This window comes from Tinamus guttatus, unplaced genomic scaffold (genome assembly GCF_059628265.1).
Source record: "Tinamus guttatus ecotype Peru unplaced genomic scaffold, ASM5962826v1 Tinamus_guttatus_pri_ptg000384l, whole genome shotgun sequence".
NCBI lineage: Eukaryota > Metazoa > Chordata > Aves > Tinamiformes > Tinamidae > Tinamus > Tinamus guttatus.
Genome location: NW_028288918.1, coordinates 1,545,651 through 1,616,010, shown reverse-complemented (window position 1 = coordinate 1,616,010; position 70,360 = coordinate 1,545,651). Strand labels below are relative to the sequence as shown.

General features: G+C 45.6%; 2 protein-coding genes across 4 annotated transcripts; both read left to right on the top strand.

The window, feature by feature from the left end:
• Positions 1-9,486: 9,486 nt before the first annotated feature.
• Positions 9,487-27,124, top strand: LOC104579780 (cystathionine beta-synthase-like protein). Of its 3 annotated transcripts, none has more exons than XM_088530641.1 (16): positions 9,487-9,612; positions 11,116-11,300; positions 11,870-11,976; positions 12,254-12,388; positions 15,195-15,274; positions 16,564-16,698; positions 17,244-17,313; positions 19,079-19,170; positions 19,866-19,991; positions 20,538-20,622; positions 20,826-20,931; positions 21,728-21,802; positions 22,492-22,626; positions 23,292-23,400; positions 25,826-25,910; positions 26,763-27,124. In XM_088530641.1, exons 1-16 carry the CDS (start codon positions 9,571-9,573, stop codon positions 26,870-26,872), a joined length of 1,677 nt encoding a protein of 558 aa, XP_088386767.1. In that variant the 5' UTR covers positions 9,487-9,570; the 3' UTR covers positions 26,873-27,124. The 3 variants fall into 3 exon arrangements, with proteins under 3 accessions (XP_088386767.1, XP_088386766.1, XP_088386768.1); XM_088530640.1 differs by having other exon boundaries at positions 11,089-11,300; XM_088530642.1 differs by lacking the exons at positions 25,826-25,910; positions 26,763-27,124 and adding an exon at positions 23,733-23,858 and having other exon boundaries at positions 11,089-11,300.
• A 15,474-nt stretch (positions 27,125-42,598) lies between these two features.
• On the top strand, positions 42,599-69,649 carry LOC104579779 (cystathionine beta-synthase). The gene is made up of 16 exons (XM_088530643.1): positions 42,599-42,610; positions 44,453-44,607; positions 49,556-49,662; positions 52,698-52,832; positions 54,537-54,616; positions 55,895-56,026; positions 57,272-57,341; positions 58,625-58,716; positions 59,894-60,019; positions 61,007-61,091; positions 63,106-63,211; positions 63,751-63,822; positions 64,866-65,000; positions 66,050-66,158; positions 66,919-67,003; positions 69,474-69,649. The coding sequence occupies exons 1-16, from the start codon at positions 42,599-42,601 to the stop codon at positions 69,647-69,649; spliced, it is 1,677 nt and encodes a 558-aa protein (XP_088386769.1).
• Positions 69,650-70,360: the final 711 nt, after the last annotated feature.

The following is a 70,360-nucleotide window of genomic DNA, read 5'->3' as shown; positions in this document are numbered from 1 at the left end:
ATCCTTCCAGGTTTCCAAGGCCCAAGTGGACACATCCCTAGGCAACCCGGTGTGAATTCACTGCTGCCCCTGCTTGGGGCAGGAGGCTGGGCTGGAGACTTCCCCTTCCATTGTCTGTGATTCTCATGCTAAAGCTTCATCGTTGCATCTTTAACCTCTTGAACTTTCTCCTACTCTGAAGGAACATTGAAAATAGTTTATGCCCTTCCTCATTACCCTTCAGCCATGTGAAGACAGTTCTATCTCTCCTCAGTTTTCTCTTCTCCAAATAGCTCAATTTCTTCCAGTGTTTCTGCTTGGATCATGCTTCTTCTCCACACCTTTGTTATGTTCCTTGGGTCATGATCCACATGGGCTGTATCTTTTTGGAAATGCAGCACTGCAGATTGGAAATGGTATCTCAGCTCAGGTCTCACTGGAACTGAGTGCCATGTGTCCTACAGGCTATATTCCTGTTTGCATAACCCAGTATGATGTTTGCCTTTTTCACAACAGCAGGGCATTGTTGACTTCCATTGAACTTGCATTACGCTATAATCATATGTTCCCCTCTACAGAATTGCCGTCTAGATAGCCATCTAGATTGAGTAGCTGATTGTTCCTCCTTGGCCATAAAATTTGGCATTTGACCTTATTGGCCAACATCCTATTTTACTTTTCCTTGTCATCTCTCCAGTCTGTCAAATATCATTTTGAGTTATGATTTTGTCCTCTAAATTGCTTGCTGTTTCTCCCAGTCATTTAAAATAAGTCTGCAGTGGCTCCTCTTGGGCTGCTTTTTCTTCTCCTTGTGTAAATATGACCTGGTGCCAGAGCCTTGTGCACACCCTTCCAAAGCAGCCCCTGGGTACCACGAAAGCATCCAACGGCTTCAATAGTTGCTCCTCCATTTGCTCTTGCTCTGTTAGTGATCCTACCATAACCCCGCTTACCTTTATCTGCTAGGACCACTGCTAGCAGATGTTCAAAGGGGGGTTCCTCCTCTCCTCTCCTCTCCTCTCCTCTTCTCTCCTCTCCTCTCCTCTCCTCTCCTCTCCTCTCCTCTCCTCTCCTCTCCTCTCCTCTCCTCTCCTCTCCTCTCTTCTCCTCTCTTCTCCTTTCTCCTTCCCAGTCTTCAGCAAGTGCATTCATCGCTGGAACAAGAAACAACATTCTCTGCTTGCTATTCCTGAACAAGTTTACTTCTGTGTACATATTCTGGTCACATCCATCACAAGTCTGTTACAATCAAACCATGATTTTATTATATACCAACGCTTTCCACAAGTTCTTCTGTTCCTCAGAAGAAAACAATCCTAAGTGTTGTCAGAAGTGCATGAATCCAAGGAAGAAGTCTTAAGTGGTTCCACTTATGATACTGATCATGAGCTGATGATTTATGGGAGTTATTCACAAGGCTGGGCTGAAGATCAGGGCTGGTGTCCCACTACCTGGGACCAGCTGTAATGGTGCAATTAGTGGGCAGCGTTGTGGAAAAAAAAGGCTTTGTGCATTCCCAACTCCATGGTTGATGTTAATACCGCTAATGACAACGGGACACTGTGGGTGTCTCTTTGCCATGGATATGCTTGAAGTCTTTTTTTTTTTTTTTTTCTTCCTAAGTAAAACCCTGTCTTTCTTGTTAAGTGTTGCCAGTTTTCCTCCCCCTTGCCTTCCCCTGGCACTGCAGAAGGAAGCTTGCCCTGCACGGCTGTGGTGAGGGAGACCGAATTTTGAGTACAGATCAGTGGTGCAAAACTGAAGACACCTCTCATTAGGCTCGCACACTGTGCTCAGATCATTTCCAGCACGCCTCTTGCTGTCACATGGTCTTACAAGTCTGGCCTGCTTCACAGTCTAGAGGACCTGGCAAACCAAAAACAAATATTTGTGTTTTTTTTTTTTTTGGTTTGCCTTGCTTTGTGGGTCGGCATCACACATCTCCATGTTTCTGCAGATCTCTGATATCCAAGTGCCAGGCGTGCTCCGCGTGGGCATTTTGATGCTCTGCGTTCCGGCTGTGGCTGCCTGCACCTCGGCGGCACCAGCTGCAAACCACAGGCCGATTCCACAGGCTTTGCCGATTCCACAGGCTTTGCCGATTCGCAGTTTCCCCACCACTCCACTGGGGCTCATGGCTACCTGTGCAAACCTCACTGTATGCTGCTCCAGTTTACACGCATATTTCAGACATGACTAGTCAGGCAAATTGTCATTTCAGGCAGAGAATTACCCTGTTTAACAGCGTCGTTTTGGAAGATATCTTTCCTTAGGAGAATAGCAGTGTAGAACAGTATGTTCTCTCAGAGTGAGTAGTTTTGTCTACTTTGATCCAGAAAGGGGCAGGGGAAAGGCAACGTATTCTGTCTTTACATATGGATTTTCCTGTGTAACTCGAGTGTGGATTTTAGCACAGGTAACGAATCAGCCTAACAGCTGCCTCAACATTGCTGCATTTTTAAGGCAAGTATAAAACGCACCTGGCTCTTTCCCTAACTTGTGTTTAATCCTTTGGTGTTCTTCCCGTGCTTTTTTTCCTAATAGCATCGTGTACTGTAAATCTGGGTTCAGCTTCTCAACAGCAGCTCTCTCTAGAGCTGTTCAGCTTCAGACCAGTCGCATCCTGTTGCAATGTCTGCCTTGTCATTTTTAGCCCTCCATTTCCTTACTTTTATTTTTATACAGCATGCAATACTCTGCAAAGAGCTATACCAGGTATGATCTATACCTGCGGGTGGAGGCAGGTCATCAGCTCCACTCCTCTGGCTGCCTAAAGCACGCGCAGCACGTGAGGGTGAACCACGTTTGAAACACAGCGACCTTGCGCTGCCCGTGCCCTCTTCCCTGGCACCCTTTGGGGACAGAGCACTTTGCCATAAGCTGCTTTTTCAACATGCCCCACTCTCGTGAGCCTTCCCAGCGTTTCGGGCTTCGGCGAAAGATTTTTTTGCTTTGTCTTGCCTTTTTAACTTTTACCCTGAACAGTGGCAAGTGTGCAGTAGCCCCCCTCCCCACCGCGGCCGTAGTCCCGTTATTATTGTTACTGTTGTTATCACTCCCCACGCGCCGCTGTTGCTCCCGCATCTGCCCATGGCCCCGCAGTAAGCGAGCAGCCGCCCCGCGCGGCGCCGCGTGCGCATGCGCGGCTCCCGGCGCTCACTCCCACCCCCTCACGCGGCTCGAGGCAGAGCCCCCCTCCCCCCCGCCACGCGGACCCCCAGCGCCCACGCGGGACCGGCCCCACGCGCCCCCTCCCGCCCCCTCCACAGCGCGCCTCCCCATTGGCCGGCGCCTCCCTCCAACGCCCCCGGCGCGGCCAATGGCGGCGCGCGTTGCCCTGCCCCCTCCCGGCGGCACGCGCAGGGGGCGGGGCCGGCGCCTCCGGGCGCTTCTTATTGCCCGCGCGGCCTCGCGCTGCCGTTGCCGCCGTTTCCCCCTCTCGCGTGTTTATCGCTTGGGGTTTCATCACGATAGATTTATTTTATTTTGTTTTTTCATTTCCCACCGCAGCGCGAGTGAGGACGGTGTCCTCGGTGAGCGCCCGGCTCGCGGGGGTGGGGCAGGCGGCGCCGCGCATCCCTCCCTCCCTCCCTCCGTCGCCGCCGTTGCATCAGCCCCGGCGGCAGCGGCGCCTCGTGCGGGTCCGTTAAGGGCTGCGGGCGGGGGGGCGGGGCTCGTGCTCCTCGTGGCTCTGCTGTGGGGCCTTTCCGGAGCGGGCAGGGATGCGGCGGGGCCGGTAGGGGCGTGCGGCCGTGTTACGCGCGTGGGGGTTAATTCGCTTATTCGCTAACAAGAGAAGTGGCCGCTTCGAGTAGCGCGTAATTCCCGGTAAGTGGGAGCCGCCTGGCGTGTCGGAGCGGGCGCGCGGGGTGGCTGCCCCGCGTGGGGCCCGTCTGGGCAGCGCTCGGAGGCGGGAGCCTGTCCCCAGGGCAGCAGGGGGAGGAGGGGTCGCCCTCCCTGCACAGAGGCTCCCAGAAGGAGCCCTCCGGGTCCCTCCGCGCCGCTCTTCCTGCTGCTCCTAGTCTCCATTGTTCTCCAGGTACCACAAGGATCCTCCGTGTCTCTTCATTTATTTTTTAACACTCTTTAGCAAGTCTGGCAAGTGTGTTGGACCAAGAAGCTGTTTTTTATCATCTCTTTATTGTACACAGTGCTTGATATAGGAAAGATCTGCATGTGAGGCTCTGAGAGCTGCTTCCAGTAGGAGATGGTAATGATGATGGCATGCTCTTGGCCAGCCATTGCTTGGGATGCTGGTGATTCCTCTCCTGTCCTTATTTGAATATCTGATTTTTTTTTTTCTTCTTTTTCAATGTATCTCTTTAATCCTGAAGCCTTTGACCATGAACGTTGCAGAGCGCTCTGGCCTCAATCCAGCAAAGCTACTCAGCTCATATTTACCTTCTAACTGAGTGTGTTTGCTGAATTGAGGAACAAGAGCTCCACGTTCTGCAAAACTCCTGATGTGGGACAGGGACAGACGGATAGGAAAAATATCGGAGTATGGAGATGGGTGAAATCGAATGGGTTTCTGTGTGAGGCCCCGGGTACAATGTGGTACCAGGAGAAGGTGCTTCCTCTGAAACAGACCTGTTCAGAACCTGATGTTTCTCAGCAGGACCAGATGTGTGAAGATACTTATTGCTGAAGTAAAGTTTAGATGCTAATCCATTTAGGGCATTGGACAGGCCTTTATTTTTGATGGTATCTGGCAGCTCTCTGGATATGCCATTGCAAATGCCCAAGCATGGGTTAACCAGCCCGCTTTCCTGAAGCCAGAGCAGAACTTGTACCGCTCCGGCAGCAAGGTCGCGCGGTGCTTGTGTCATGGTTCAGCCCAGGTACATCATTAATCTGGTGCTGGCAGCATCACAGGCTCCCGGGAGGCTCTGGATGAATTGGCCTCTTGACTCCTGGCAGGTATTTGCTGTCCGTTTGTGAGACACAAAGCACTTGAGTTGTAGGTTGTACCATGCTCGTGGCTCAGGCTTGTGGCTGCTGGCTAAAAGCAGGTGGCAGCTGATCTTTCCCACAAAAAAAAAAAAAAAAAAACATACCTTATCAACCAGAAGGTAGCCCTCCTGTCCAGACTGTGGTGGCTGTTGCTTCTCTGCCAGCCTTTATCAGAGATCCTTTGCTAGTAAAAGATTAATGCTTTGGGGAGGTGCCGTAATACTGAGAAAGGGAAGCTATGACCTTCCCTGTTTTATGTAGTGGGACTTAAGATGTGAGCGATGCTCCAATTCTGCTTCCCCTTCTGTGCTCAATGAGTTTGGCATATTGAGGGCACTTTTCCTGACTCTAGCATTGGCCCAGGTTTATGCTGACTAGGGAGAGGGAAGCAGGGACAAGGTGTGTGGGAAAGTGTGTGTTCGGTGGTTGTTGCTTTAAGTTCTGGCTGCAGCAGGTAAAAATGCAGATTGGATGTTCTTCTCTAATGCTCCTCTTACCTGTGCTCATTCAGAAAACTTCTCGGGCAGGTCCAGACAGGGTTGAGGGGTGAACTCAAGATGGAGGAAACACCGAAGAGGACACTATGTATAGTGCATCTTTTTCTTTCTGCATGCCCTGGGCAGACTGAATGCTTCTGGTCACTGGTTGTTATGAAGCATAACACAGTGCCACAGGGGCAGGAGCTGCTTTGCTGTTGAAGTTTTAATGTCTTTGCAATGTTTCAGAGGTAGGAGCATTAATGAAGTATGGACTTCACATCAGGAGGGCAATGAATATGCTCATCCAGCCCTAAAAGGAAGAGTGATGACTGAGGTAGTGTTTGTGTCCTCATCCTCTCCCTAGAGGAGAGGACTAAGACAAGTCTCATGATTCTTGAAGTACCTGTTCCTAGGGTTTTATATTGCCATGCTGTTATTTTGTACCCTAGTTATTTCATGTTAGTTGGTAGCTGCTGACATGAGAGATGTCTGGCTGCTACTGATGAAGGAGCAAAGTGCAAAGCCAGATGACTTGTTGTCTTCTGAACCCTTCATAGCTATGGTGGTCTCTAACAGTTTCCAAGGACTGTATTTGTGTATGGGTAAGGTTACGCCTATCAAAGAGACCCTAAGACTCTATGGTACTACAGGATGAGAGAACAACTACTTCCCAGTGGGTTACTTTTCTTTCTAGAAAAGTAATTGCTTAAGCTCAGTGTCTCCATTCTCTGGCTACAGCACGTAGAGTCTGTATCTTACCTCATACTGAGTGGTCAGCCCCCAGGACATCACCCCGGTTCATCTCTCACACCTGCCTTTAGACAGCTTGATTTGTGCTTCAGACAGGAGTACAATTAATTAGGTTCTCACATGCATGGTGCTGTTTGCATGTTGTCTGCATTACTGCTGACATGCTGAGAAGAGCTGCAGAAACTTCAGCCCCTTCTATATTCCCAAGGGGATTTCAGCCAGGTTGTTTGAAGATTAATTTAACTCCCTGGCCTTCAGCCCTGCTTTGTGAAGCCCTTCGGTGGGAGTGGAGAAGCAGCTTAGGCCTCGAGCTGCCTGTGCAGGTGGCTGCAGAAATGCAAACACTTGTCTGGGACTTCCTCAGAGTCTTATCTCTGTATGTGTCCCAGTTCTCCTCCCGACTTGGATTTAAGCAAGTTTCTGTGAATTAGCTTTGACTCTACTTCTGCCTCATGTGCTCTGCAGGTCTCATGACGGAGGTTAATCAGGCTTTTCTAGTTAGACTCTCCCATAACCCCTAGCTAGTTATGGGTGTGAAGTGCGTTTAGAACAGCAGTCACAATTTACTGAAGGAACTGTCCTGTCTCCCCAGTCTGCATTGCTGCAAGAGAGGCTGAGGGGAGCCAGGCTGGTGGAGGAGAAAACTTTCTGCCGTCCTCTGTTTCAGTGGCTTCTGCTCTCTCCCACTGTTTAATCCATGAAAGGTCTCCTCACTAGAAGGAGGCACCAACATCTTATGTCCTGGTTTGGATCTATCGACAGGGTCATAGTCTTGGTCTGTCTGGAACATCTAAATTCACCCCAACTCTGCTCTATGTTTTGCTGAAGTAACAAGGTAGGGCTGGAAGTGGCAGCTGGATTTTAGGTGGTGTCAGGAAGCTGTAGTTCACTGATGCAGTAGCTACTTCAAAAGTAGCAGTGACAGGTGGAGAATTCGGGGTCCTCCTGGTAGTTTTGGCCATGTGTCAAGTCACTCTGGCGTTCTCACGTATTTGGGCCTGTGGTACTCAACGCAGAAGCTTTTGCTGCTGTCCTTGCATTTCAACTGAGGGTTGCACTGAGTTTTTATCTCCCTCCTCTTAGAGGGCAAAGAAGTTTGTCTGAGTATTCTTTAAAACAGCTTCTAAGGTATTACATGGATCGTAGTTGGGACAGTTCTGTGTTGTCATTAGTTAGTGACTTTATAAATGCATGTATGCTAATATACTCTTGATGTAGATATTTAAAATCATGCCTAATAAAACCATGTCTAATTTTGGGACTTGTTGAACAGGAACATGTTTCTTCAGATGAATTATGTTGCTCAAGATCAGTATTTTGGTTGACAATGCTGCTGATTAGCTTTTCTTTCTGGGCTCATATTTTGTTCAAAATGGGGCTAGGATTTTGAATTTTTTAATCAATGTACTGACATCTCTCTAAATGAGAAATGTATGCAACAACTTAGTTAAAGGCAGTAAATACAGCTTTTTTCCTGTTTCTCCTCCCCTCTTTTTTTTTCCTGCCCCTCCCTCTTCTTTCCCCTATCTACAGGTGATTGTTTTTGCTGGTTGTGGACTAGGATATTTGTCATATAGCAGAGGTAATGATATGATGCTGTCTTACCAAGTCACTTAGGGAAATGCTAAATTCAAATGCATTTTTCTTCCTCAGAAAAGCAATTCTTGAGGGATATTTATTTCTTCCCTCCAGATAAGTAAAGAGCAAGTACTTTAAATGGCTGAAAACTCTTATTTCAACAGCCTTTCCCCACCCCCCATGTGTTTTTTGTTCTTTTGGATGCTCTTGGACACTGAGATTTGGTGACTTAGTCTTGTTTTACACTTCAGTCTGGGAACAGAGGAAGAGTAGCACATGTTATTTTTATTGGTAACCCTTTGCTGCTTGCTTTCTGCATTTGGAAAGGTTTGAGAAGAGTCTGTTAAGCGCCTTATGCAAACACACGCAGCTTTTGAGACGAGACAGTTGGTGTCTATGCCCAGTACTGTTGTGTGCATGCTAGCTATTTGAAGGATTTTGTATGTGCACCTTAGACTTCAAATTTACGCAGCATCCCCTTTTTACTAAATAAAGAAGTGTTGATATTCTGAACTGTGAACTGGCCACCTAGAGACAGAAGGGAGGGTTAGGTCTCTGGGGCTTGGATGCATCCTCTGTACTGGTAAGACTGGTGTTTAACCATGTGTTTGGAGTAGTAGCTTTCTTAGCTATTATGAGTTGATCTAGTCCTAGTCACTAGACTAGGACAGATTGTAACTTGGTGCTTGGCATATATTGCTTAAAGTAAAATGGTATAACTTTGGTGTGGAGAGGTTTCTTGCATCCATAAGGAGAATTATTTTTAGCCTTAATCTGCAAATTTGCTACTTCAGAGGCATCTTTTCTTGAATGGAGTTGCTTAAAATAGTGCAGATTTCTTTTTAGCTCAGCCTGCGAGATAGAAATTATTGTGAATAAGGCAGTAGTGATTAATGGTGCATGGTAACTTGCACACTGAAATGCTGAAGTTCACTGATCCTGTGATTGAGATGTTTTTTCCAGTCTGTTGCTGGACCTTTAGCTCTGTTTTGCGCTACATCTGTTTTGTATATATTCAGCAGAAACTCTTTTTGGACCCAACGCAGTTCAATGATGCAAAGAACCATAAATTCTAATGCAAAGTAATGATAGTGAGCCCAAATATTAAAAGAAAAAAGCACATTTTTTCCAAGACTTCTCTTCAGTGGAAAGGAAGCTAGTTCTATAAGCACGAAGACTCAAACACCTGCCTGGAGTAGGGAAACTTAACTTACTGATCTCGTTTTTATATTTACTAGTTTCTGAAACAAAGAAACTGGAGGAAATTCTTCCTTGTGGTGGAAGTTTGCTGTGTGCATGGTATTCATCACCACTGCAATTGGGCAGTCAACAACAATTCAGTCTTGGGAGGAACTCAAAGCTGAAGATGGAGAGACCTCTACAAGGGTTCCTGTGCAGAGCTTTTTCCTAAATGTCATTGCAGAATCTCTTTCTTCCTTTGGTGTTGGCTATGTGAATTGGCCCTTTTGTACTTGGTGTGTATAACAAAATACATCCTGCAGACGGAAGCATTTTTCTGTTTTATGGCTGCCAAGCTTATGGAAAGGCAGGCAGTCCATTGTAGTTGTCTTCTACTCAATTACTGTATCTGATCCATGGAGAGAGGAACAGTGGGAAGAGTAGGTAATCCAAAGAAAGGATCAAAGGAGTGTCAGTTGCTCTTGCTTTGTAGTTATTCATGATATATATAATATATATGTTTTGATTCTGCCTCTACAAGTAATCCTTGCTTTATTCTGCAGCTTCCTGTTTCTCGTAGAAGTGGTACATTTGTCTTCTCCCAAGGAGAAAGTCTGTTGAAGAAAGTCTCTCTTCATCCTTACCTAAGAGCATGGAGAAGCTAATATCTGAAGGCCCTGTTTCTGTTCAGAAGGTATTGTTTGGGTGAAACTAAGCTGCATAGACATCATGGGAAGGGTCTGTGTCCCTCTGAGAAACACCCCAGGAATGTTTCTAGACATGAGACATTCTCTCATCTGTGTTAGGTTTTTAGTCATGGACAGTTTTGGAACCAACAAAACACTGGTGCTCTGTGTCTAACACTTCTGATGTCTCAGCTTAAATATCATCAAAAACAGTCTTTATAAACTTAGCTGGAGAATAAAGCTCAAGAAATCAGTTGCCCTCTGAATTGGGTTATGCCCTGCAGTTGTGGTCTTAGAAGTGGAAGATAGATTAAAACCAGAACCTCCACAGCAAAAGGCAAAAACAAGGCATAAAAAGCAATTGGTTTTACTTTTCACTAATTAAATACACTTCATTTTCAGAATCTTTTCTAAGGTCCAAGGGGTATTCAATACCAACATTAGCAGTGAACCATTTCAAAACATGAAAAAAATTAAGATGCAACTTGTCTTAAATCATTATTCTAACCACCAGTGGAACTGCTTCCATGCCTGCTGATGCTAAACCATCATATAGTGAATCTAGCAGGAAACAGTGAGTTAAGTGATGTCAGGCTGCTCCTGAGAGATTTGCATTGTCCTTGCAAAGCTCAGTATAGGGTGGAGTTTTTATTGATGAACTTCTGCTTATTTAGGTGAATGCTGTCTCCAAGTTACTACTGTTTTAGGGGGAAGACTGCCTGTCTTAGTATTTATTATTAGAATTTGGGAAAACCCTATTGGTTTTCAGAGGGATTTCTAGACATCTGCCATACCTCTCTTGAGGCAAGTCCTAGTGAAACTAATGGCCTCTTTGAAAGGATTTTCCTCCTTCATGTCTAATTAGTGTGGAGTCCTTCAGCACTATCTTCTGATGAGTCATTTCACTGATTAGTCGTTTCACAGAACTCTATTCCTCTCTGCTTGGAATGAAGAGGATTTTGAGGGCTATTTTGGGGAGGAATATCTCCATGGAATTAGTCCATTTCTAGTTTTTGGTCAAAAACAAGACTTGGATACTTGAGGATGGAATTTGCCTGAGATGTATTGTGCTCTCTTCACTGATTCCTTGTCTTGCAAGAGGCCCTACCATCCTCGATAGTTGCTCTCAAAACCTATTTTTGGGTGTTTGAATCTACTAACTAGTATCTATTGGTTGCCATTGCCCATCTTGACTCACAGGGCCATGTTGCTCTCTGAAAATCACCAGCTGGGTAGGGTGGGCAGGCCTGTCCAGGCTGCCCACAGAAAAATTGCCTAGCAAAATATTAGGCAAGAAATAGATAAATTGGTGAAGCCTGAGAACATGCCTTTGTAGTGGTTTTAGTTGTCATAGGTGGGTAGCAACATGACTGCAGTGGGTGGCTTCCTATAGTGTTTCAGAGCATGAGTGACTTTACTTGCCTCAATGGACATGCTGTCTCTTAAAGTGGGATATATGAATAACAGCAGGCTTTTTTTTCAAGGATAAAGTGCTTTCATTCCCTTTCCAGGCTGTAACAGATACAAACTCGTGCCCGCACGTGCCTGGCAAGTATTTCCTCCCTGGTGCGAAGGACAACGAGAACTGTAAGGCTTCTGAGAATGAAAGGAAGTGGATTAGTCCTGATACACCTAGCAAATGCACCTGGAAGCTTGGGAAGCCTCTCTCTGCCTCGCCACATCGTCATATCACTCTGTAAGCATTGCTTATTTTGCTTATGGGCTTTAGGTGAAGGGTTAATCCTAGCCCACTTAGAGACACATGGGTTTAACAAGAGGGTGCCGTTTTAAATCGGTGCTGCTTTGCTTGTAGATGTGCTGGTGCTCTTTAATTTTTCATGAATAAGCAAACCTGAGAATGTAGACTAAGCACTGGAGACAAAAGACACTGTCATGTGAAAATGGATGAACCGGAGTTAACTTTAAGGAACCTGCCATATGGTTCCCTGACTAAATGAAGAATTGCACGATTAATGCCTTTTGTTTGGTAAAATAATTGACTGAGCAATGCTAAGCTACTTGTTGCCAGGAAATAAGTGTAGAGTACAATGCTCTTGACACAGCACTTATCTTGGTGTCAAATCCTTGGCTTTTGGATCAGGGATTTGATGTTTCATTTCTTTTAAAATAATATTCAAAGTAGCCTGATAAGGGGAGGGAGAAAGTTAGGTGTAATAAAAAATGCCAGAACCTCTGTGTTGCTACTGTGTGATCTACCTGTGTGTCCTTTTGTGAATCCACTGGTTTTTGTTTTTTGCGTGCTAGGTCAGAGCCTCCAAAAATCCTGCCAAACATCCTGAATAAAGTCGGAAATACGCCCCTAGTGCGAATCAACAAGATTGGGAAGCACTTTGGGCTGAAGTGTGAACTCTGTAAGTACTAATTCAGGCAGAAGAGGAAAATTAGAAACAGATTCACAAGCATGTTTATTTCATGAGACCAGAGCACATAAGGGATGTAAAGAACTTGTAAAAAATGGGAGGATTTTCATGTTTTTATTGTCTAAGAAGTGTAAACTTCTTGAGAACAATTCCTACAAATTTAACACTTTGGCAAACTTTCCACTTCCATGGAGCACGTTGAGGTGAGGAGCAGGCAGGGGAGAAAACATATGAAGCTTTTGACTGACTCTGATTTCTTTGTTCCCAGTGGTAAAATGTGAGTACTTCAACGCTGGGGGCAGTGTGAAGGACCGCATTAGCCTGAGGATGGTAGAGGATGCTGAGAAAGCTGGAATCTTGAAGCCTGGAGACACAATCATAGAGCCAACCTCTGGAAATACAGGTAGGGGATGAAGCATCCTGGTGAAGTGTGGAATCTGTGGAAGAGGCAGACCTAAGCCCAAAGCAAAGAGGGGCACTTCTTGCCTGCATGGTGGAAGGAGTGCTGCAGAGTTGCGCTTTGTGCGTGACAGGTGGAAAGGAGGAAATGAGCTGTGCTGACCAGAATAGCTACAAAGGTTTGCTAAACTTGCAGAGGCTCTTTATTTTCAAAAAGAAGATGTTTGACTAGTTTCACTAGGAATCATCACTCTTTCAAGAAAGAAAATGCAGTGTTACTGGAAATTAAGCATCAAAAGACTGGTTGAATCTGGATCTCCCTGTTTAGAAAGTTCTGTAGTCCTTGTTCCTGCCCTGTTAGGTGAGTGGGTCTCATCTGAAAAACAGCCTTTCTGTACTACAAAACAGTAGTTTTGTAGTTGAGATGAGCTGAACTTATCTGCTGAGGAAGCCCTTGCACACCTTGATTTTTTTTTCAGCAGACTTTCCTTGGACCAGCATCTCGTCCTCGAGGAAGATTAGAAGAAGAAACAGCCCTACCAGTCAGGTGCCAGGGAAGAATCTGGTGGCTGGGAACAGACCAGATAGTTAACTCAAGTATCCTGTGCTGAAGCTGTTGTAACTGGGCTGCCCTACTTGCAGAGAATAAATATACCTGGAGCTCCCCAAAATAGAAGATGCACTCCCACTTAAGCCAATCAAATAATGAAAATATGCTGCCTCTGAGGTGGTCTGAACTACAAACTGCTTATTTATCTTAGTATGCTTCATGAAGACACCAGATGTTACCAGATGCCTTAATGTGTTTTTATGCTTTTTCTGGAGCATCCCCTGATAGAGGATGCTTAGGTCAGACCTTTCTTTGGACTCAGTGCAGATTGATATCAATGGAGGGACTAAGATGAGTGAGCTGATCTGTGAGAGGTTCCCTTGCCTTCAACAGAAATAACTGGGAAGTCTCGTGTCACTCGTGCAGCAGACTGCCTGGTGAGAGGTGCAGCATCGCCGAAGCTTTTGAATGCAGCTACACCACTTGCCTGAACAAAGGCAGCTTCTGTAGTGCTGAGCTTTTTTGTGTGAGAGGGTGGTTCATTGCTGGGCTTGACACTGCTTTTGGCTGGCAGCAAAATGCCCCTGTGTAGCATGCAGCTGCTTGGCTTGGTTGTGTCCAGGGTTATAAGCTGCTGGTGTGAGCTGTACTGAGGCAGTGACATACAGCATTAACAGTGAGGTTTGCAGAGGGAGGAGGGGTCAGTTGTCTATATACCTGGTACCTCTTACACAGAGGGTAGAGGGGGAGAGAGCTCCATGAACGGCAACCAGCATCCCAGTGCTGGGACTGCAGTCCAGATCCCACTGCAAGATTGAAAACTGCTTGCATGTCTATAGATTCTCATACATGCGCATTAACTAGATATGTGTATATACATAAATATGCACATGTGTCTATATATGGACAAAGAACTATATTGGGTACTGCCTCAAGCAGCTGGGTGTCAGTGTGACTTAATGGAGAAATGTAATAAATGTGTAGCATTACATATTACAATATAATCTGCAGTATATACTGTGGTGTGTGTTGCAGTCCTCCAGTCACACTGACATCCAGCTGCTTGAGGCAGTACATGATAAACAGTTCACCTTGCCACAAATTCCTTAAAGATAAAGAAATCAGGTGTGAAGGGGGTATAAGGTAGTTACTTCAGGAAGTTGTCTTGATTTAAAAGCAAAGAACAGGATAGGGAGTAACCTGTGGTCATTGGCTTTTGTTCTGGGGCACGGCTATTAAAGTACAAGGCTGCTTCTCTCTACGTCTCTTTTGTCAACTGAAGTCCTGGTTTGGAATTTGCTTCACTTTCAAGTCACTAGAAGGAAGTATAGCCCTGGAAGTAGGGTCTCAAAACACTGCCTTCATCCCACATCATATATAAAGCACAATTTTTGGTTTTAGCACAACTGCCCAGTCTTGTGCTCTGTTTGTAGAAACAAAGCCATCTCTGAAACCACAACTTTCTGCACAGGGTAAACTGCTTCTGAGGTGTTGTCGTGGCCAGATGTGTTTGGGTATGTCTGGTGTCCGAAATAGCAGGGGAAGTGCCATTTAGCCCTGTAAGATCTAACCTGATCTGTTTAACTTATCAAATCACCACTGCTGGGTAGCAGGTGCCAGCCTTTTGCCTTAGGGAGGGTGATTCTGAGGTTAGCCTTTCAGGCAGGCACACGAAGCCATGCAGACAGACAGGAGTCATGTGGGAGGTAGACATTTGGAAGCTAGAGGGGTATGTGCATCTCTAACAGTCAAAGTAATTAGCTAGCGTGGGAAACGGCTGTAGTGCATTGGAACCTAACACACAGAGCATCTAAATCATGTCCTTTAGAAAGGATTTAGATGCATGACAAATCAGGGACTGAATGCAGAATAAAGTCTCATCCAGGTCTCTAAATTGCTATAATCCTCTATAAACCCCTATTCTAAAACTTATTCTCCAAATGTGTTGTTTTTTTGTTTAAAGTGGTGGGATAAGGAAAGACCTGGAGGAAGGGGATGTGGCAATGTTGGTAGTTTGCATATGCTGATTTCTTCCCACCCTTGACTTTCTTTTTCTTTTTAAGCCTCTAAGAACCAGCAACACTTGTGATTCTAACTCTCTCCAGGAGCAAGAGGCTTTTCCTTTGCCACCTGTCTAAAGCTATTCTACCTAAATCTCTAGTGAAGACCTTATTCAAAAAAAAAAAAGGCATGCAAAATTTGCAGGATTTTGTTTGGTTGCCTGTCACTTGATGCTCTGCATATCTTTGCTTGTTTCTAGGAATTGGGCTGGCCTTGGCTGCAGCAGTGAAGGGTTACCGCTGTATCATTGTGATGCCAGAGAAAATGAGTATGGAGAAGGTCAGATCTGCTTTTGTTTTAGAAATATGAACAAATAAACGTGCTTGAGCTTGCAGAGTTCTTGATGCAAGTGAGTGTTGTGGCTTTAGCAGTGAAGGTGGAGGCCCTTGACCTCCAAGTCAGTGGTTGAGCAGAACTGTGCTGAATATTAGCTGGCCAAGGGGCTATTGCTAGTGCCAAGAGAAATCAAGGGTAGCTGTGGTAGCTAACCACAGGCAGTACTATGGTGTTTAGAGCACTGCCCCTGCAGTGCTGTAATTAAAGCTACTGTCGTAACTATTTAAAAAAGATAGCAAGAGGGACTTAAGATGTACACAGCAAATTGAAGTGACTACCGCTCCCTGGCTTATTCCTCCCTTATGCCACAGAAGAGTAGGGAGGAAGGCAGGAGCTCAGGCTTTGAATGTTTTGCTGTTCTGCCCCAAGCAAGGCCAGGGCGAATCTGCAGAGTTCCCTCAAGTGAAACCATGAGGGATGTTGGCAAGTGTTCAAGTTGTGCAGCTGTGGCAGCAAAGGGAAAAGAAAACACCTGGATCACATCAGCTTGCTTTTGCTGTGGAAAGCACAAAACATAAGAGCCTCGTAGTCTATCAGCCCAGCCTGGAGCTGCTCCTGGGCTGATGCTGCCCCTGAAGTCAAGTGCTCTCTTGACAGTCATTTGTGTTTTGCAGGTTAGCAAAACAGCTCAGTCCAAACCTTTGTCATATTCCAACTGCATGGCAATGTGCCCTGCAATCCTGGGCCCAGTGCTCATTCTCTCCCACTGTGGAGGGAGAGGCTCCACACAGCAGCACCACAGGCCTCCCCTTTGCTTACAGGCCTTGGCACGGCTGACTTTGAATTTCTTGTCCTCACAGGGACAGAGTGAGTAAATAGGACCCTGAAGGATCCCTCTCTTTGCTGTCTATGCCCGAAGGAGGGCATAAATATGATGGTTCTTAATTCTCCTGCATCTTATATCTAAATATCACTGTTCCAGAGTGCAGAATCCCCTGCAGAACATGTAGGAGTACGTAGGGAGACAGTTTTACCTGAATAAGGCTCCTCAAATATGGAGTAATGGTTTCTAGAAATCTGGATGCCTGGACTGTAAACAAGATTTAGAGTTAAGAAACTAAATGGCATTAGAATTTTGGATCCAGTTATATGCTTGGAGGCAGGAGCAGAGGAGAGCAGCTAGAAGCTAATCTAGATGGGGAAAGAGATGTAAAACATCTTCCTCTCTACTCCAGTGAGGTTTCTGTGCTGAGAAAGTTTGGGGGTTTTGTGACCACCTTCGTCTGCTGCAGGTGGATGTCCTGAGGGCTCTGGGTGCAGAGATTGTGAGGACACCAACAGCTGCCAGATTTGACTCTCCTGAATCTCATGTGGGAGTAGCATGGAGGCTGAAACATGAAATTCCTAATGCACATATCCTAGACCAGGTAAGAACTGGGTTTTGGAGGTCTGGCATGGAAGGTAGATGTTGCAGCTTCTTGCCTTAATGTCACTGGCTAAACTTTAAACAGCCTGTGCGAGTCTGTGGGGCAAGGATATCCCAGCCCTGGCAGGGGACGCTGTTGAGCCAGCATCATGATGCAGGGCAGCAGCCTTTTTATTTCACTAGAGGGCAGCAGGAAGCCTGTGTCTGCAGAAATTGCAAAAAGATGAGGGTGACTTTCTCTGCTGAACTGGCAGTCTTGCATAGGGAAATGGGTCATAGATGCCTTGAAAGAAACTCTCACAGACAGGACTGATCTTGATGTTGGAGGATGCTAGCGCCTTAGGAGCACCCTTAAATTAAATCATTTCAGGATGTTGCATTTATCCTGAGACATTCTGCCTAGGTCCAGATAACAAATAAGGAAACATTCTAGAAGAATATGTGGCAGGTGTTGTGCTTGTAGAATTTCTGTCATGTTTTTGCAATGCCTCAGGTTACAAAATGTTGTTTTTCTTTATTACTGAATGGCTCTGTCTTTCAATGCAGTATCGTAATGCCAGCAACCCCCTGACACACTATGATACCACGGCTGAAGAGATCTTGCAGCAATGTGAAGGTATGTTTCCTATTTTAGTCCTTTCCTTTAATGAGCCGCTAGGATTCTGTATCCTTGTTCCATATTTGTGAAGAGAGGCCTGGGCTGGCTGAGAAATGCATGGGTTTTGATATAACGTGTCCCATATTCTGTGTGGAATTACAGAGTTGCCTTATTTTTGTAGTCATAGTAATAAACCATCTTTTCTGTTAGGCTCTGAGATGTTTTGGTTTTTGGATTCCTTTGCTTATGACCAGATGACCAAAGCAGTTATGCTTAATTCTAAAAAACGATGTAGCTGAAGTGGCATAAAACAGCAGGGTCATTTTTGTCTGTTCGTAAATACAGAAATAGGTATTTTTACATGTTCAGAATTCAAACTGTACATGGAGGCAGGGAAGAGCTCTTTGCTCTCAGTTAGTATCTATCTGGAGTCTGCTACAGGTTGTAATTCTAATTCTGCTAGTTATTATGTACAGACCAAATACTCCAGTAGACTGGAATTTTCTTCCCTGGCTGTTATCTGCAGAAGCACAAGCTGCTGTCTTGTGATTAATAGCAGTAATGCCCCTCTAGTGTGCAGGGCTCCTGCCTGTGCTAGCTCTGGGCTGGCTTGCAGGAATACCCAAAGTGACTGACGGGTGGCAGCAGAGAGCTCTAGCTGGGCTGGCTCATCCAGCCAGGGGATCCGTCTGAGAGCTGCCAGAGGCACTCGCTGCAGTGCTGCAGTCCAGCACGCAGCTACTTCCATGGGACGTAGAGAGGGAAGCTGTACAGGATGCTGCTGACCTGCCTTATAAAAACTGTGCAGTTAGCTTTTTTATGAGACTTTGGCTACTGGAATAACAGAATAGGTTAATTTTCTTAATGAAGATGAGGACTATGTTCAGTGTTTTCCTTTCCTCCCCCCAAAAAACCTCTCCCTGTGCCGCAAAGGATATATTAATGTGTTTTTTCCGCTTTCTTCTGCTTTGAGTTAAAATGATGATACTTTAACAAACTACCATCCCACAAACAGAGTCAGGATGAATTCTAACTGTAGACTTCATTCCTCTCTTGTTTGTCTCTTTTACTTGTAGTCCAGGCATGTTCTTACACCAGTCTCGGGTCTGAACAGGTACATGTTTGGAGTACTGTTCTGTTGGCTTGTAAGCATTCACTTTTGTATACCAATCGATGATCTTTCTAAATGTTTTTTTACTAACAAAACTGCAATAAGGGTTTGGTCCATAGATTTACGCATGTATCAGGAAATCCAAAGGAGGGGACAGAAAAATGAATTCTGTCATGTCTTGTGCTGGCTCTGCTGGGTCTACTCATGATAAAAACAACTTCTCACACATAAATGAGCAGATTACTTGTGTTAATAAATTGGTGTATGGCTGACCCATCTCTGGCTCACCCGTTCAGTAAACTAACCTGCATTATAGGCTGTTTATTGTAAGTTAAAGGGTGAATGAGTATCTATCTACAGTAACAAGAAAGCGAGAAACCTTAACTCTATTGGTCACCTTGCATCTCTGCTGAAGGCCTCACAAATTGGTGCCCTGTCAGGCTGCCAAAAGGATGTTTCAGAGTTGCTTTTTGGAGTAAGTGGAGATTGAGCAAAGTGACCTCTAGGTAGGTCTCCTAGTACAACTATTGGAAAGCAAGGATCCTCGTATCTTGAGCCTCTTCTGCCACTTTCTGCAATTTTATTTTAGAGCAAAAGGTATAAATAGAATTTGTAACCCATGACACTCAGGAATGTTTCACAGATGCCTGTTGATTTCTCACCCTTAAACAGGAAAAATAGACATGTTTGTGGCTACAGCTGGCACTGGAGGAACCATCACTGGCATTTCCAGAAAGCTCAAGGAGAAGTGCCCAGGATGCAAAGTAGGTAGCAAGTTTAATTTTTTTTTTTTTTTTTTTTTTTTTAAGCTGGAAGAGCCTCAAACACTTCCACTGAAGTCATTCCCTTTCCTCCTAGTATCTTTGCCTCCTTGCAATCTCTGTAAATGTCTCATGGGAAAACTTTGATATGTCCTCAGATAAAATGTAGTTTTGAGCAGGAAAGAAAGGGCATCAGCATCACTGTTGTGCTGTGGTCTCATTGCTGGGGTCTATGACTGCCATGGCTAATCTTCAGGAGCTGCTGAGTTTCTAAGAATGAAACTTGCTTTGTGAATAGATCTGTGCTTGTAAATCTACAAACTTAAAAGAAAGCAAAAGGAAGGTACATTTCTGTGCTTGCCACAGACATGTATAGGCTGTAATGATGCCTGACATGGGAATGGAACAGAAATGTGAGCTTTGAATCAACCAAACAAAAATGTAGTACACACGTAACTCTGTTCTGCCATGGCCACTACCTGAGGAGGTGGGAACGGTTGCTAAGGGCCAGGAACACCAAAGCATGTTAATCACAGGGAGGTGAATGTTGCCAGGAGGAACTGAACACGAGTCCATATTGCTCTCAGCTTTGAAAGCGTTGCACAGCCAGAGTGCTCTCATAAGGCCAGCACTGATGAGTAAATAGTTGCATTCTTGAAAGCAGCATGTCATGGTAGCCAAACTGAAAACTTTTGCAGATTATAGGTGTTGATCCTGAAGGCTCCATCCTTGCTCAACCTGAAGAACTGAACAAGACTGACAAGACAGCCTATGAAGTGGAAGGAATTGGGTATGATTTTGTCCCCACGGTGCTGGATAGATCTGTAAGTCATGCTTCTTGGTTTAACTGCCCCTTGCCTTCCCTTGGGATGGAGGAGAAACTTGAATAAATATTTTTTTGAGCTGAAAGGGGAGGGCTAGCAGACAAAATTTTCTCTTCTTTCCCATCAAGGAAAATTAGATTTCTTTCCTGAACAATTTTCTGATTTAGAATCTTGGGTGGAAAAACTGGGCAGATAGCACTTCCTAGAACATAGTATTTCCCTTTAACTTAAAAAGAAAAATTGTCATACTATTGTGGAAATGTGAGCACAGCCTGTGTCCCTGAGAAGCCCTTCAAGAGGAGAGGAAGCTGATTCATGCTCCCTGTAGCTCTTCTTGCAGCAAGATGTCAATGTAGACTGTTAATGTGCTTGTCTTAGCAAACAAAACTATCCAACACTTCCAGAATTGAAGCCTAAGCACATGGATCAGTCAGGCAGCTCTTACCTCAAGGAGCTTTGATTGAAGCAACATTGACATACTTGCATAGTTGCCCAGTCCTTCTCATCTCAAGTTCTGTTTGTTCCTCTCTTTCTGCCTCATCCTAGACAGTGGACAAGTGGTACAAGAGCAATGATGAGGAGTCATTTACTCTTGCTCGCATGATGATCCGAGAGGAAGGACTCTTGTGTGGTAAGAGCTGACACATCCTTGGGGTTGTGAATATGTGGGAGGATGAGGCCCTGTGCAGGTCAGGGAGGCCTCTTTGCATTTCCCCTATCATCTTCAACCTGGGTGCCTGTGCTGGCCTTCCCTCTTCTCTTTTGCTCTGTCCCCTTCTCTGTCATTTCCATTATGGTATTTGACACTTTTGTCTCTGATACGTATTTTGCCAGGTGGCAGCTCGGGCAGTGCCATGTCTGTAGCTGTGAAGGCAGCCAGAGAACTGAAGGAGGGTCAGCGCTGTGTTGTTATACTCCCAGACTCTATCAGGAACTACATGTAAGAACCTACTCTCTTTCCTTCCAGGAGGCGGCAGCCTCAGACCTCCTCACTTGCTTTTCAGTGGCAAGTTGAATATGCATCTCAAAGCACCCAATTGTCAAAGCAAGGAATGTGTTTTGGGCATGACTTCTGAAGAACCTGGAAGGGGGTTGAAATGGTAGAATTCAGCCCTCTGAAGGCAGAGCTCCTTATGTTTGGCTTGGGTATCTAACCACCCCTGCTTAGTTAACTGCTAGTTAAAATTCCTCCAGAAGAAGAGATTTGCTTCCAGGCTTTTCTATTATTGGGGAACATCAATGCCATCCCATTTCTGGAAGGATCTCTTTCCTTTTTTTTTTTTAAAGGCTGCTGCCTGCTCTCCTTGTATATGCTGGCAGACCTGAAAGAAATTCTTCTCCTACCCTCTGCTCTGAACACATCCCTACACATTATGTCTTTAGCTGTGCTTCATGACTATTCTTACACCCAACACAGTGCTGGGTTACTTTAGAAGCTGCAGAAAAGCCTTGGCTGAGCACAGGTTGGCACTTCTCCATTCCAGGCTGTCTTTATACCCTATTGCAAGGGAGTGATGTAGTTGAAGCATTGTATCCTATGGGATTCCTTTTTCTTCCTATGAGGATTTCATCTTCATGTCTCTGGCTGGTAAGCTTGGATGGCAAATGGCAGTATGTTCTTCAGTTACTCTGTAGTTGTTAGTTGTAGTGGGCTGTGCAGTTGTCTTGTTTGATATTGTTTGCTGTTGTTGGATATTATTCTGCTGATGACTTCTTCAGTTTCTAATGCTTTCTAGGTCCAAGTTCTTGAGCGACAAATGGATGATTCAGAAAGGGTTCATGAAAGAAGAAGACCTTGTCAAAAAACCTTGGTAAGCATGGATTTTTGAGTCTTTGGTAGTCAGAGTGGCAGTTATCCATTTAAAGATCATTGGAATTTGTTCCATTTCCCTTCTTTTTTGGCTAACTTCTTTTGTTTCTGTGTCAGTATTTAATTGCATATGTAATCAAATCTGCTTAAATGTCATGAAATTCCTTTCTTGAGTTGTGTGGTAGCAGAAAAGACTTGGTGCTTAATGATTTTGAATGAAAAGGGTCATATTTGAAGTGAAAAAGTAGTATCTAAAGAACTCTGCCAAGACCAGAGTTGTCTGGTGCAGAGTACTACACCTGTACATGAGTGGAGGAGGATCTTCCCAAAACCAGTTATGTATAGTGACTGTACATATGGCCAGCTTTTTGAGTAGAGGTCCAGATTTTTCTGTTTAAGATGTAAACAATGAAACTAGAGAGACTGGGCCCTTCCACTAACCATGTTCTATCCGAGGAAATAGATCAAATGAGGACACTTTTGGTCATAGTGTCTTGTCACACTTGTGTGACTCTCTGGCAGTAGGGAGAGAAAACTTGGAAGCTCTAAAGTTTAGTAATTGTGGCTGTTTCCTGACTCTTCATCGCAGCCTCTTGTCATTCCTTGGTGTTGAAGGCCATGGCACGTGAGCTACCAGTTCTCTTCTCCCCCTAAGACTTGCTTGGTTTTAGGATTGTGCTTTGTCCCTAGGTGGTGGAACATCAGTATTCAGGAGCTAAGCCTCTCAGCTCCCCTGACTGTGCTTCCAACTGTTACCTGTGCTAAGACAGTTGAAATCCTCCGAGAAAAAGGATTCGACCAGGTACCAGTTGTTGATGAATCTGGGTATGTCCATATACATATATATCTCTCACTATCACATGTTACTTCCCCCACCAGGCTCTAAGGGATATCCCTAAAAACTTACTAGGGGGTGTAGTATTCCCTGTTGTCTGGCTTTCTTCAGGTGGTGGTTTGCCATTTGCACCATGGTTCAAAAATGTTACCTTAAACATACCAGTGCTGGACTTACTGTGTTGCCATGCGAGGACTCTAGGACTGTTCTGACCTTTATTTAATAAGTTTCTAATTATTATCATGCTATAGCTATGCTATCTCTTCAGTGTGGTGTGTGTGTGTTTTTTACTTTTTAACAGTAGCTACTTAAATTACCAGAAGAAAAAAAATCACATTTAAAATAAACAACCTCAAACCTGTCCATCTCCACAACTCTCATCCAGATTCTTCAGCATGTTTTGCTCTAGTGCAATGAGAAAGTAATTTCTGCTGGAGTCTCACAGCAGCCTGGCATGCCTTGGTATCCTGTGGGCACCTTGTAGGACAGGCTGAAGAAAGAACAGGGTTTGCTCAGTTACTCTCTGGTCACAGTGCTAACACAAGGAATTAATAAGCCTCTACACATCCTTGTTAGGAAAGGGGGGATGAGCAAAAGTGCAAAGAGCAATAGTTTGCTTGGTTTAACCATATCTCCTCTTGTCCTTCTTCCACAGGGTGATTTTGGGCATGGTTACTCTAGGTAACATGCTTTCTTCACTGCTTGCTGGAAAAGTTCAGCCTTCAGATGAAGTCAGCAAAGTAATATACAAACAATTCAAGCAGGTAAACATATTTTACCATTCCTAGTTCTATGGTTTAAAGTACTGCTCTGATACTCTACCATTAACTGGGTTGGGTAAAGCTTACATGGGTTCATACAGAATTACTATTACTGAGCACAGACATAAGATTCACAACAAACTATCTCATACCACTGTAGCTCTCAGGCTCATGTTCTGGCTCTAGACTGGGCCATTCCATTACTTTGGCAGGCTTTCTGCTGCTGTTCTTTTCTTCTGTCTCCAAAGCCTCAAAGCAAAGCTGGGCAATGTGAATATTGAGGGAAGAAATGGGCAGATATTGAAATAGCTCTTACTAAATGATTCCTATATCAGGTAAACCAGGCAAGTGTTTACCTTTTGCATCAGATGCCTTGGTGAAACAGGGGGATGGCTGGTGAAAGCTGATGTTGTCAAGGTATGTGAAGCTTTGTTAGCTAATTCCACTTGTGCATCCAGTATGGTGTGCCAGGATATACTAAACTTCCCAACTGTATGGCTGCCCTTCTAAAATACATAAGTATTATTTGCAGATGCTTTGCTTAATTTACAGGAAAAAGCCCCTCCTTCAGCATGGAATGCTTTATCTAACTTTCACTGTGCTTTCAGTTTCAACACTGACAAAATAAGCTCCTGTATTCAGGAAGTACATAAAATAATTTTGCTTAATTTATTACCAGCTTTACCTTTACCAGCTTTTGTTAGCCTCTACCAGGTTTTCTTACCAGCTACCAGCTCTTTGAGGTTGAGAAGGAATGTTAATTCTTTGTAGGTGAAATGTAAATATATCTTTTTCCTTCACAGAAAAATAATCGAGTGTCAGGTGAAAATGTGGTGCGTAACAAATCTGTTTAGCTCCTGTTCTCCCTCACTTGGACACTTTAAGAGTTTCTGGGGCTGGTGTGGTGCAATCACTTTGGTAGCTATAGAGTGGTGCTAGTTGTAGCCAATTCTCTGCACTTCTGAGGCTGTGTGTTTTTTTCCCCCCCCCCCCCCCCCCATGGACACCTTAAATTACCTCGTGCTTCTTTATTAAAGAACATCTGAAACATCCTTTTTATCTTCAACACTGATACTCCTTTGTAGGGGTGGAGGGAGATTGACATGATGTAGCGGGGTTGCTAACATGCCAGCTAAAAGCATCATTCACTGGTTATTTTGCATTTGAAATGATGATTAAATGGAGAAACATAGTTTAAATGTACATAATCTCAGGAGCTTTGTGGGTTTTTGCTTATATTCTCACTTTGGTCAAGTTTATTTTCATCTCCTCCAAAAAGAGGCCCTGCTGCACTGTGGATGTTGTGGACATCAGGCCTTGCATTGTTTAAGCAGAGGGGCAAGTTGTTTAAGGCACTGGCCAAAACAGTGCCACCTCTTGCCTGGCCTGTAAACTTAAGGACTGGCACTTCAGTCTGATGTACAGAGTGCCTGGCCTTTAAACACAGGTACTGGGAATCCTCCTTTTGATCTCCTGTAGTTCAGAGTGTGGGAGCCAGAGCTGTTTTCCAGCTCAGCTGCACCGCTCATGCGGTGAGGTTTATTCCCCGGTCACAAACTAAACTCACTGCATAGTACAAGCTTTTTTAATCTACAGCGCAAAATTCTTCGCAGTCAATTCCTTTATCCCTTATAAGTCCAGTTAGAGATGGAGTCTCAGCCAGTGAGTGCTACTGTTAGTTGGGGAGAGTCACCTGGATAGAAGACCTGTTGATGCTTTTAAAAGCAATTAAAGGTTGTAGGAAGAAGAATGCAGTTAAACATTCTTGCAGATGCTTTCAGTGAGTGATTAGCTAAGGATTACAGGAGGACCTGGATTCCATCCATAGAGCCAGTGCAGACTGTTTGCTTGTTAAACTCTAATGTTAAGCTATTTTACAGTAAAAGAATTCCTGATTCAGGAAAATTACTGATTCAGAGTCCCTTGACCTGGGCCTCAATAGTGAAGGCTGAAGAGTGCTCAGCCAACATTGTTTTGGCTTGTTCGGGCTTTTCCCTGTCCCCTTCTCCAATTGTATTCACTTCCACCATGATCTGCAGTTTGATTTGTTCACTTTTTCAGTCTTGCTAGAGCAAAATCAGTAAGTACAATCTTCAGATTAATGGTAACCTCATGTTAGACACACAGAACACTTTTTCACCCTCTTCTTGAAAGTATTTTGTTAATGTTTCTCCAATATGATTTCAGAGTTGTAATGAAAAAAATCATGCACTCTTTTTATTCAGTTCTTTAGAAATTAGAAGCAACAAACTCTGATCTTTTAACTGAACTTTGATTTGCTAGTGTTTCTCAGTACTTTGTATGTAAGCAGTGGATAAATGCTGGTGTAGTGTTTTTTGTTTGTTTTAACATTGCACTAAGTGTATGGAGCTATCTACCACCAACAATAGAAAGGACTGTTTCTTAAGTTTTGTAATTCTATTTTCAGATTAACCTGAAAGACAACTTGGGGAAACTTTCTCATATCCTGGAAATAGATCACTTTGCTCTAGTGGTCCATGAACAGATTCAGTGTGAGTACTGCTCCTTGCAAATTGCCTCTTGTGACTTCTTCTTATAGAGAAGACAAACACGAACACGAATGTGCAAACGAATGCTTGAAGCCAAATCCTTTGTGTGTGAAACCAGGTGCTACTGCTAGAGGCCAGACACTGCCACTGCAGTTCTCATGGTGTAATTGCTAAATCCAGTGGTAACTCTCTGCACTGTAGTGTACTTCTGGAGCAAGTCATTCCTGAATCCAGCCCACTGTGCAACAAAAGATGTGCTAAAGTCTGTAGCATTCAGCTAATAAACAGACTTCTGCAGTACAAATGATTTTGCTCCAGGTTAGACTTACCATAGAATTTCCAGCAGTTCCATGACAGTGAATGTCCAAGACTAGCTAAACCTATTTTTCTTCCTGCATTTTCAAAGCAAGGTCTTTATTTCAACTTCATGAAGTGCAGTAAGAGCTAGATGTCAACACTGTCACCCTCTCAGGTCCCTGTCTGTCTGGTGCTTGATTTTGGTTTATTTATACCCAGTTTGTTCAGCAATCTCGACTGCAACAAACTCTTCATCAGTTACTCTGCATATACTGAACAGCTTAGTCATTTCCAGTACATAGAGGAAGCAGTGTAAAGATTTTTGAGATAAAGAAAAGCAGAGTCCTTGCGATTTTCTTGTGTGACTATCAATCAAGATGACATCTGGGTTTTACCAGAAGACGCAAATAATCGGTGATACCCAACTCTGCCAGCAGGCCCTGGCGTTCAGAGATGGGACAGCTAGTGCTTCTGGTTTTACAAATACATGCGGTTAAAATGAAAAGGGGTATCTTTGTTCCTCCTAAAGACAGGACCTCCTCTTGTCTTTCTGTGTAGATCACACTGACGGCTCTTCCAGCAAGCGGCAAATGGTGTTTGGGATTGTAACCGCTATCGACCTCCTTAACTTCGTGACCGCCCGGGAGCGGGAAAGAAAGTTCCACTGAAGTCCAGTCGCTACTGGAGCCTCTTCAACAGCATTTTGCAATCACTAACAAAGAATCAGGTTTATTGAGGGGGGGTAGAATAGTCTGCTGCTAGGGTGGGGGCATTTCGGTTTGTTCTAATTCTGAAAATAAGCGTTACTATCCTTGTGTCAGCTACGTAGCCAGCACATTTTACAGTATTGCACAGCTGCTAGGGATTTGTTTCTTAATCGGGTTACACAATGTTTCTTGTTAAGACAAACTTATTTTTTTTACCTCTATATATACATATATATATATATGCAAGACTAGTACTTAAATTAACTGGTGTGTTCCTTATTTGTTTCAAGTCTGGCTTTCCAAAATGTTGTTTCAGATTGATTAAAGGTGATTGGAGGGATTAAAAAAAAAAAGCACTGAAGCAGAGGCCCAAGAGAGCTCTGAAAAGTTTTGTCTGTGCAAGGCAGGTAGGTTAGGAAATATCTGTGTGAAAACAAAAACAGGAGCTTAGGGTAGGGGGAAGGGAAGCATTTTTTGATATCAATGCAAAACAAAGGACAGACTTCTGAGGGGTAGAATTAAGGTTTATTTCAACTAGCTGCTGTCATGTAATTGACTGGACATCTGACAGTGCAGTGAGAAAGTAGTGACTGAATTTAAACAGAATCCTCTCACTGCAAAGACCAACCTTTTTGCAATTGTGCCTTGATAAGTGAGGACAAATGACATGGAAAAAATAAATCAGATTAAACTTATTGCCTGAATGTTGTTGTTTTCTTGGTAGTGCTAGTATCAGCATAATCTTCTACTTTCCACCAGCTTTTATCTTAAAGTTTTCTTCCTTGTGCCTGTTTTACAAAAGTCAAAGCTAATTCATCAAGAGCAGTAAAATCTTTAAATGCTGTTTGGGTGCTTCTGATTCCAGGAAAAAAGAAAAATATCTTAATCCAAGCTTGGAAGTAACTGGCCACCATGGTGTGGACTGGATCACTCATAAGCACAGGAGTACTGTGCAGGGGGTGGGTAACAAACTGAACCGACTCCCACAAGACCTGTCTCCTGAGGGAGACACATAACAAATTAGGTCCTCGTTCTTCTCCAGACTGCTAGACCTGATAACCTTCCAGTCATTGCCTGTAGATCAGACCAAAGCTCATCTTGGATGACCTTTCAAAAATGCCCTTCTAGAATGAACTACAGCACCATACTTGCCTAGAAGGCAAACCTCCACAGAATTCTAGCCAACAATTTAAGATTACTACAGGCTATGTTGTCCTAAGAGCTTCTGAGCTAAATGACTGTGGCCTTTAAACATGTACAGCTTAGGAGGTGTGTGTTTTTGTTTTTAAGCTGAGGCTTTGTGGTGATTCATTCCTCATTGTTCCTCTCACTGTAGCAGCTACCCCAAATGGAGTGCCCTGACAGATGAATAGGAAGCTAAACTAGGGTATCAGGTGTGTAAATGTGTTCAGGGACACTACTTTTGAATCTGGATCATCTTTCCCAAGCAGGACAGCTGTCTTAGATATGCCATCATTTGGCAGAACACAGTCAATCATCTTATGGACTGTACTTATGAGGTACCTTCCCTAAAGAGTGGCTAATGATTTCAGATGGTAGAGACCCAGTCCTTGCTCTCACTGCTTTTAACATCTTTTTTGCTTTTGTGGAAAGGTCTGTGCATAGTCAGGTACCTGCTTAAAGACCTTAGTATTTCAGGCAAGCTTGTGAATCCCTTTCCCAATGATTTCATATCCCTTCTAATTCAAAGGGAAGGCTGAGGAGGACCCATTTTCTTGGATTACTGGAATTTTCACTGCATTCTTTGGTTCCTGTGCTTTTAAGAGAGCCTGTGTATTTCACTAGATGCTCTAACAGAAGTGTTTGCTGCTCTTGCAGATGTCACTGCTGCTAAATTTGGTAGAACTGCTGCTGTTGTTTAAAAAAAAAAGAGTTGGTTAGATCTGATAAGGAAAAAGGGGTGTGAGAATCCAAGGAAGTGAATTACTGCATGATGATAAACTTACATCCTGCATTTCTGCTGTGCAAGTGCAGTTTGTTAAGCATGGGAGCTGTTTCCCTCTCCTAAACTGACACAAGGATGAAATTATGGTCACCAGCCACTTCTATTTGATAGCAACCCTCATTTTAAATTGGGGAGTATTGGGGTAAATGGAGTTGCTGGATGACTGGAAAACTTTCCAGAGCTCTTTTTGCTTGGTGGCAGCGAGAAGGGAACAGGGGGTCCTGCAAAGCTGAGCTTGCTCTGGTGCAAGAGCTGATGAGCCCAATGCTTCTCTGTGTGTGAGAATGTTCTTACTAACCTTGTCCTAGCTAATAATGGTAGGGCTGTATTCATGTTTGCCTTATTTCTGCTTCAAATACTGATCTTTAACACAAAGCTTCTGTCCAAAGCTTGAATGGAAATACACTTTTTTTTTTTTCCCCTGAAGGTAGTGCCTGCATGTTCTGCTTTATTTGTGCTGATTAAGCAGAGCCTGATCATAGGCCTCAAAACTATTTTGCACATGGATGTATATGTGTATTTATATAAACTATATACATCAACATTTTGTGCTCTATTTGTATGTCAAGGCAGGGGGAAGGTACCTCATAAGTACAGTCCATAAGATGATTGACTGTGTTCTGTCAATGTCCTTTTGGTTTACTCTTGCCTCTGCAAAAATACTTTTATTTTCTCACATGAAGACAGTTAGTAAAAATCTGTATAATCTGCAAGGAGTTACCAGGAAATGCCCTAAGAAGCATTTTGAAGTTGTAGTGACCAAGATTACTCCCTACTCCTTCCGCAAGCTGTGATGGACTCCAGACCGCTGTAGCTGTGTTTCCTCTAGCAGCTGGACCAGTCCCACTTACAGACCAAGCTCATCCCTAGCTGGATTTGGAACAACCTCTGCCTGCTCCTGCGAGCTTCCCCCTGGGTGCCGACTGCTAGGAGCAGCCTGGCAGCCCCTGACTGCAGTATTGGCACCCTGTGCTGACAGAGGCATCGCTTTACGCTTTGGGGTAGGGGGGATTAATACTCTCTGGTCTAATCACTGCACAGATTTTCACTGTACAATATAAAAAGCCCAATAAAACCTCTCTGATTGCAGAATGCCACTGTCTCAAATTTATTTTAAAAAGTGGATTAAGCTAAAAGTGTATTAGATGGTGGAGAGTTTTTGGGACATGTTCAGCTGCCACAGCCCCCCCACTTTCATTGTGGACTGCAGCTCTCTGCCTTTTCCTCTGTCTCCAAAAAGCAGATGGAGGGGCAGGACTGTGGCAGAGCGCCAGGCTCTAGCCTAATTCCCAGGCTGGTTGTATTACCCTTCTACTTTTCCTATATAGACCCAGGACTCAAATGCCACTGTTAAAGTTGCAGCACGTGCCTGCAAGTGCAGCAGCACTCGCCTTGTGCACGGGAATGGTACAAGGGATAAGTCCAGCCTGTGTTTCCATGGGAATGGGACGTCGTCTTGGAAGGGCAGCGATGGTGCAATGCCCAAAGGTGCATGACCTGAGGGGGCAGGCAGGGGCTTGTCCTGCGGATAAGGAGCAGCTGGCTGTGTTATTTCAAAACTAGGTGTTTGTATTGCCATGCAGCACCTTGGTCAAGTGCTCAAACGAAACCAGGTGAAGGTGTTTTCTATCACTGCAACAAGCAGGTAGATCTCATAGCCCTTGGTTTTCTCTCTGAATTTCTTTATGGGGCCAGTGCTTGCCCATCCCTATGCCAGTAACTTGCACCTCTGCCAGCTAGCTTTGCTGGTGCCTTAGTGCAGAGTGCAGGGAAAGGGCACGGGGAGCTCTACCTGCCTCGGGGGCTGTGGCAGGTCCCACTGAAGCGCAGGGGGAGCACAGGGCCAGCTCGCTGCCCTGCGTGCCAGTTCTGCCCGCGGGGTCAGTGTTGGCTGCCTCCTTGCACACAGAGGCTATCTTCAGCTTCAGCTTTTATTCCTGCTCCAGGTTCTCCAGCAGCGTGACTAACGCAGCAGGTGAACGATGCCTGAAATTTTCCTTCTCTCACATATCCCTTTTACATTACTAGTTGAAACACTGTCCTTTCCTGCAGCGATTGCAGATCATCACCTCCCCTTCACCTTGTGGCAGTCTGCTAAGAAGCGAAATGGATCCTGATATCTCGGTGCGATGTGTAGAGGGCCAATGTCTCTCCCAAGCTCCCTGCTGCAGTGCAAGAATCCCTGCTTCAGCAGCGAGGCCAAAGGCTGAAATAGAAGAGAGAGCAGCAGGCACCTCAGGGGATCAAGTTCCACCAGTGAGTAAGCTCGAGGCAGTCCTGCCCCAACCTGCTGCTGCTTGTGGCGGGAAGCCGCAGCAGGGATGCTGAACAGAAAATTGAACAAGCCCCAAGATACCCCAGCGAGGTGCACCAGGAGCAGCTTCAGCCAGGACAGCTGCCCAGAGAAACATGCAGGGAGCCGTGAGGTGAGGCTGGGGTGAGGAGGTCAGCTGGATGGGAACACGTGGCAGGCACTGAAAGAAGATACACAGAGTTTCTGCACCAGCCTCGTGGCGGGGGCAGCACTGGCACTTGTCTGAAGCAGATACTTGCCTGTCCTGTGAGAACAATTACCTACTTTTTGCTTCTGTGTTAATCTTTGGAGTTGGAGCTGTTCACCATGGGGACAGATGAGCTCCCAGGACTGACGGTTCAGGATGGGAGCACCCAGTCATATGTGGCAGCCCCACTATCCAGGCCAAGGCGCTGGTTAATTCTGCAAGCGGAACTTCTGCACATCGGAGCTTCCACACCCCTTTCTAAAAGCAGTGCCTCTTTCTGCCCAGATTCTCTCTGCCAGTGCTCCTTGGCATGCCCAGAGGGTGTCCCCCGTGTAGTGGCCCTCTCTTTGGATCACGGCATTCGGATGCCTGCACACACCCTGATTTTGAGAACGGCAGCAAGGCTTTTCCCAGCGACAAAGGCACTGCCTAGTGGTGCTGATAAAGACTGAACTGTCCTCAGCTGTGGAGGTGCCCCTCCTTGCAGATGGGAAAATTACTGGGTACAATCTGGTGTACTGGCTGGGGAGATAAACAGAGGACTTCAGTCCAGAAAGCTGCTTTACAAAAGCAATAAATTCCCTTTGGGGAAGAAAAAAAAAAGTGTTGCTGATGGAGGTGCCAGGTAAAAACTGGAACTGTTTGAGCTTTGCACATCAAATATCCCTGAAAATATTATTTAGTAATAAAGGTTTACCTGAAACGTAATTTCGAAGAGGAAAGTGACTCTAAAAATGGCCACAGAACGAAATCCAGGGTTAAACCACAAAGTTACAGCTGCAGAGTGGTCAAGGTTGGAAGGAACCTCTGAGGATCATCTAGTCCAACCCCCCTGCTCCAGCAGGGACACCCACAGCACGTGGCACAGGGTGGCATCCAGGCGGGTTTGGAAGATCTCCAGAGAACTCCACCACCTCTCTGGGCAGCCTGTTCCAGGGTTCTGTCACTCTCACAGCAAAGAAGTTTCTCCTGGTGTTCAGATATAGCTTTCTATGTTTCAGTTTATGCCTGTTGCCTCTTGTCCTATCACTGGCCACCACTGAAAACCATCCGACCCCTTCCTCTTGACACTCTCCCTTAAGACATTTGTATACATTGGTAAATTCCTCTCTCGGCCTTCTCTTCTCCAGGTTAAACAGGGACAGCTCTCAGCCTGTCCTCATATGAGGTGCTGCAGCTCTGTCTTCATTATCTTCATAGCCCTACAATGAATTGGACACAGTACTCCAGATGTAGCCTCACCAGGGCTGAGCAGAGCGGGAGGATCACCTCCCTTAACCTGCTGGCAACACTCTTCCTAATACACCCCAAAACATCATTGACCTTCCTGGCCACAAGGGCACACTGCTGGCTCATGGTCAGCTTCTCCACCAGGACTCTGAGGTCCTGCAGAACTGCTCTCCAGCAGGTCAACTCCCAGCCTGTACTACTGCATTAAGTTATTCCTCTCTATGTACACGGAGGGAGGAATAACCCACTGCCTTTGTTGAAATTCATGAGGTTCCTCTCCACCCAGCTCTCCAGCCTGCCCAGATTCCCCTGAATGGCAACACAACCCTCTGGTGTATCAGCCAATCCTCCCAGTTTTGTACCATCAGCAAACCTGCTGTGGGTGCACTCTGTCCTTTCATCCAGGTCACTCATGACTAAACTGAACAGCACTGGGCTCAGTACTGACCCCTAAGAGACACTGCTAGGTAGACTCCAGCTAGACTGTGTTGTTGATTGGAACCATCCACCTCACTGTCCACTCATCTAACCTGCACTTCCCAAGCTTAGCTATGAGGATGTTATGGGAGACAGCATCAAAAGCCTTGCTGAAGTCAAGGTAGACAACATCCACTCCTCTGCCTTCATCTCCCCGGCCAGTCATTCCAGCACAGAAGGCTATCAGATTGGTTAAGCATGAGTTCCTCTTATTGAATCCATGCTGACTACTCCTGATCGCCTTTTTTTTTCTTCAACATGCTTACAGAAGATAATACAGGATGAGCTGCCCCATCACCTTTCTAGGGAAGAAGGTGAGAATGACTGGCCTTTAGTTTTCTGGGTCTTCCTTGCCCTTTTTGAAGACCAGAGTGACATTGCCAGATTTAATTCCTAATGGGCCTTGGCCTTCTTCAACTCATTACTGCCTACTCTGACAATATTCCTATATTCCTCCTAAGTGGCCTGTCCATTTTTCCACATTCTTTACACTTCCTTCTTTTGTTTGAGTTTTGCCAGGAGCTCCTAAATCATCCATGCAAACTTGCTGAGGGTGCACTCTGTCCTCTCATCCAAGTCACTGATGAACAAGTTGAACAGCACTGGGTCCAGTACTGATCCCTGGGGGACACCACTGGCCACAGGCCTCCAACTAGACTCGACCCCATTTATCACGACCCTCTGAGCTCTGCCATCCATCCATGTCTCAATCCACATTTCTGAGCTTCCCCATGAGGATGTTATGGGTGGCAAAATCCTTGCTGAAGTCCAGATAGACGACATCCACTGCTCTCATTGTTCATCCAACCAGTTATTCCATCATAGAAGGCTATCAGGTTGGTCAAAAATGACTTTCCCATGGTGAATCCATGCTGACTACTCCTGATCACTTCTTTTCCTTGATATGCCTAGAGACGATGTCTAGGATGAGCTGCTCCATCACCTTTCCAGGGACGGAGGTGAGGCTGACTGGCCTGTAGTATCCCAGGTCCTCTTGCCCTTTTAGAAGACTGGAGTGAGGTTGGTTTCTTCCAGTCCTCCAGCACTTCTCCTGCCCTTCGTGATCTCTCGAAGATGAATGGAGAGTGGCTGAGCAAGAACCCCTGCCAGTTCCCTCAGCACTCTTGGGAGCATCCATCTGGGCCCATAGATTTATGGGTGTCCAGTTTGCCTAAATAATCCCTAACAGAATCCTCCTCAACCAACGGAAAGCCCTCCTCTCTCCCAGTTCTCTCTCTTGCCTCTGGACTCTGTAGTTTATGGGGGAACTACAGTGGCCTTAGCAGTAAAGACAGAAGCAAAGAAGACATTTAGTAACTCTTCCTTCTCTGCATCCTCTGTCACCTCGGCACCCTCCCCATTCAGCAGTGGAGTAACATTTTCCCTAGTCTTCCTCTTGCTGCTGATGTATTTGCAGAAGCCCTTCCTGTTGCCTCTGACATCTCTCGCTAACTCTAATTCTAAACAGGCTTCAACCTTCCTCGTTGCATCCCTGAATTGTTTGACAATGTTCCTATATTGTTCTGATGTGGTCTGGCCCTTCTTCCACATTATGTACACGCTCTCATTAAGTTTACCCAACATCTCCTTGCCCAAACACACAGGTCTCCTGCCCCACCCTGCCCCTTTCTTGTAGGAAGTCACCGATCCTGAGCTTGGAGAAAGTGGTGCTTCAATAGTAGCCAACTCTCCTGGACCCCCTTTCCTTCTAGGACCCTGGTCCAGGGGATTCCTCCAAGTCCCTGAGGATGTCAAAGTTAGCTTTCTTGAAGTCCAGGATTGCAATCCTACTTCTTGCCCAGCTTCCTCATTGCGCAATTGTGAATTCCATCATCTTGTGGCCACTGCAGCCAAGACTGCCCCCAACCTTCACATTTCCCACTAGATCATTTCTGTTCGTTAGTATCAGCTCTAGCAGCGCCCCTCCCCTTGTTGGCTTATCAACCACCCGCATCAAGAAGTTATGTGCAATGTTCTGCAGGAACCTCCTGGACTGTCTGCTCCCATCTGTGTGATTATCCCAGCAGACATCAGGGTGGTTGAAGTCCCCCATCCCAGGACCAGGGCCTGGGATCGTGAGGCTTCTTGCAGCTGCCTGCAGAAGGCCTCATCCAATTCCTCTCCCTGGTCAGGAGGCCTGTAGTAAACTCCCACGACAGTGTCGTCCCTGTTGGCCTGCCCTTTAATCCTTAAATGCCCACAGGCTCTTGCTCGTGCTTCGTCCTCCCCTATGCTGAGCTTCATACATTCCAGTTGCTCTCTCACATAAAGAGCAACTGCGCCACCTCACCTTCCTGGCCTGTCCTTCCTGAAAAGCCTAAAGCCATCCATGGCCATGATCCAGTCATGATTGCCATCCCACCATGTCTTAGTAATTGCAATGAGATCATGGCCCTGCAACCGCAACACGCATCTCCAATTCCCCTTGTTTGTTCCCCATGCTGCATGTGTTTACACAGAGGCATTTGAGTTGGGCATCTCATATGCCTCTCTGTCTAGCTGAGGCAGCTGCAACTTGACTACGTGGGCCTTTGGTAGTTCTCATATTTTACTGTTTTCCCTCTCCAGGCTTTGGGCATTCTTCACTGGCTCTGGAGTTAGGCTGGTGTGAGTGGCATGACAGGCCATTGCCTACCTTACCACCTGCTTCCCTGATGATAATACCTCACCGCCCCCTGAAATCTAGTTTAAAGCCTTCTTGATGAGCCCTGCTAGCTCATGACCCAGGACCCTCTTCACCCTTTGGGAAAGATGAATCCCATTTGATGCCAGCATGCCTGGTGCCATGTAAGGCTTCCTGTTGCCAAAAAAAACAAAGTTGTGGCAATGACACCAGCCACGGAGTCATGTGTTGACGGACTGTATCCTCCTGTTTCTTTCTATATTGTTGCCAGCACCGCGGAGAATGGAAGAGAAAATGACCTGCATGCCTGAGTTCCTGATCGTATGACACAATTCCCTAAAGTCCCTTTTGATTGCCCTCAGGCTACACGTTGCCACTTCTTCTTGTCCCACATGCAGGACCATCAACAAGTAATAGTCTATGGGTCTGTGGATAATAGTCTCTGGGTCAGTTAGTTTCTGATTGGTGCCTATAACAGGCTTGTCCTTGCTAGTGTACTGCACATGAAGAACCCTGCCAAGCTCAGGCTATTTATGAAACATGCTGCTTCTCAGAGCAGTGGTGTCTAGCCACAGACAATCGTTTTTGTTTGTTTGTTTTTGATAAGATTTAAGTTATGGGAAGGAAGAGGTCTGTGTTTTTTACAAGTTATTTTAACCATATTTTGGCGGGAATACTTTTTTAGCATGTTAAACAGGTAAAGAATATATTTAATAGCATTTTTTTCAGTTTAGCCCTATAATTCAGGTCAGTCAGATCAGTCAGCAGTTATTATGACCCAACTCACTTTCCTATTCAGATTGACCAGTAGTGGTTTTGATCTTGTTCTTACAGAAGTATGGCTTCATCTGAGGTGCAAAGAAAAGTCAAAAGCCAAATTAGGCTGTCTGACTTTTTGTATTATCTGCTAGGCTTTCCCAGAAATTGATAAATCCTCTTTTTCTGAAATCATGCTAAGTCTTACCATGTTGATTCAGCTACTTTGAAAAGGCCATTTTGATTATTAATTGCATGGGAGGGAGAAATATGAGATGGGAAAACATGAATTTCTCCCTCCTTTCTACACTAAAATAAGGAACGTTTGAAAATCTGATCATCTCCTCTAGGAGAGAGTCCAACTGAAGGATGGCTCTGGTCTTATTAAAGATCTCTCCTTTCATGCACCTGTAAATAAACCGTAAGTGCTATATCCTTCCAGGCCCAGTGAGATAAGGACCGTGAAGCTTCCTATGCAAGGAGTGTTTCAAATTTTTATACTTTAAAAGCAGATGCTCTCTCCACTGTGCACTGGCTTTAAATGCTCTGTAAAATCTCCTTGTGAGAGTGAGGAATTTTCCAGGTGCTGTATCATTCCCTTTGCCTTACTTTGTTTTTATTGCTGATTGGCTGGTTTCCTCCAGTTGTGACTTTCTGGCCTAGGGTGACTACAGTTCAGTCTGTGGGTTCCTGCAGGGTAAAATCTGTGACGTAACTGTTCAGATAAAATACAAGGCAGAGCAAGTCTGATGTGTAATAAAGAACTTCAGATTTGCAGTATGCTCTTTTGTTGTTGTTGTTGATTTTGTTTGGTTTGGTTTTGTTTTCATTTTAATAGTGCTTAAACACACCCAGAATGGCAAGATAAGATTAGATACCCACGAAGTCACGTTTTTATTATATGCATACACTGCGCTATTTCAGGCTTGTTTGTATGGAATGAAACATGACAAGGATGTCACTTCAAGCTCCAGCCAGCCTGTTGTGGACTAGTTTCTCCTCTACTTGTACCTCAGGGGCAGACAAAGCATGAAAACCATGCCCAAACTCCTGTCATCTTCAAGAGCCCTGAACAAAACTGTGTACAGGTCTGCTCTTCCATTCATAAATGACTGGGTTTCCTTCTCTAGACATAGGAGCCAGAATTGGATAGGCCAACACTGAGTTCAGAGTTTTATCCAGTTAGTTTTGAGGTCAATTCAAGGTTCAAAAGGTCAATTCAAAGTTCCCAAACTTTCCATTTAGACTTCTGCAGAAAATATTTAATTGAAAAAATCTCTACACAAAATATTTTATTTCGAAATGAGCTTTCCTCACACCAAATATTCATCCAAATCTCTCTCTCTTTTGTTTTTTTCTTTTTTTTTTACAGTTTAGGTTGAAAAGATCTTACATTCCCATTTCTTTCAGTTTGGTCACCAAAAACAATAATCTTATTTTTTTAATGTGGTTTTGCTTCAAGCATGTGCTGCTTCACAGGCTGCTTCTAAAGGTAGCCTAGAAGAGATGGCTGGGTTATTCTGTAACTGAAATGCACAGAAAATGCAATCCTTACTGAGTTTAGTATTATTTACCATTTCCTTAAGAGGGGCCAGCATGATCTACGTCACATCAGATAGCTCACAAGCTTTTTCTACAAAAGAATTACCTCTGACAATGTTTTCCAGAGATGTCATTTATTGCAAAAAGACTAAACATAATGTAATTCCTGTGCTAATACCCATAATGCACATGCCTTTGAAAGGTTTAATTCCAAAATAACTATTCCAATACTCACTATTGTCACTTGATTGCCTGAATAGCCATGAAGTTTTCCTCATGACAGTGTTGTAGGTGAGCATGGCCCCAGCCTGGGGCAGGCGTCTGTGCACTGTGCTGGCTGCAGGAAGGAAGGGGGAAGGAAGGGTCCCACATTCCCTTGGTCTCATCCTCTTCAGATAAGTCTGCACTCAAATAATTTTACAATTTGGGAATCACTGTAGAGAGCTGCAGGTGTTTGCTGCTCTTGGGTGACTTAATAATAAAACAGTTGCATGAAGAATCGGAGTTATCATGAGAAAGAGATAGAGATTTAGGTCTGAAGACTAACCCTAGGTTCCCAAACGATATAGAGATTTCACATCAAGCAGCACTTAACTCTGTATTTCATTTCTGTTATTACTTATACCTGATTCAACAAGGCACATGCTGACATGAAGTAGAGCTGGATTTAAACAGTAGTTTGAGATCTGAAAAGATCTCATTGCTGGGGGATGTGATGAGAGCACTTATGAAGATAAGTGTAAGTGAAATTGAACAATAAAATACTTATCTTCTTTATATCCCAATCATTTATGCTTGGAGAGCAATCAGATGCTGGGCACAATGAGGTACAGGGCAGGATCCAATCAGTACATCTCCACAGAGCGCTCTACTGCTGCTCATTGGCGTTCTTTATCACGGGGATGTATATAAGGCCAGAGCTGAAGCACAGGGAATACACTCAGCTAATACACTGGAAGCGGTAAGTATGGCTTATTTGTTACTGAGCATGCTTCTTTCCTAATAGCAAACTACGTGGGAGTAGTGCCTACTAACCAGATGACATTGTTATCATGGAAAGACTTAAAAAAAGGAATACTGTGACTTCTGCTTCTGAGCCTACTCAAAGTCTGACTGTGATCTAGGGAGTGTGTGTGTCTTCAGTAAGATCTAAATATATCTGAAAACCCATGAGGTTCTGACCTTGCACCATAAGGTCAGTTGAGCAGTGCAGTAGGTTGCCCAGAGAGTTTGTGCAGTCTCCATCCTTGGAGATTTTCAAGACTACCTGTATAAAGCTCTGAACTCAGTGTTGACCCTCCTTTGTACAGGAGGTTGGCGTGGAGACCTCCCGAGGTCCCTTCCAGAACTGGTCATTCTATGATTTTGTTGGCAAACTGCTTTCATGTTTGTCTTAGTGAGAGAAATACCATTTCTTTAAAATGTATTCATTTTTAATGAATGCAATAAGATTTTGCTTTGAATGCATGCAGAAATCTGGAGCAGGTCAGTATGGAAGCCTTTTGCTCTGCTGACTTCATTTAATCTATGTAGGACTATCTTGGGTTTTTTTTCCTTTTGAAGTTATCAGTACAGTCTGATAACTTAATAACTGAATTCTCTTATCTGCAAAGTACTCTATAAACATTAGCCTATGCTCTTTGTCATACGTTTTCATTAAGTTGTAGAAGCTGCAGAATTATGTGTTCCTATGCCCTGTCTCTTGGATTGCCTCCCAGTTTCAACCAACTTGGGTTATTTTCCCTTATCTGTAGTCCACTCTGTGCTGCCTCAAACTTCTCTATTTAACAGTCCTGTGCTCTGAAGAGAGTAATAGTTCCATTACAGAATACCTAAAAAATAAATCAGATGTATTTGACAGCCAAGCAGATCATAGCTGAAGCTGCAGGCAAGGGTAGGAGGGGGATTTTGGTTTCAGTGTCTTGAACATAGGTAAGAGTTTCCATAATCAAAGGAGGACATATCTTTGCTTTGTGATACAAGGTGACTTAAAACTGCATTGGGGGCAGTGTGAGGAGATGTTTACTTTGGATATTGCTCCTCTCAGCAATCCTTGACTGCAGTCAGACTTTCCACTGCAGTCCCCTGCCCCGTTTCTGGTTCTACTTATCACCCAGAGTGCATGTTAGCACAAAACAACTACTCAAACTGTCAGCTGGGGAGTAGTGAATTGGTGTCTTCTCCTCACCTCAGAGAGATATGGGAAGGTCAGATTCCACCTCCCCTTTGGTACTAGAGCTACTGTTTCGGGTCATCTGCAGTCTCATGTGGGCATTACTGGGGTTCCTACACTTCCACCAGTCTTTATCTTCAGAATCATAATGGTTTGGGGTATGTCTTAAATATAAATTCAGACCGTAAGGCACAGCTGTACAAGAGATCTTAGAATGGGCTGTAAGGGGGTCTACGCAGTCATATCACATTATATGAAGAGTTAACCTACTTTTATGTAGATGTACGAGAGCTCCTGCAGCAATAATGAATGTAGATGTTGTACATGTTGATTGGTTTCTGAACTTTGGGCTTTTAGAGAATTTATCTATATCTGCTTTGAGTGGCTAAATAAATGAAACTCCCTTCTTTGCCTTGTTTTTCTATTGAGTGTTTAGGGAACGGAGCATAACGACCAGGCCGTAATACTGTTTGAAAAAGGCCCACACCAGCAATGCTCTTCCCTCCCCGCAGCCCTTCCGACTGAGCCATCTCAGCATGTCATGCTGTCCCAGTTTTACAGTTTTTGGATTAGGTAGGGGCCACGGTGGGGTCTAGGGCACCTCTTGGCCGCAGCAATTTGCTCTGACATTACAGTTCCCGGTCCAGCCCGAAGCGTGCTGGGCAGGACTGCTGAGAGGTAGGGCAAGGGGTTCTGCAAGAGACACTCAGGTAGTCCTTGCTGCTTGCAGCACATACAAAAGCCTGTTTTCTTCATCCCACCAAAAGCAAGCAAATCAGGTGGTTTCCTTGTGTTTTCCTGCAAAGAAAACATTTTCCCTTGCATCTCCTCTCCTTGGTGTGCATTGGGCAACTGGGAAGAGAAGGACGCAGGACTGTGCAAGGGGCGAAGTTAAAGCATGACTGGTTGCACGGGAATAAGCCTGGGCGTCTGGCCATGCCATAGGTATCAGGGCCCCTCCTGGCCATGGAGGAACTTGGGGCTCCAGTCCCCTTTCGGTCTCTGTGTCACTGGGTGAAAATTTCCATCGCCTGTAAAAGAAAATGTTCTACTTAGCCCAACCCTGAACCTTTCCCCGAACCTGTGGGGAGGTAGGTTTGGGCCCTCACGTCGCCTCGCCAGTGGCCGCTGGCGGCAGCCGCCATTTCAGAGCGTGACCCTGGCACATGCCCTTTGTCACCCTTAACACAGCAATGGCCGCGGCCTGGGGGTGGACGCGGTGGGGCTGAAGGAGGCCTGGGCAGTCCTGACTTGCCCAGCGGTTATGGCAGAGCAGAGGGGAGCCTCACAGGCATCTTAGTTTGAGCTCCTTTCCCTCTCCTCCCGTCCAGCCCTGCCACAAAATGGCAGAGACAGAGTAACCAGGCTTTGGTGGGGGAGGTAGGGAGTGGGGAAAGAAAATGCCAGTAAACTCTTGTCTGCCAAAATTTTGGTTGACAACCAGTGACCCTAGTTGTGAAAGCAGGCTAACTGCCTGTGATATACTCCAGCTTATCTCTTCTTTACTCACAGGTGACTTTTGCTCCTTTTCAGTTAATTCATTAGATAAACAAGGATTTTGCTTGGGCACATATTCTCAAGGCTGATACAAATCCTGGCCTGCAAGGAAATTGACTTTATTGTTATTATTATTATTTTAACCCCTCCAGAGATAGTAGGCTTGGTGACAGTGGGGAAGAGCACAGAGAGCAAAGCATGTAGCATGGGCCCCTTTGTCCTGGCCCTTCACTTTTGCCAGGATCCAAATTTTGTTTTTGCCATCAGGCTCATCGCGTCTGCTACTCTTCTTCAAGCCTCAGTCCCTGGGCCAGGTGCACATCAAATTATGAGCCTCTGTCTCCAAACAAGTTATGATGCCTGTGGCTGAAAAGGAGGCACAAAAAAAAAAAGCCCCAACAACAACAAAAACAAACAAACCAAAAATGTGAAAAGAATGCAAAAAACTACAGGACTCAGACTGAATTTCTGTTAAAAAAGGAAAATGAAACAAAAATTGTTGGTTTCTTTCCTAAGCTGGTATTTTGATTTATGGAAGCTTATGGTAATGCTTGAAACATGGCAAAAAAGGCACATTTGTGCATGGAGCATTTTTCTAGTGGTTTTGTTTAATATGCTCAAGGCTGTGCTGTCTCCCTGGGAAATGTCCTTCAGCAAGGAAAGAGGTGAGAAGTGGTAACTGGCTTGATGTCACGTACTGTTTTAGCACCCTGCTATTACTCAAACGACAGTGTATTTATTAATCACCTGCTTTTTTTTCCTGTGTTTCAAGGATACCTCAGCAGCAGAAGCAAATCGTGGCTCCGTTATCTCGATTAGTGGAGAAGCCACCCAGGAAGTAGTGCCCTGCTAGCAAGCTGCTTGCGTCGTGCACTGCAGAGAAGACACTGCAAGTGGGTGAAGCCAATAAGAGAGCAGAAAGATGGCAGAAATGGTAATTGAGGCTGCTTTTGGTCTCACGTGTTGAGTTGTAAACTAATTATGTAATCAAGAGCCAGCCATAACAACTGTGCTGGCTGCTTGCCTGGCTGCTATTAGTCAGCATTGCTTCGTAGGAATTATGGCCAACCCAGCTGTCAAGACAGGGCAGGGGAGTGGTTTTATGGCCTGGGATGAAGATGATGCTCCACGTGTCTGTTGGCCACTGCCATCTGTGCTGTATCTTTTGGCTCTACTGTCCTCCTTTCTGCTGCCCTCATTATCTTCCCTAAATGATAGAAAATAGCTAGAGTGAGTGTCTTGCAGCTCCTTCTTTTTTCCACATGGCCTGTTCCTCCCACTAGCAATCCTCTGGGTTTGGAAATGAGGTATCCCTTCTTCAGATCAATAGAAATCTGGTTTGGTTCTATCAAATTTCAAAATTAAAGCTCTCTTCTCATTATGCTTGTTGTAATTACACTACTATGGTGGTACATTTTGTAAGAAGAGAGTGTATACTCTCTTCTACAATAATAAAATATACTACAATATACTACAATATGTACTACAATAAGAAAATAACGCCAACTTTCATCATCAATCCAGTAAAACAAATCTCTGACCATGACCTTACTGAGCTGCAAGGTCCCTTTGTTCTGTGAACAAACCGGAAAAGACACTTCCAGTTACCAAAAACTTATTTCTTTTCTCCATGTGGCTGACTCTCCAATCACAAAAGGATGGATGATGAATTGCACTTGTCCAAATCCTTTTGCAGAACTTGATGGCAAACACAGCCAAGCCAAGAAACTGATTCCAAGTGCTGATCCCATAAAAAGAACCTACAAAAAACACCAATAAGAAATAAATGTTGCCAGTCACACCAAAGACCTATGTAACCCTTTATCCTGTTTCTGATATTGGTCAGCAACAGACGCTAAGAATAATTTATAAAACCAGACTCATCCTTTTCTCTCTATATGTACCATCAGTAATTTACTGACTTCCCACAATGAATGTACCATTAGAACAAGCATGTTTAAGAGTTACTAATGAACTTTACCTTTGTGAACTTGTCTAAAACTTTTCTGGTTCTGTTGGTACCTCCTTTGTTTCTATAGTTATTCCTGATAATTTAATTCTGCCTTATTTCTTATTTTTGAAAATAAGAAAAGTGTTTCCCAGTCAACTTCTTTAGATGTTCCAGGATTTACAGCCCACTGTCACTTTCAGTGATCATTTTCAGTCTGAAGTATCCTGCTTTATTTAAGCTGTTTTACTGTGGAACTTTTCTGTGTCCCTGAGCACCTTTGTTGCCCTTCCCTAATTTTTTGTTTCTATACTTCTATTTTTTCGCCTTTAACAAACACTAGTTGTTAATCAGCTAGCACAGATTGTTCACTAGTCCTTTGAGACCCAGCGCCACAGCACATATTTTCTCGAATTATTGTTGGATGGTCTAAGACTTAACTATGACTTCTCTACTGTTAGAGTAAAAATTATTCTCCTTGGCCAAACAGTTAAATGCAGAGTACTAAATATTCAAGTGGGGGGATGCCTAAATGTGTATTAGAGCAGAGGAAGAATTACCGGAGATGGCAATCAGGAGATGTTCTGTTATAGTGTTCAACACTATAACACTGTGTTTTTTATATATATGCTCCAGTATATCAACACTAGACATGCGACAAAAGAACAAGTGTCCCTCTTTATGCAGCTCTAGAACTGGGTTTTTGCAAATTGACCATCTTGTTTTCACACCTAAAGATGGAAATCATTTCTTTCCTGTGATAGTTGTTGCCCATGTGCCTCCATGCACACTTCTAGGTTACTGTGTGACTCCCTTTCCCCAACACAGGAGCTGACCAAAGCATCCCTTCTCATGAATGGCAGTTGTATGGAAAATCAGGAAAGGAAAGCTGACAGCACATGGATTCTTCCCGATTTGCCCAGTAAGTGCACATGGACAGCTGCCACACCTGCCAGCAAGTCTCCACACTCCTGTATACCCCTGTAAGTAATTCTTTTATGCTGATTATTTCAGAGCACAGAAAACTCAGCATCTTCCTGTGAAGATGGCACACTGTGTTGTTACACCAGGATGATCATGACCAAAAAGCAGTGGTTTTACACTAGGTCATGCTAATGATGTTTTTTCAAAATGCATTAGCTATCAAGTATCTACTCTACAGAAAGAACATTATCTACCCCTTTCATCTTGCAGAAGTATGGTTTAAGATTAAAAGGCTTGTGTTTTCCAGCACACACTTGAAAGCTTCTGCTAGTTTGGGGTGTCTCATTTTAGAAGGATCAAGATGGCCAGATTTCAGAGGTGGCATTCAGCCAGGGACTTAAATACTTCTGTAGAATGGACTTTGCAAGATCTGGTGCTACACAACAGAAACGAAGGCACTCCAGATTTCCAGGCACTGGCAGAGGTGTTGTAATTGTGCTCTTGACTATAATCTAACATAGGCATACAACTCGGAGCTGTTGTTCACCATCCTTTCGTACCACAGAGTGAGTAACAGTTATTCATTCACCAGCTGAAGGGCTACAGTTCAACCACCCTTGTTCATTCAAATAGTCTGAGGCAATATGTGAGAAAAGTACGAAGTATTAGCAGTATCTTTACCCATTGCTAGATATCTTCACAAAAACTGTTTACCAGGTGCTGGCCTTTTGTGTAGAGAGAAAACAGCTGTAACAAAGGTTGCCTACTTTGTGCAGGGGAGTGCAGTGCAAGTCTAAGACGGTGATTATTATGAGCCTATTCTTGTCCTTCCAGCAGCTGGTTTCCTCCCAGAGTGATGTAAGCCTGGTGAAGTGCCCAGACTAAATGAGAGGTTCTTTAATGTCCCTGCAAACCAAACCCAGACAAGCTATTAGAGATAAGCCTGTTCTATCAATGTCAAGGACATGTCTCTGTTGTGCCAAAGGTGTAAAATGGGAATTCGACTTCAGCATTTATGCAATTAGAGCCTCTGGGACGTGCAGCTTGTGGATTCTGTGTGGATGCCTGCCAGGTGGAAGCCAGCTGGGAGATCTTTGTACCACCTGCCACCTGAGCAGGTGGGAGAGCCCTGCACAACTAGAGCATGGCTCACCAGGAGAGGCAGAAACTGAAACAGTTTTCAGATGGAGTACTCAAAGAAGAAGTGGGTCCCACAGTTTCGAAGTTAATCTAGCAAACATGCATCCAGTTGGTCACCCGCTATAAACCGTGTAGCTAGAACTGGAATCATGAGTGCTGAATTCACTAGACTAGATCTGTATTTCACATTTGTATTTCAGATTTGCTCTCCTGATGCAAATTCTCGTGAGGCTTTGTGTGTCTCTCAAGTGGCATACAGAAGCTTGCAGTGTAGGAAAGGCAAGTGCTCCTTGATGTCTGATCATCTGTGAGTCCTTAGTAGTGCAGCCTCCTTTGGCCCTGAAAAGAACCCCAAGGAAAGCTGCAGTTGAATCTGTTCAAGTCAATGACATTAAGCAATTAGCTTTTTTTTTTTTTTTTTTTTTTTTTTTAAAGAAATAGCATGATTCTAGTATCCAAAGTCTATTTCCCAGCCTGGCCCATTCTTATCTAAACATGAGAGATTGTAGGACTCAACAACCTGCAAGAAGAATCAGCCAGGTGACTGCTTTATAGAGCTCACGTGCTCCACTATCCAAGGTTGACTGTCCTCACAGAATGCAGGTGTGCTGAGATAACTTCTTATGCAGGAACAGGCCTTCTGCAGCTCCTGACACTCTGCCAGCCTTTCTACTGGGATTACCAAACCAAGCATCTCCTCCCAAATCTGGGCAAAGTATACTAACCAGGCTACCCCTTGCAGGGGCTGAAGCTTGGAAACAAAATTCTTGGAAATGTAGTCCCCTGTGTTGCTGTGAAAGCCTAGTAAGTCAAGACAATCTTTTTAGTCAAACCTGTGCTCCTAGGTCCTGGACATTTAGGTTCTCAAACCTGCCCCCTTTGAGGAACACAGGAACAAGATAAAATGTGACAAAGTCACATTTGTGATTCACTCTGTAGAAGTGTATCTTTGTGTCCACTCACTTTCTAAATAGCAAGCATCTTCCTGAAACATAGCCGTTTATATAACGCTAAAGACATTGCACACAAGTCACATAGCACCATGAGGTATCACACTGTTGTTATTTTTTCTAGTTTGCAAGAAGCATGTGTGCAAAGGGATTTTTTGTTTGTTTTGTTTGTTTGGTTGTTCTGCTTTGTTTTGGTTTTGTTTTGTTTTCCCTGCACTGAAAAAACTATTGATGGCAGCTGAAGTTCCAAAACATGTGGGGCTTTCTGAGATTCCCATATGAAATATGAGTGAATTTGGAGGTAGAGGGTGAGGACATGGAGAAAGAACTTGTTTTAATTAAGCAATATTAATTGCTAGTTTTTCATTAGATAGAAAGGTGAACAGGTTCTGATGTTCTTTGAGCCTGTCCTGTGACATGCTTTAATGTCAGTAAGAATCACTTGACTTATCAGGACTGTCTTTTCTCTGGACTGCTTATGCAATATTAAGTCTTACAGAGTAAAAGCATAATTCTTGGAGAAAACAAACTCAACCTTGTCCCATGGTGATCTGGAACTGATACAAACTGTTGCAAGATGGGATTATCCCCACCACATCCCTCAGGAGCACCAAAGGCATTTTCTAGATATTGTTGTATCCATAATAGTCCTGACTTCAGGCACATACATAAATCTTGGATAACTGCAGCAAGGAAGCTAAGCATGCTAGTAGTATTTTTATAGTAAAATATGTTAGTGACTAGGAAATAATTTGACAGAACTATAGAAAATTTGATGCCTTGCCACAGAGACAGAGGAAGGTCTCTTATACTTTTGGGGGCAGTCGCTATGCTAGGTGACAACACAAAAGATGAGTCTAGTTTCTGATTCCCACCTTTGCTGTCCTGGCAAGGCTTTCCCTGGCATGTGAGAGCACTCGTTGTTATTTCACATACTGTCTGCATCGCCAGGCTCCATCACTGCAGACCCCTGAGCCCTATAACTGCTGCCTCCTGGGGTTCAGAGAGTTGGTAGCGTCTTGTTTATCACAGCTGCTGACAGGAGGTGAATAAATGGGCTTGCTTTCTTCATTTGAGCTGACTTCCTGCAATCTAAAAATATGTAATACTCAAGGCACTGTCTTGAAAACCAGGCTGTAGCTCAAATGCTAGCTAGCTGTTCCTGTCTGCCCCAAAGAGCTGGTGTCTCCTTGCACTTTGGGCCTGCTCTTGTTTGCACTGAAATCACAGACACTTTAGTGGCTTTGAAGCTCAGGCTTACCATACAGATGGGAAATGGATACAGCTGTGAGGAAAGCTCACTTGTTATTGACTCATATTTATCAGTATTCATTAGAGGTTGCTACCACACTAGTGTGTGGTAACACTTGAGAGAGAGGTAAAAGTATGTGTGTACAATACACCATCTTTGCTAGGCTTGACATGTAAGAAAATAATTGGTTTCTTTTGACAGTAATTACCTTAAGTCTGTATTTCAACTACACTAAAACAATATGCCCATATTTCTGCAAATAAAGAGGTATTTAGGTCACACTTGCAAACTCTGGGAGAAGGGGCATGTGTCTTTAAGTAAAGAGCATGCTGTTCCTCTGTCATGTGGACTTTCTGTAAGGAGACAGCCATCTGCCTGGCTGTGATAGCAGACAAGGATAACTTGGGTTCAAAGTTCAAAGGATGATAGTAAGCAAGAGGTGTTCAAAGGAGAGCTAAACAGTGAGGGAGTGTGGAGAAACGTGCAGGTTATCAACCAGAGGCAATACGTTTGTGGCCCCAATGCACACAGTCTTCACCAGTGTTTTCCCTCTGTCTTTTAAAAAGTTCAAGGACATAAGTTCCCTGTCTGCATGGCAAGATGCTTGTGGTTATATATTGGGGAAGCAAGCCTATATCATTCCAACTGCATTTTCTGTGACATGTTTCTTGGCTCCTGTTGGAAACTGACAGGGAATAGAGAAAGCAGGAGGCTGAATTTCTGTGATCCAAGAGTTCTGTTTAATTATTTGTGAAAAACTCCAAAGTCATGCAGAGAGGCCTGGAGAATTGAGGCTAAACCCTGAGCTACTTGTCAAGGTTACACTGTAATAAAAAGGGACTTGCCTCAGGTGAGCTGATTTTTATTGCCTCAGGTACCATTGCTCTGTGAACCTGGGCGTTAAAAGAGTCCACTAATACAAGCTTTTGTAGATCTGAGAAAGGAAGCATCCAGACTGATATTTCATTCTTTGATTAAGGGCATAAACTTGTAAAGATAGAGTGAAGCTCTAGTCATTGATTTAAAAAGTTGCCAGGTTCATACTCAGGAGCATCATTTCAAGAGCGCAGAACTCCATATTGGGTTATTCATGCTCTGAAATCCAGGAACTGACTGATGCTGAGAGGTGGTGTGCTCATCAGTCACAGACTGTTTCCTTTGAGCTCTGAAGTGCCTTGGAGCAATCCTTGCAAGTACAGGAGTAGGTCCTGGCTATGCAAGAAACAGTTGGCTGAGAGTCCTCAGAAAAAATGGAGAGCAGAGCTGGTGGTGGGTACGATGGGGAAAAGAGAAGAAGGCTTTATAAGGGGTGATCTTCTGGCTTTCTCAACTGTTACACAAAATCCTCATGCTTGTTAGCTCTTCTCTCTTCACTTAGTTATAACTCTGACCTACCAGTTCATTGAAGAAGACACTTTAGAAGTGTTCTGAAAATAAAATATCTTATTTTTATATCCAAAAGAATAAATAACTCATGGTAACAGTGATGAAAGACCACAACTAGTTTCTGTTGCCATTAATCATATATGGGCCTTGGAGCCAGGGTGTCTTTTGGTGGCCTACCAGAGGTGTTGAAACCTCAGTCATATTTTATCCTAGTTCATGTCAGGTTACCGGTGCTCTTATTTGATATATTTCTTTTTTTTTTCTTCTCTATCAACACAGAACAGAAGAAACAAAGATCTTGCCTAACATCCTGAAGAAAATCGGCTGCACCCCAATGGTCCGAGTCAACAAGATTGGGAAGTCCTATGGGCTGAAGTGTGAGCTCTGTGAGTATCCTTTTTTTTACCATTATTTTCTGGACAGTGAGGATAGGGTGAGGTAACTATCAGAAGGGACTTCCAGGTAGAGTCTGCAGAGAGCAAGAACTGAAAGGGGGACCAAATGTAACACATGTCACTTCCGATTAGTAAGTAACAGTCTAGTCGTTTATCGGATCAAACCAAATGGTTTCAAAATGTAATGCGCAGCAGGCTAATGGCAGTGAAGACTTCTCTCTTCCCACACAACGTCACAAGCTCTGGCTTCCTTTCCAAAACACTAGTCCATTTGTGCAGAGCAGCAAGCCCAGGCCCCGCTGACGCCCCGTGTGCACGCAGTCGAGGGCTATGCTGGCGTGTCAGCTGGGTGCATAGCACCAGCTCTGCACCAGCTGCAGACACACACTCTCATCTGGGGCTTCGGGTGTTTTAGGCACCACGGAGGTGCAAGTATATGACAGCTATCACAGGCATGTAGTAAATTCACAGCTTAACTTGTTCACATATCCTTGACATTAGCTATTATGTTGCTTTCTAGATATGACAAACTTCAGAAAACGAGTTCGGTCAGGTAGCTTCGTGTTGCTGATGTTGCCTCATTGCAAAAGCTCAGGGTGGAGCTGGGTTGATGTCGGGTGCTGGCAGGTAACACGCTGCGTTGTGTTACCAGCCCACCACGCTGCAGCGCTGCGGGCAGCAGACGGCGTGCGCAGGCTGGCCTGGCTGCATCTCTCCCGTTTCCTCCCACACGCAGCATCTCGAGGGCAGAGGAGGCGAAGGTGCCTGAAATGCCGTAGCCAGCATGCGGTGAAGGGCATGGCAGGGCCCCTTCCGCAGCCTGCCTGGGCAGAGGGAGCCGTGAGGGCTCCGTGCAGAAGCACCAGCACGGCTCCTGGCCTCCAGGCAGAGCTTGTGCCACGCTGGAGCGAGGTCGGGGAGCCCAACCAGGCTCCCGGGCATCATGCCGGTGCTGCGTGGCTCTGCGAGCGCTCACCGAGGCACAGGAGGGACTCTGATCCACCTTGGCATCACCTCTCTGCACCACCTCTGCCAGGTCCCCTGGAGCCTGGCCTGGACCTGCCCGTTCTCTGTGTCACTGCCCCCCGGGGCGCTGTCAGGGATTTCATTTTCTGCAACGGCTTCCTTTGGGTGTCTTCCCAAAAGCAGCCTGAAGTCACTGAGCGGGGATTCTGGGCAGCGGGGCTTTCAGCAGCATGTGCGCCAGGCCATCACGCTCAACGCGGCCCCTGCGCTGGCAGCGGGGCTGGTGCTTCCAGCAGGAGCCACGCGCACCCCCTGCCCCCGAGGAGATTCAGTACCGCTGCCTCCACGTGGGTGCCTTATCTTGTGCAAGGGTTGTTTCCAGCTTGGCCTGCAGAAATAAGGATGACGCAATTAGGCTATCTCTGTGTGTATGGGCTTTTCAGCCTTCCTTCCTATAACCTTTAACTCTATTAATGAATTTCAGCCAAATTGGTCAGGAAGACAAACATTAAAGTTGATGAATTTCAAGTGGCTGGGCTGGACGGAGTGACTTGATTAGTGCTCCTTCTCAGTAAAACAGCACAGCAGGATCTCACAGTCCTATTTGACAGTCAGGAATCCCCATGGTAACCAATCTCCATGGGACACAAATCCACATGAAACATGCTGTGCTCTTTGGCTAGAGCCCTTTTAGGTGCCCCGCGAGGCCCCTAACCCCGTAACCTCAGAGACTGCCACGTTTCACTGCCTGTCTCTTTCTGGAACAAGACTTTAGAGCACAGTGTCTGCAAAGGCAGGGGTGTGTGGGTGGAGGGCAGGTCTGCAGGTCCCAGTTCACCTGTGAAGAAAGCCTTTCATTTGGAGGATGTCTTGCCAAGACAAGTGCCTGCCAGGCAGGGAAGAATTTGGTCCAAGCAGCAGTGAGCAAGCTAGGGAGCAAGTCCAAGCCTTTGTTTTTCCTGGGATGGTGTCTCCCTCCCCTGGTGCAGAAAGGGAAGGAGAGCAGGACTTTACAAAGTTGCCCTAAGTTCCCTTCTATATAAACCATCAGCCAACACAAAGCCTGTTGTGCAGCAAAGACATGAATGCTGGCTGTAACTGCAACATTAAGGAAGCAGTTAAAGTTACCCACAATTACCTTGTAATTTCTGTGCCTTTAGGGATGTTTGTGTGCCTGAATTTTGGGCAGTTTGCCTTATAAAATGCAATGGTAATCACAAGATTTTTTTTCCTATTGCTTTGGCTGCTCATGTATTTGGTTGATTCAGTTCAGTCTGAAGGAGATGATTCTGCAAGGATGAAGTGAATCGCATACTGAAAGTACTCATTTCTCCCTGTTGTCTCTAAAATAGAGCCTGGTTTGCCCATTTCAGATATGAACATCAAAGAGTGAGAATAATCCTATCCAAAGCTTTAAGAGTGTTAAAGGACTGATTAGGAGTACACATCTGCCCTGCAATTTGAGTGTGCATTGGAAAGTCTCTCTTACTTGGGTTTTGGCAGTGGAGCTTAGGAAGTACAATTCTGGCTGTCAGTTGAAAGTGTACTTTCTATTTGTTTGTTTTTTATGGCACCCTATTCAGAAGTACAGAACATCCCTGTAGATAGCCAACTTTTAAGATACCTGTTAATATCCCAGAGCCTGCTGTGGCCCAGGAAAGGCCACAAAACCTTGCTGAGGACCCAGACATTGCCTTGCTTGAGGACAGCAGGGTGTTCCTACTCGTGTGCCACTCTCACGTCAGCTCTTCGGATGATTTTAAATCTATATTGGACTTACCGGGCCAGCCCACTGCCTTCGGGGTTCAGGTAGATGAAACCTGGGGGAGAGATGTAATATGGGCAACTATGCTGACAGATAATTACGTGACAAGCTGTGGTGCCCTATGAGCAAGGAACTGAGGTGCTTATCCGAGCAAAGAGTCCATCTTACGGGGGGAAGTCGGTTTCCCAAAATGATGCCGGTGAGGACCAGGGGGAGCAGGGGGCTGGGGGCTGAGGGGTGCTTGGCACTTGTGGCTGTAGCTTATCCCTGACAGAGCTTCACCTTTGAACTTCAGTGGCAAAATGTGAGTTCTTCAACGCTGGGGGCAGTGTGAAGGATCGCATCAGCCTGAGGATGGTGGAAGACGCAGAGCGAGCTGGGATTATAAAACCTGGAGACACACTGATTGAACCCACATCAGGAAACACAGGTGGGAAGCATACGTGTGACAAGTGTCTGGGCACCAGGCAGACTGAAGACAGGGCTGGTGTTTTGGAGGGGTCACACAGGAGGGGCAGTACAGAGATTTATGGAGTTCTTGCACTTCCTGATATGCTGTTAAGTGAAAATACTGGACTGACCAAACTTATCCTGGGCACTGCAGATTTCATTCCACTGACCCATTTGTGGAAACATCTGAAGAAACATCTTTGAAACACCACTGTCCTCTTGCCCAGTGCAAAGTGACAGATCTGTGAGCACTGGTTCTTGGGCAACAGGCAGCAACAAGGTTAGCTAGGGGCCCCAGGACTCTGGCTTTGTCCTCATCTCAACTCCCCTCCCTCCTGGCTGCCTCAGGTAGCCCAAGGTGCTGAGGTGACTCATTGCTGAGATTCCAGAAGGCTTTCTGAGGATCTCATCCTGTGTAGACGTGGTCCTGCCTAGACATGCCTTTGAGGTTACCTCTCGGTAACACAACCACAGGAGCTGGAGCAGCCCACGCGTTTTCTGGCTGAGAAGTTTTTGAATATTCAGAGTTCCCCAAAGAGGGCTTCCCCGATGCGATGGGAGGTTTTTGTTTCCTCTTTATTGCTGTCATCTTGCTTGGCTGGCTGGTGGCTACTAGAAGCGGGGGAGAATAGAGGGGTCTCCCCCCACCCAGTTTGCAGCCCACACAAGACACGGGGACACTCGCTGAATTTCCACAGCCCTTTCCTGCTCCCAACATCAGTGTCTCCCCAAAAGCCCTGTATGTGTGTGTACAAAGCAAGCTTTCCTGAAAAAGACACATTGGTGGATATCAATACACTTTGGAAGGAACTGAAGCCACGGCCCTTGCAGCGCTCTCCTCTGCTGCTGTGGTGACACCATTTCCCCCTACTAGTAAAGCAGAATGGGGCTCTTTTCAATAAGTTTTGCTCCTTACTGAACCATTTGTTCCAAGTCTCCCCGCATCAGCCTTCATTTAGCTCAGACATCTCCCAGTGTGGGTGCTGCTGTCCTCCCAGGGCTGGGCCAAAGGACTCCTCTCTTCGTGTGCATTCACGAGGCGGCTTGAGCTGCTGCCCGGACCTGCTCCAGCACCAGAGCCTGCGCAAGCAAAGCAGCACCAGAGTGCTTAAAACCACTCCTGGGCCACCCTCTTGCGGGGAATTGGAGTGCTCCAGCCTCCCTTTCCTTATCTGGCTGGGGAACAGCTGTCCCGATCCTTCATCCAGAGTGAAATCAGAGCACAGAGACCCTTTGCCTGCTCACCACAGAGCCAGATACGCAGCGTCATCCCTCCCTACGCAGAAGGGAGAGCGGTTGAGGGGGAGGGGAGGTTGAGGAGAAGGGGAAACACATCTCTCCTGCATTTTAAAAAACCCTGGTGTGGCAGGCAGAGGAAGAGGCCTGAGCTTTGGCGCGGGGAGGAAGGCATTCCCCAGCCTTGCCATTCAGACCGCTCCCTCCCTAGGGCCCAGCGCGGTGTTAGCAGCCCCCGCAGCAGAGCGTTCCCCCGCAGGCCCAGGCTTTCGGAGCACGGCCTGCTGGGCTCGGGAGGAAGCCCTCACTCCTGGCTTGTCAGCAAAACTTCGCAGGTTGCGTTCGCCGCTCAGAGAGAGGGCTCTAGGAAGTGTGAGGGAACATGAATGTCAGTCGGCCTTGCCAAATGCTGTTATCAAACAACTCCCTTTCCTCCCGCCCTCCCCAGGAATCGGGCTGGCCCTGGTAGCTGCAGTGAAAGGCTACCGCTGCATCACTGTCTTGCCGGAGAAAATGAGCATGGAAAAGGTCAGAGCTCCGTGTGGTGTTTCCCTGCAGTTTGGGAACATCTCCCTCTCTCTTTCTCTCTGTCTCTGTCTTTCAAGAACCAGTGTGCCCTCTCCTTTAAAGGGTAATGAACCCTTGCTGCAAGTACTCACATATCTTTGCAGCTATTCAGAACATTTCCTCTTGACAAAAAGAAAAAGAAAAAAAAAAAGCGCACTGTGATGATCCGACTGATTATCTGGTGTCCGTGACGCAGCTGGGGTCATGTGTTAGCCAAATACGGTGCCCTTCTGCAGAGAAATGGAGCAATCTGCTGCCTGCGAGAGCGAGGGCTGGCGGGAGTGAGGGAGAGGCATGCAGGGCGCCTGGGCCCTGCTGCCAGTGCTGCTAACTGCCTCTGTGACATTTGGCCAGTCACTTGATCTCCCCGTATTTCTAGGGTTTTCTTTAACCTGGAGACATTTGGAGTTTTCTAAGCTGTTTTCTGAGATGGTGGAAATCATAGAAACAAGAGCTGCAAGTGGTGACTAGGTAGAATTTCTGTCCTGGAGAAGGCAGAAATCTCCCACAGCCTTGGGGAGCCCAAAGTCTCACAAACCGGTCAGCTGGATTCATGCCAGTGAAGCCAAACTTAGACCCTGACTTGATGCAAAACTGAGCCCTTCTCCAAAGCGCCACCCCCATCTCGATCTAAATCTCACTTAAGCTGAGTCTGGATCAGATGCCACCTCCTCCCCCAGCTGCCATAGGTCTCACTTGCATGAGCTGACACTCACCCATCCTTCTATTAGACACCTCCACTCCCTAGACAACCACATCTCTCTGTGGATTAATGCCCTAGGATACATCTGTAGTTACTCCTTCCCCATGCTTGGGCAAGGGAAAGAAGCAACCTGAGGGGAAAACTGGTTTAAATCTCCCTGTGCTCAGGACCTCAATCCAGAGCACATCTGAAGTCCACCCCCAGGTGCTGTTCCCTGCACTCGGCTCCCTGTGTGCCCTTCCCCAGGAGCAGCCCGGTGTGAGGGGCCGCTGCCGTGTTCCCAGCCTGCCCCCGGAGCAGACCTGGGCACAGGGCTGGGCTTCAATCCATGTGCCAGCTCCCGGCGGGAGGCCCCGGGCTGCCGGGAGGATATCAAAGACAGTGTAGCTGAGAGCCAGACATTGTAACTCCGAATGTTAAATGTCTCCTGCATGCAAAGCTGCTCCGGCATCTGACACCCCTGTGAGCGCCCGGGCTCAGGTTACTGACGCTGCGTGGGATCAGCTGCGTTACATCTACTTTCTTCCCTCTGAAAGGTCGATATTCTGAAGGCGCTGGGTGTTGAAATAGTGAGGACCCCATGCACCCGCTTTGATGCCCCCGAGTCTAACATTCGTGTTGCCTGGAAGTTGAAAAATGAAATCCCAAACTCTCACATCCTGGACCAGGTAAATGCAGTTCCTGCAGGGGCTCTCTGGTTTATCCAGTACACTCCAAGCCTGCCTGTGTTCGGGGCCTTGCCCAAACCAGCAGCTAAGGCAAATTTAATCCATGTGAAATCACCGTTTTATGGCACATGCAATTTAACTGCTCCTCCCTAAGGCACATGGTGGCTCATGCACTCACTCTGCCAGAACTTGGGGGTGGGGAGGTTGGGTTTTCTTGCATTTTAAAAAGACTCCCTAGGTTGCTTCAGATATTAATATCAACCTGAGAACCACTTTTTATGCCTGACTAGCAGCCCCAGTTCTGCCTGAAAAAAAAGTCTTATGCTGTAAAAGGCAAACACGGATAAATCCTCCCAGCAGTTCCCACAGTGCTGGATTCTGCACAGGAGGGCACCTCTCCCTGATCTGACCCTGCCACAGACAGGAATCACAGTAGTGAGCAGGGAACCCCAGTAGTACAGAAAATTTAGGTAAGGAGTAGCTTTCCTTCCTACTAACAAAAAGGAAGCACAGCATGTGAATGTACTTTCCAGAGGCACCTCGGTCTGTAGGTTTGAAGATGGGAGTGTACACATTTCTGTGCTGTATCCGTGCACCACTGCAAGGACTCCCTCTCTAAATGTGGGATCACTACTTTGGCTGACATTTCCAAGACACTAACTTGAAACCATTAACAGTCAACCACAAAAGCCCCTCAATCACATGTCAGATTTTAAAATTACATATATGATACTTTTTTAAAGTGTTAAAATCTAATACATGTGAAATTGATTTTTAAAACTTTTTAGAAATATCACGACTGCAATATTTCAGATTTTTCTAGGCAGTGGTGAAGTCTAAAAATGTTTCATTCTAAGCAATAGCTGAAATGCTGGGGAGCTTGCTTGCCTCTGGCAGCTAGAGCTTTAATAAAATCACCAGCTCTCTCCAAACACAGCAATGCTGAATATGAGACAGCCTGCAAGCCATACTCACCAAGTGCCAGAGAGGGAATATTCCTGGGCATATTTACTCTTCTAGTGTAGACCTATCCTGTGTCCTTAGAAACCTGGCCTAAAGTCACAACCAGGGGGGATATCTTGACCTGGTCTGGTTGGATGACAGTGCAGCCATCCCCAGGAAAAGGACGAGGGGAAGTTGTATGCTCTGGGCAAACCTTGTCAGGAGCTATTGCTAGCTTGCTCTCTATCTATCTGACCTGTGCTTTACACACTGACTTATGCTGTTCTCTGTTGAAATAAACAGTACCGAAACCCAAGCAACCCCCTGGCTCATTACGACACCACAGCTGAAGAGATCCTGGATCAGTGTGAAGGTACCATTTACGCTGTTGTTTCTGTGTACTGAGGATGCTGTAATTCTCTTTGAGAGGATTATTTTACACTGTTTATTGATCTGAATGTCTAGAAACGCCCTAAAGGGCCTCTGTAAGTGAAGGCACCCTTGATAATACTGACACACAGATTGTAGCAGCTTCACATAATCCGCTCCAGATCCACCTAAGCCTGCAGGACTTCCCTATTAAGGCCTCCAATTTCAAAAGCCTGAGGGAGGAGACCAGAGAGTTAGCAAAATTAGGTTGTTTGTACTGAAGGAGAAAGAGCCCATCTCTTGGCTGTTACAACATCTCTGAGATCTGTCAGATGAGAGCACAAGATGTCTCAGGAGGCCTCGCCGAGGAATATAACTCCATCGGGGCAGTGGCAGGCTTCACCGGATCCAGAACAGTCATTAGCCAATTAAAATGGATTGAAACTTAGCAGATTAATGATACGTGATATGAGGCGGAAGGGTGGGGGAGGGAAGACAGAGGGGTGGATAATGACTATCTCAGTCCATGTCTGAGCAGATAGAAGTAAAATTTATTGCCAGTGCTGGGAGAACTGCAAAGCATAAACAGGGCTCAAGGGTTTTAGCTGGAGAGCAGTTGTGATAACAATACAACAGTTGGGTAGCAACAGGAACAAGAGAGTTCCAGACTTGCCCCTACCACAGCGTGCAGATCTGCTCCTATCATCAGCCAGTAGTGAATTACAAGTCTCATTTTCTCACTGCGGTTACAACACGAGGCTTTGAAGACCTTACAGATTCTGCTTCTACTATTCTTATAGCAGCAGAGCATCACTGATGTCAGCAGGGCAACTCCTGGCTGACACCGGGGTCAGGGCAGAGCTGAGGGAGGCACCTCTCCTCGTAGGGTGCTGACACTAGCTGAGAAGCTGTGCCTGTTGCTCGTGTGTGTTGCTCTTCCCGTGCATGCACTGCTCCGAGGTGGTGCGGTTTGGAAGGGCTGCAAGTGCCTTGACCCTTCCTCCCCCGAAAGCCCTAAGTGCCAAACTTGCAGAAGTCACAGAAATGGAGAGGTTGCCTTCGGCCCCCTGTGCTGAGGCAGGGTTCGCTGTGTCCAGATGCTGCAAGCTCACCATGGCTCTCTGCAGGACTGTGCCTTTGCTGCTGGCATGAATTCTGCTTGTCCTTCCCTCACACAGGGTTTGCATCTGTGCAGGACCCTAGTGAAAGGGAGGCTGTTGGCTGCAGCAGGACCGCGCTGGAGCTCATGCTCAATCTCTTGGGGCCTCTTTCTTCTCTGACCTGCAGGCAAGGTCCACATGGTGGTGATCGGATCGGGCACAGGAGGCACTGTCACTGGTGTTGCCAGGAAGCTGAAGGAGAAGTGCCCAGAGTGCAAAGTAAGCTGGGAGACTGGGCTGTCCGAGGGGACCTGCGGCTTCCCGGGATTTTGCTGACTGTGTCCTTGATCAGAACCGACCCCGCAGCTCATGCGTGGCAGGGCTCAGCTAGCAGGTGTTGTCTCTACCAATTTGTTTGTTCTCAGTGAGCTTGGCTTTTCTTGGAAACAACTTGGTGTTATGCTCAGCTTGAGCCAGATCACTGAAGTGCCTTAGAGGTAAAAGGCTCCATAGTGCTGTTACTAATCTCTGCCCTTCCCTGTGCCCTGCACTTTCCAGAACGCACTCAGATTTCCCTTGCAGAGTGGTTTACCCAGCTGACAGCATTGTTGCTCCTGCTCCTGGCTGCCAAAAGTTACTGCTCTGGCAGCTTCGTGTGGGGAGCAGACTGTGCAAGTACCTCTTGTCTGCCTCTGTGGAAAACCTCAGTGCGGCTGGGTTGTCACCAGTCATAGATGATCGTTCTGCAGAGCTTGTGCTTTGAGACAGGCTGGAGGTTTGAAGGTCGCTGTCCCCCAGCACTGCCAGCTTGTTAGTGACTCTGGTCCCCACAGGCAGTGTCTAATGTGGATACAACCACGGGGGGATGTGGGCATGAGCTCAGCTAGCTGACTGCGTGAAGCTGAGTATGGAGCAGTGCCACCACCCCTTTTAAATCCATCTGCTTATACAGGCAACCTCAATGCAGGTATAAAGCTATGAGCAATCAGAAGAGGTGCCACTGTCAGCCAGCACAGGTAGATCTAGGAAGGGTGTCAGTCAGTCAGAGTTTACCACAGTGAAAGTGGAATTGAGAGTGAGCTAATCGGGTGACTTTGCACTGAAGAAGATCAAGGATCAATCACACCCTCTCTTCAAAGGGTTCAGCTTTCCAAGTAGCTGACGCTGCCAAAGGGGTGATGGCAAATAGGCTGATAGCATTTTAAGCTGTCACAGTCTCTTCTGCAGCAGCTGGACAACCACGTAGAATCTATTTCTAAAGCCAGTGAGAAACGGTTATTTCTTTATCCTGGCAGCTTCCATGCTGCCAGTGGATAAAAATATTAATGAATATCACGGGAAGAAAAATGTTTTTGACAAATATTGCTGATAAGAGCATTGGTAATTTTTCCTTTGAGGTGTGTGTTTGATTATATTTGAACTCTCTCTGTGATTAACAAGACTTCTTCCCTCCAAGATCATCGGCGTCGATCCTGATGGCTCCATTGTCGCTCTGCCCAGTGAGCTGAACACGACAAACACCACAACCATAGAGGTGGAGGGCATCGGGCATGACTTTATCCCTACTGTCCTTGACAGATCAGTAAGTGCTGCGTGATGAGAAGAGGCATGTGTCTTATCTTTAGCTTTACACGCAATCTACTCCCAAATTCAGAAATATCCAGATTTGGTACTTGACTTGGGACCTCGCCATCTCTGAGTAAATCTGGTCATAACTGACCTACAATGAGAAGTCAAATAAAGGGGCAGACAAAGAATGTGCCAGAATGTCAGACTTCTCAGCTCACTCTTGTTCTTCCAAAATTCGGAGTATCCCTCCATCACTGTAAGTCTGCAGAAGCAGTCTGTGTTAAGGTTGCCATTCCTTACACTGGTGTTTCCTGAGTCTTCACTGTCCTTCACTGTATGCACCAAGCAGAAACTTTGCACCTGAACTGAAAGACAAGATTTCTGAGCTGAAAGACAAGATGAAAACACTGTAGGACAACAGACCATAAACCAAGTTCTTGTCAAGTTTCCTATATCTACTACCACCATCCATGGTGCTTTAAAGCCATAACTCAAGCTATATATTCTCCCTAAGCCTTCCCCTTAGAATACACTCCACGCAGCCTCAGATCCCAGATTCTTTATATATTCAGGAGTTGTGTTAATTACTTCTCTGCTTTTGGCACATGACTTTACAGCTTTGATCTGTGTTTGTCCCCAGACTCTTTTCATTGCTAGATCTGGTTATAGCTTTTGCCTGGTAAAATCTTGACCACTAACCTAAACTAGCCCAAGCCAGCAGGAACACCATTTCCTCTTTCACATCCCAAATGTGGACCTGTCAGATATCCCAAACTCTCTGAGGAAAGGGTGCTGGCTGGACTGGCTGGAGCGAGTGCTTGCAACCAATACCTTCCAGATTAAGGATGCTTTGAAAAATGTGTTTGTTTTCAAGCAGTATGGAAAGCAGTTTAAAGCTGCCGGATACTGGAGGCATCAGCACCTCAGCATGCATCAGAGGGTAGGCACAGCCTGAAATAACACTGCCAGGAACCGACTGTTCTCTTTGCTTTCTCTTCAGGTGGTTGATCAGTGGTATAAATGCAATGACAAAGACTCGTTCCTTATGTCTCGCAGGCTGATCAGAGAGGAGGGATTATTGTGTGGTAAGCATCAATGACAAGAACTGCTTCTCTTAAGCTTTTTGCATCTCACCCTTTAATTGTTTTGGGAGAAGAACAGCTTAAGGGCAGATGCTCATTTGCATTTGGTGTCTGCTAGGTTAACAGGGCCGAATCCAAAGCTAGTGTGGAGGTCGCTGTAGATTTCAGGGATGCTGCAGTGAGTCAGTGGTTTGGGATCTGACTCATGGTAGTAATAATAATAGAAGCAATAACTCTCCTCTTACTTTAGTATTTTTGCACATGGAACTGGATCTTCTGGGCCTAACTCTGTTTTGGTGTAGCATTACAGGGACTGAGGAATAGGATTAATAGGATTCAGGGCAGGACAGGTGGACTAAAACTGTTGCTCCATTAACAACTCTGTGAGGTTGTATTTTCTGTCTTTGAACTGTTGCCACACCAGAGGTGCCAGGATTGAAGCAGGGAAGATAAATTGAAAGTAAAGTAAGTGTAAGATGTTCTTACTGAGTATTTCTCTGCATGCCAAAGAGCTATCCATGACCCCAGTGGCTCTGCAAAGTGAGCAGGTGCTTTCAGACATCCCCTGCCTGCACTGCCCTGCGGTCCTCTACACAGCAGCAGCATTTTCAGCCTTTCTTCCCTCTGAGCAGGTAGCAATAGGTTTATGCCCAGCACCAGACAACACATAGAGTTGTAGCTGTGACTGATGACCAGCTCCCATACAGAAAGTTTTTCGGAAAAAAAAATCAGGGTGTTTGTAATGAACTGCTTAAACGCTGCTTGAAATATCTAAATTAAAGTGCCAGCCTGGCTAAATAGCTAAATACCAATACCCAGTTGTTTTCCTACATATGTGAAAGGTGAAGGGCACTTTGTTGGCTGCACTTCCACCCTTCTTATCTGTTACACAGTGATCTGACACTTTAAAACAACAGTCCACAGTTGATCAGACTATCAGAGATTTTAGTCATAATTAGCTATGCTTTTTACGCTCCTTTTCTGCAGTTGCTAGAACATACTTGACCCAGTGAAATGTGTTTTACTTTCCAAAGATTTAATCTTTCTCCACCACTTTTTTTCTTTATATATATATATATATATATATATATTAGTTATGATCCAGAACAAGCACTATTTTGAAACAGAAGGTCTAGATGAGATGTGGTTCAAGACAAAAACGTTTATCTAAATGGTCCAATGTTTTACATACTCATAAAGTCACTGTGTTTCAATGGAAACTACTTACTGAACTAACTATAATTTGTGAATAGCTTCATGTTCCCAGAACTGCATTTTTCAGGCACTTTCATCATTTGTTTGAAAAATGTGACCCAGTACTACTTAACCTGCAGTAAAATACGTGCTGCCTTGAATGCAGTCTGTCACTGGCACACAGGTAGTGGAATGTGTTTGACTTTCAGTGCTTGAACTATCAGTGGAAGAATTGCCTCTGTAAAGCCAGGACCTGCTGTCACTACGTGCAGCAAACCACACGCAGACACACAGACCTGGAGACACTTTCCGCTTTCCCATTGCATTGGTCTGGTATTCCAAGCATGAATGTAATTTTGGTATATTTTTTCAACCCGTATGGTTTATTTAAAGTGCATCTGTCAGCCTGGGAGCTCTAGATTTGACCTCCTTACTCAAAGAAAGGGTGCAGCAGCATGGGCAGCAGTGGCGTGAATGTGCCCGTGACTACTCATTTAAGTAAGTTCTTGGCCTGCTCGCAATGCCTCCCGAAGAGTGCCAGTCATGAGATGACTTTTCTTGCTGCCTCATGAGCTTGGTGTCAAGAGCCATATGGAGGTGCCGCTCCAGTCCCTACGCGGGCTCTTTCGGAGAGCCGGACAGGATTGCTGATGTGCTTTGCCTCCTGGTCCCAGCATCTTGGACTATCCCAGTCTACAACAGCGTCACTTCTCCTGCAGCTTGGCCCCAGGGCTTCCCCCAACAGGCGTGGGGTCCCACGCGGGGCTGTGACCAGGCACCCTGGGCACTTCTCATGCCTGTCTGTCTCCTCGCTCCCGGCCAGGTGGCAGCTCAGGCAGCGCCATGTCGGTGGCCGTGAGGGCTGCCAGGGACCTCAAGGAAGGGCAGCGCTGCGTTGTCATCCTGCCCGACTCCGTCAGGAACTACATGTGAGTTTCGGCACGCGCCTGCTCAAACCGCCGCACACTGTCGGGCAACCAGCAGCAAAAGTCTGATAGCACGACCCACACTGAGCCCTGCCTGGGAGCCATCCCAGCACAGAACTAAAATAAATAAATAAAAATAAAAATAAAAATAAAAATAAAAATAAAAATAAAAATAAAAATAAAAATAAAAATAAAAATAAAAATAAAAATACAGAGGGAATAGTATACTGCAGTGGTAAGAGCCAGAGGCTGGGTGTTGGGACACTTGGGCTTTATTTCTTCTTGTCACTGACTTACTGCACAGAGTAGGAGTCAGTCAAGCTACAGTTTTTTGAAACTGCGTGCCTAATGTTAGGCACGTAAATAGCTGGCATGTTTCTAAGAGTTACTGAGCACCCGCAGCTCCTGTTGACCTTAAAAGGGGCTAGGAGCAGCCAGCTGCAAAAATCATGGGAGCCCGGAGGCAGTGCTGAGGTCTAGTGCATGAGACAAGGCAAGCTTCTTACTGAGCGCTTACAAATGTCTTTGCTGGTGATTTCTAGGTCCAAATTTGTGAATGATAAGTGGATGATTAAAAATGGATTCCTGAATGATGTCCAGGAACACAAGCCTTGGTAAGACAACTTTTGCCAATACAAACTCTACTAAGGGAATCAGTTTTCTGAATCTGGAAATGATTATCTTCAAGAGAAAGCATTATCTTCTAGTATTTCAAGATTAGCCTGCAAGACTATAATGTTAGCTCTTCTTTTTTTATGTGGTTAGATACTCGTGTTCACTGATCAAAAACCGTAAAGGAGTAATTTCTGTCCTGAAGATGTTCATGTGCTCCCATGTGGCTGTCATTTTCCAGTCTGTTTAAGCTCTGCTGAGCAGAACGGTTGAGGAGGAGGATATCGAGCGCCACTCAAAATCTGTTCAGCTCCTTCTTGCCCTCCTCAGGTGAAGAGTCCCTTGAAGGCAGGGAATGCAGCAAATGTTTGTCTGCTGATGCCATTTTTACATGTGCCAGGATAATTGTTTATTATTGTTTAGAAATCGGTTATTGCTTAGAAAACACCTAGTCTCACTTTCAAGACAAGAGGTGCTGCTGATGTCACTTGCTCCTATGGGTTACTGTGACCAAAGATTATTGCAAAGTATTTCCTAAAAAAAAAGACCTCTTGTGTCTGGTTAGAATTGCTCTTGGCCCTTCCACTCTCTAGACATGGCCCTACCTTGTCTGCAAGGGTGGAGGGCTGGGATGAGTTGGAACTCAGCTCTTGCTCAGTGAGCAAGAGGAGCTTGTCCCTAAGAGGCCATGTCAGCATCTCTGCGAGGCTCTCCTGGAGGAGCTGCACATTTAGGATCAAGGACACAAACTGAAGAAATACAACTGGTGGGCTTCTGCTCGTGATCTGAAAGCTAAGCACTCTGTAGCTTCTGTGATTAGGCACAGCTCCGAACCTTGCTGACTTATGGCCTTGGGAATTGTATGGGCACCAGTCCTAGGGAAAGCTCTGCTTAAACAAGACCTGACCATAGTGGATTTATTGCATGACTGTTTTGGGGACTGTTTGGGTGTAGCTGGTCTCTCCTTCACTAACCTTGCCTCTCTGAACAAGGCCCTTCCTTACTAGTGAGTAACAGCTTGGTGCTGCCATTTGTCTTTCAACAGGTGGTGGAACATCAAGGTGCAGAAACTGAATCTCTCAGCCCCTCTGATTCTTCTCCCAGAAGTCAGCTGTCAGAAGGCAATTGAAATCCTGCAGGAGAAGGGATATGACCAGGCTCCTGTTGTTGCTGAATCAGGGTATCTGTTTTTACTTGTTACATAGATGGTCATTTAAAGGAGGAAAAGCAGACAAATTCTGCTAATTTGGTTAAATTCTCTTAACTTCTATTTTTGAAATATCTCCTGCCTCCTTGTGATACAAAGCAAAGGATAAGCACATGGACCTAAATCCTGAATGCTGCAGAAGTGGCATGGGCTCAGTATTCCATGGAGTTGCCAATCTAGACAGTTAAGAGCCTTTATTTTTTTGCTGACAGTGATAACAAGCATGGGCTATCAAGAAAACTCTCTGTAAATGAGCTAGACAAAGTCAAAGGCACATCCAATGCCTAGTGACCTTGGTGGAGTTGGATCAATACACAGGCCAGTGGGGTGCAGAGGAGAGGCAAGAGCTGGATGGGAAACACACAGAGACAAGGAACTGAGAGTCCGTGAATCCTCCTTCTCCCAGCTGCTCAGTCCTGGATGCAAGAGCTGACTTGAGCTATGGCTAAACGAGCAGCTTGGTGAAGGATAAGTATCTTCTTGCCCCCTGTTTGATGACAGTGGGACAAGTGGAGCTGCAAGAGTCTCCTGTGTGGGGATGGGGAGCCCTTCACTGTCTCAGTCCCTGTGCATGTTCTCTGAGCAGCAGATCTCAGAGCCCAGTCTGTAGCCATCCCTCCCCAGGCTCTGGTGCTGATCTGAAACATTCCCAGGCTGATATCCCAGCTATGCTCATGCATTGCCCTGGGTTTGAGCTGTTTCCAGTCAGAGCGTGTGCAAACCAAAGCTGCATGCACTGAGCTGACATCTGATGGAAGGAAAGGTGGAAATCAGGAGGAAAGAGAGCAGAGGAGATGAGGAGGAGAGCAGTGATTCATCAGTGAGAAGCCCTTCTAGGAAGTCACCAAGAGAGGGCACATGCCCACTGAAGGTGCTGCTCTGATGCATAAAAGGCTGGTGGCTCATGCTGAAAGCAGCAGCCATTCAGCCATGACTCAGAGGGAAGCAGTTCAGTCCCTATGTGACACATATGCTGTACCTCAGGCTTGGCCTTTTGAAAAAAACTTCTTGTTCCCTTGCAGACTTATTTTGGGAATGGTGACACTCAGCAACATCCTCTCCTCCGTGCTGGCTGGTAACGCGCAGTTCTCAGACCCTGTCACCAAGGTCATCTACGACCAGTTCTCAAAGGTACCACTGATGTTGTTGTGGCTGTTACTGACTGGTGTCTAGGGAGGGGAAGGGAATATGCACCCCACCCTGATGTGTGACAGGAGCTGGGAGAGCAGGTTAATGAAAAGAAGAAGGGTAGGGACAGCAAGAAGTGGAGGGCAAGCATCATAGAGGTGAGAATAAAAATAGGCCCCTGCAAAAGTGATCCCAAACGTTTGTGGAGTGACACAGGAGGACACTGTAACATGAGACACAGGAGCTTTTTATGGCAGGAGCAGGGTCTCTCACCTTTCTGGACCTTATCTGGGGACCTTGGCCAAACAGGGGATCAGTACCGTGAGAGCCATGCCCAGCCATCCACAGGGCTCAGCAGAGCTGGTGCAATAGGCAGAGGCTCTGAGGGATGCAGAGTAGGTCCTGGCTCCCATCCATGTGCCAGGGAGGGAAACCTGAGTTACAGAGGCAATCAGAGGCCCAAAGTGAGGTAAAAGGATAGTGTTTCAAAAGAGCTGCAGGACTTACACCAATGCAGACCCACAGATGGCCTTGGGGCTTGTGGGGTGACAGTGTTGTATTTTGGTAATGGCAAAGCCAAGTTCCTTGCAGCCCCTTACCCTATCTCACAAAAACAGCGCAGGCAAATGAAGCATGCCTGAACCTGGTTTCCCGAGTCCAGCCATGCCCTAACAGGGCTACACTTAGGTGGAGGTGTTGAGATCCTCACTGGCATGCTTTAAATGTAAAGTGAAATTCAAGTGTCTCTTTTTATCCTGTTTAGATCAGCCTGGATGACAGCCTTGGGAAGCTTTCCTGTATCCTGGAGAATGACCACTTCGCTATTGTTGTACATGAGCAGATGCAATGTAGGTATCTGTAAAGAGGGTAAGGGTTCTAGGGACATTACACAGATGTTCAGTGTAGCAGAGGAGACTTCTCAGATTGAGGCTGATAGCTATCAGCACAGCCTCTGTGCGTTGCAGGAAAAGTTTCTGCTCAGTGGCTCTCCAAAGCTCTGAAACTGCAAACTATTCCTCCATTGCCTTCCCTGAAACTGCAGGGATGAGGGGAGAGGGGGGAGTCTTAACCACAGGAGTGCAGGACCAGCACACAACTTTTAGTGTATGCATTGCCAGAGCACTTCCCAGCTCCTGGCCATGGCAACTGTGTTGTCCCCAGTGCAGGGATGACATCGAAGCACACACCACCTCAATCTCACCCCCACATGGAAACCTGGTTTTGGGGATGGGAAGGTGTCCATTATAGGACTTTACTTAGTCTCCTTATCTGAGAACCCATGTGGACAGTAGGCAGCAGCTTGGAGCACAGCACGCTGCCTTTGCTATACAGCTGTAGCCTCAGGCATCCAATACCCATTTAGTCTGTTAATCTTGATTTCAAATTGCCTTGCTGATTGTGGGCAGCAGAGGAAATAAGTGGGAAGTTAGGGATCTCCGTAGAATTAGTAGCCCAAGGGCGGGATCCAGAAGAGCATTTGGGCACATTAGGTAGAGCTTAGGTGGAATTTAGGCATGTACGTGCCTAGCAGAACAAACTACAAAGCTTGCACCACTCTGCTTAACAACCTGGAGCCGTGCATGCCCAGGGGCTCTGCCGTCATCTCCAAACACCCTCCTTCCCACTCGCTACCTCTGGGGATGCAGCCATGAGATGTCCATTTGCCTCTGTCCCCCGAGGGGCCTGGGCAGATCACTGTGCTGAGGGGCCTGACACGGCGGGTGTTGTCGGACACATACCAGGATATGTGGGGCAAGCTGAAGTTACACGCACCACCCTGGGAGTTGAGGTGCGCAAGACAAGAGCCAGAGGCACTGCACACATCTGTGCAAGCTGCTGGACACGTCTGTGTACTCGGGCTGGAGCGGGCGCAGGGATAGCCTGCCCGTCCAGGAGCACCGCTTCACCAGTCCAGCAAAGCAGCTGCACCAGTCAGTTTGCTCTGCCTTCAAACCCCCGACGAGTCCCTCACCCTGCCCCGGAGAAGCAAACAACGGGACTGGTAGGGCCACGTGCAGGAGGAGCACGTCAGCATGAAGGCTGCTGGCACACCTTGCAGTGTGTCAGCATGAAGGCAGCAGGGATCACGCCTGACCAAAACAGGTATGGCTGCAGCTACCTGTTCTGTAAGTCTGGCCTAACACATCTCTCCAGGATAATTGCGCTGTAAAACCTCCAGAGGTACAAACTGGGCCTTATCTCTAGGGAGGTGCTTTGCCTAAAACATCAGCCACACAACAAAGCAATCATAAAACCCGTGTTTAGAGTGACGTAAGAGCTGAAGGGTGAAATTACGCGGATTTTATGGGATGACGCGCGGGAGCTGCAAAGCATTCCTGTGGAGCGCCAAATCAGTATTGCCCTTCGGTGGCTGCCAGCGAAGGACTCGCACTCCGAGTACCAGAGCTGCCTGCTGAGCTCAGGGCCTCCAAACCCAGCGTTCACAAACATCCCAGCCCCCGCATTTTGTCATGGTGACCTGCTCTGCCTTAAAAAGCAGGCTGGCAATCCTGCCATGTTCCTGCAAAAAGCTGCGACAAGACTAATTCAGAACATCCCTTGATGCATATATCCAATTCTTTCACAAAAAAAAAAAAAAAAAAAAAAGGCAAGATTGCAGACAGAATTTTCTTTTTCAGATATCTTGCCATAAAATAATAAAAAAAACCATTTTTGTATAAATTAAATAGTATCCACCAACAAAATATCATCCACCCAGTGCCTCCTGCTCTGCTTTATAAACAACTTTTTTTTTCTTTTCTACAGCTGCTGTTTTAAGGCAGCTACACTTGGCCTTTTATTTATTACTTTCTTCCCACACCTTCCCAGCTTGCTCTTTATATCCTGCTTGGACTCTAGTGGCTAATTTTATTTTAATTTAAGAAGGCATTAATCAAATTGTTAGAGCAATTCTTGCAGTGTTATTTATTTTATTAGGGGTAATGCAGGACATTATGAGAACAGAGTAGCAAGTGTCTCACTGCTGCTCTTACAAAGTCTGATTATTTTGTCCTGAAAAGTTTTGCGGTGATACAAGCAGAGCTGGAACAGAAGTTGGGTAAAAGCAACTGGGAAATTAAGATTCCTGCTCTGGCACTGTTTGCAGCTAAATACATCCCTGATGTGTTTCCAGGAACCTGACTCATGGTGCATCGGTCATTTTGGTTGAGATATAGCAGAGACAGCTTTTCTCCCAGTTCAATTTTTCTCTTAGGAAATGAATAGCAGCCTCTGGATGCCTGTGGGTTGTTTCCACCACCATCCTTTTTATTTATTTATTGATTGATTTCACTAAAGCAGAATTTTCTGTGCTTACAGTCAATGGAAATGGTAGTTCCTTCATGAAGCAGATGGTGTTTGGTGTGGTCACAGCGATGGACCTCCTCACCTTTGTCAGCAGAAGTGAAAAGAAGCAGAAATGCAGCTCGGCTGCACAGAGCTCCCCGTCGCCAGCAGGCTCAGTCGCTCCTCCTGAACCTGAAGGAAGTAACTGAAGATATTTCATGGTCTAATCCACCGGGTAGTTTCTTGGAATGACTATGTTAAAATTGTAATGTAATAGCCATTTGTCCACTAAATGCCGTCCAGAATAACACTAACGAGAAGATGACTAACAAAATTATGTTTAATAGCAATATGTGGTTACACAGAGCTACCCAGGACTGAAGGCAGTAATGTAGGATGGGTGGAAATATGAAGGGAATCATTCTTATTGCTCAGATTTTGTCAGAAGCAGGTTTTCTTGCCTGTGTTGCCAGTACCTAGCTATACAGCACCCGTGTTACCGGCTGCTGAGGAGGGGGAAGAGGGAAGGGAGAAGTTGATTCTGTTTTTGCTGTCAGAGTATTATGTGCAAAGAGATGATAATGAAGGTCAGAAGAGCTATTTTCCATGGCTGCAAAATCATGATTGAAATCCAATGTGAAACAAGTGATGTGGGAACAAACTGAATCACCTCTGAAACTCATTTTGGGGGAGTCACTTTCAAAACGTGTTAAGAGCTTTGCCGCCTTTGCGTGCATAAGTCTTGGGAAGTGCTCCAAGGGGAGAACAAGCAGTCCCGATTTTGGCTTGTTACTAAGTGGCTAGTCCATATTTTCAATCCAATTTAGTTTGTACAAGATTTTTATTAAATTATAGAATGCTGAAGTATTTATATTTAGGAATAGGGTCACTGCTGTCTTTTGTTTCCTGAGTTACATAAA

Coding starts and splice junctions, on each gene's coding strand:
- LOC104579780 (XM_088530640.1), top strand. CDS start 9,571: ATGGAGAAGCTAATATCTGAAGGCCCTGTTTCTGTTCAGAAG. Junction 15,275..16,563: donor AGAAAATGAGTATGGAGAAG/GTCAGATCTGCT, acceptor CGTCTGCTGCAG/GTGGATGTCCTGAGGGCTCT. Junction 16,699..17,243: donor ATGCACATATCCTAGACCAG/GTAAGAACTGGG, acceptor CTTTCAATGCAG/TATCGTAATGCCAGCAACCC.
- LOC104579779 (XM_088530643.1), top strand. Junction 49,663..52,697: donor TGGGCTGAAGTGTGAGCTCT/GTGAGTATCCTT, acceptor TTTGAACTTCAG/TGGCAAAATGTGAGTTCTTC. Junction 60,020..61,006: donor CTACTGTCCTTGACAGATCA/GTAAGTGCTGCG, acceptor CTTTCTCTTCAG/GTGGTTGATCAGTGGTATAA.